General features: G+C 32.8%; 1 protein-coding gene across 1 annotated transcript; it reads left to right on the plus strand.

Annotated features, from left to right (window-relative positions):
- The first annotated feature begins 25,003 nt into the window (after positions 1 to 25,003).
- Positions 25,004 to 51,642, plus strand: LOC149529350 (calcium-binding protein CML37-like). Its single transcript, XM_089808134.1, has 3 exons — positions 25,004 to 25,330; positions 51,188 to 51,207; positions 51,534 to 51,642. The coding sequence occupies exons 1-3, from the start codon at positions 25,004 to 25,006 to the stop codon at positions 51,640 to 51,642; spliced, it is 456 nt and encodes a 151-aa protein (XP_089664260.1).
- Positions 51,643 to 72,089: the final 20,447 nt, after the last annotated feature.

Raw genomic sequence — 72,089 nt, forward strand, 5'->3', positions numbered from 1 at the left:
ATATGCAAGGTTTCATCCAAATGTTTTAGATGACTTCAAGTTTTTATAGTAGTTTTATTGAAAGGAACCTACGAAGGCTATTCATTAGTGAATACAATGTGGAAACAAAGTGTTTTGTTGCAATGATAGTGAAGTTGTCCTTGTTAATTACATTTTGGAGTCTAGTCTTTGTGGTTGCCTAACATGTGTGGAAGATGGGGACGATGTATTTTTCTATTAAATGTGTTAGTGTAAATAATTATTATTTACACTTTACTTAAGTTTACTTAGGATAAATGCATTATTTTATTATTATTTAGGTTAGAAATCTAGGAGTTTATGTACTCTTATGAGTTGTCTTGTTGATAATACAGGAGTAAGAAACTCTATTTTAGCACATGGTGTCTACAACATAAATTTATGTGACACACCTTTACAGGCTTGTCCTCTCATCATTGCGCTTACTCCTATGCTTAATGAGGATAACCCATTCTTGGTGGAGATGTGCTTAGTTATGGAGCTTATCATATTACTAACTCCTAGAAATTCTAGATGCATTATAGAAGCCTTTATATACAAGCACCTCTACTGTACTATACACTGAATTGAATATCATTTTGTTATTCTAATGATACTTTTTTGGTCTATTCTATGCTAGTTATTATGCTTCTTGGTCTTGGGTGAATGTTTCCCTAAGGAAAATTCTTACATTGTATCAGAGCCATAGGAGCATCATTTCATAGCCATTGGAAACTGATCTTGGTTCACCTCTTGGAGGACACCTTGATCTAGATCTAGACTATCCATAGATATTAGAAGCATCTAGAGCCAAAAAGGACCTCACTATTGCATCTGGAGGATCAATTTGGTGGAAATGGTCTATAAAGTAGCCTATATTGGGCTATAGTCAATTTTGAGGGATTTTTTTTTTGCAAACTAGCACCTGAAGGTGTGATTTGCTAGTATGATTTGATCTATTAGATCTACAATTTATCTTGTTTTAGATCTAAATTTTTTTTCCTCTACAATTCCAAATTTGTATTTTCAAAGCAATTTGTTCAAAAAAAAAATTTAGGCCATTAGGCCTGTAGAGAAATTTTTTTTGTAGGAACTGGGTGGTGAAATCCTAGGCCCTATAGGTGGAATATTCTATTATAGGGAAGAATATTATTTATTATAACCAGTGGGCATTCCTTAACATTTTCAATGAATATTCCTTAACATTCAATATTTTGACAAGCACCAGCATCGAGTACTCCACAATCAGCCTAACCAACATTTGACATAACTTACAAACTAGTGGGCTCCTACTTTGGTTTACAAAGTGTAGGCTTTATGTTTTAAAGTTGCCAAAGTCTACTTCCCACTCCATGTGGGATAAATAATCTCTATCGGCGGCTTGCAAAATACACTCTAGTGCGGCAACTGTAAAAAAAACTTCCTGGCCGTTGGTATTTGACCTTCAGAAACCTACTAGCCCTCCAATAGTGTCAGCACATGGAGCTAGCTCTACATCCCTATCATCATGTGTACCTATCCACTCCTACATTTTGCAACTTCAAATGCTCTATACAGGCTCATTTGGACTCCAAATCAAGTTTTATTTTTTTTGAAAGTGCATAATTTTTTTCTACTTTGTACATCTTCAATCACATTATAGGCTTGTGTGGAAAAAATACCACTTTCAGAATTAGGTTCTTTCTTTGCATTATATTGCTTCAAAATTATTGTACATCACTTAGTTTCAGAATTGGACTCCAAAAGGAGGTTGTAAGAAACAAATCAGAAGATCACTAAGGCCAAAATTGGCAAATGGCTATTGTAAATGCACTAAGTATAAAGTGCTAAGATATTTCATTTGGGGGGGGGTGTCACTTGGTGTTTTTTTCCTCTTTTTTTGATGTTATCTTTCATTTCTTGCATTATGGGAAATCTTAAGTTTCCAAAATTAACACCACATAACTATGCTAAATGGTCAAGTAAAATGTGGTGTCAATTAATGTATAATGAATTTTCTTAATATGTTTATGGTACCCTTCCTAAATTAATAGGTGATAAAGTATCTAAAAGTGATATTACTACTTAGGAAAATATAGATAGGAAATCCCTATCTCATATTATGTTGGGGGTTGAAGACAAAATCTTCTATTAGATACAGAATTTTAAGACATCCAACGAAGCTTGCAATGCCCTCAAAAACCTATATGGTAAAGTGATTGAAGAGAATGTTTAAGAAATTGAAGATGAGCTTGTCTCCCTAGATCGTAAGACATTTGATTCTATAAAGGATTTCATCATTAAGGTGAATGAATTAAGAACAAAGCTTGATGATTGTGGTAGTCCTATTAAAGATGATAGGTTAATCTATCTCATTCATAATAAGTTTCCATCTAAGTGGTCCACATTTTTTTTTTCTTACAATACCACCAAGACTACATTAGGGATTACCTATTAGAAAGTCAGTTTTGATGGTTATGCTCAACTGTTGAATGATGAAGAAAAGAAGTTGCAATCAATGGGAATTCTCAAGTCATCTAAGACTAAGGCATTGATGGATAATAATGAGGGTTCTCAAAATTTAACTTCTCAAACTTTAAATAAAGGAAAGGGCAAAAAGAAGAAGTGAAAGAATAACAAACAAGAGGATGCAGAAAAGACAACACCACCATCGAATCGACAAGGCAAGTCTTCCTCGAATACGAAAAAAAATGGGGGACACTAATCAAGAGAAGAAAAAGTGTGCCTATTGCAAGAATTTGGGTCATGATGAACATCAATGTTATCATAAGAAGATTGATGAGTTGATGAATATCATGAAAAAACACAATGTTCCATTGTGTACTACTTATAAGGAGAAAGGATCTTCATCTTTAGATTCTAAGGGAAAAGGGCATGATTTACTCACAAACATTATTAGTCAAGGAGAATGGATCATATATTGAAGTGCCACACATCATATGGGTGCATCAAATAGAGATTTTTCTTCAATGACACATTTTGAGGTACTACACATCTTTATAATTGATGACACTAAGGTGGAAGTTGAAGGTAAAGGAGAAGTGGAGATGGACAATGGAGTGTTCAAGGATGTTCTATATGTTCCTAATCTTACCTTCAACCTTCTTTTAGTCTACCAAATGACTCACTATGGAGGTGAAAATAAAGTTAAATTTCTTCTAGATTCAGTGGTAATGAAAATCATTAAGGATGACTCTATGATTACAATTGGTCAAGCCAATCATGATACAAGGCTTTACACTTTATCCTCCTTCATGCCAAAATCAAATGCACAAGCCTTATTATTACATTAAAATGTAGAAAGCAAACTATGGCATGAGAGATTTGGACATCTTAACTACAAATATCTTTGGTTGCTTAGCAACAAGAAAATGGTCAATGGTCTACCTAAAATTTAGTTTTTAGAAGATGTTTGTTCAACTTGCTCACTTGAAAAACATCTAATGAAATTGTATGAAAAGGGGAAGTCTTGGAGAGAAAAATGTGTTCTTGAATTAGTTCATAGTGATGTAGTGGGCCCATTTCTAGTGCCATCATTTGGCAAGTCTCTCTATGTCCTCACCTTCATCGATGACTATTCTTACTTTACTTGGATTTTCTTGATGGTTCACAAGAGTGAAGTATATGAAAAATTTCCCAGCTTCAAGGCTCAAGTGGAAAAACAGTCAGGGAAATTCATCAAAGTACTTCGAATAGATAATGGGGGGGATAATGTGAACACAAGACTAATATAATTTTGCACTCAAGAGGGAATTGATCATTATAATTCACTACCATATATTCCACAAAAGAAAGGTGTTGCTAATAGGAAAAATAGAACACTCAAAGAGATGACCATTTGGATGCTACAAAATAAGTCTCTTGATCAAGTCTTTTGGGTGGAAGCAATGAATTGTGCTAACTATATCTAGAATAGAAGTCCTCACAAAGCTTTGAATGGTGAAACTCCTTTTGAATCATGGATAGGCAGGAAACCTATGGTTAACCACTTTAGAGTCTTTGGCTATCCAACATGGGCAAGAATTCCTCCACAGAAATGCAAGGCATTAGAAGCTCAAAGAAAACCTTGCATCTTTGTTGGATATGCAAACTCACATAAAGCCCACAAGTTAATGGATCTAGAAGCACATGATATATTCTATGAGAGGAGTGTAGATTTTGAAGAAATGTGTCCAAGGTTCTCTTGTTCAACTCCTCCTTCATTGAAGAAAGTGATAGTGAAAATAGTGACTTAGAAGATGTTTGTCCTTGACCAACATAGAGGCATCAACTAGTTGAAGTTCAGGATACTCCTACTACATCTTCTCCCACTAGACCTAGATGCGCTAGGTAGATATTAATTGTAGTAGGACCATTGGTAGGGAATCCTTCATATTCAAGGAGGACATGATCACAATACAATTTACTTCCACATGCTTATATTGCAGTTGCTTTAGATCCACAATCATTTAAAGAAGCATCAGGTATTTCATAATGGGACAGCACAATGGAGGAAGAGTATAACTCTCTTATGAGAAATACATGGGACTTAGTCTCTCTTCCTAAGGGAAGAAAATTGATTCGATGTAAGTGGATCTATCAGGACAAATTCACATCAGATAAAAGTGTGGATAAACATAAAGCTCAACTTGTTGGAAAAGGTTTTTCTCAAGTACTAGGCATTGACTACATTGAGACTTTTGCACCAGTAGCAAAGATGAACTCCATTCACTTGACATTAGCTATTGCAACAACTTAGAGATGGGTTGTTCATTAGATGGATGTGAAGAGTGCATTTTTGAATGGTGATCTATATGAGGAGATATAAATAGAGTAGCCATAGGGATTCATATAGCATGCTACCTTGGTTTTCAAATTGAAGAAGTATGTCTATGGACTTAAACAATCTCCCTAAGCTTGGTTTGCCAAGATGGATTCCTTCCTTCTCTCCAAAGGCTTCACCAAATGTTATTCTAATATGAATGTCTATATTCTTCAGAGGGATGATTCACATTTTCTCCTTGTACTTTATGTGGATGACTTGATCATTATAGGAAGCACAACATCCACCATCGACAATGTTAAGGCTACTTTGCAAGATAGGTTTGCAATGATAGACTTGGGACTACTTCACTATTTCCTTGGTATAAAGATATATTAGTCTTCATCAAGGATCACACTATCACAACCCAAGTATGCTCTTGATGTTCTAGCTCAGTTTCACATGAGTGACTATAAGGTTGCATCCACCCCATTCCTTTCAAGTGTTAAGTTAGAGACAAAGTGTTCCTCTCCACTTGTTGATGCAACTTTTTATAGATAGTTGGTTGGAAGCCTTATCTACTTGACACATACATGCCCTGACATTTCATTTGTAGTTGGCATGGTTTCTCACTTCATGCTAGAGCCACATGAACTTCATTGGAAGGTAGCCAAATGAATCTTGCACTATATCTAGGGTACACATACACATGGGATACACTATGCCGGTGGTACAGGTCTTTAGTTAGTGGGATATACAGACTCTGACTATGCAAGAGATATTGATTCTCACAAGTCTACTTTAGAATATATATTTCATCTTGGTTCCATCCCCATTTGTTGGCAAAGTACAAAGAAAAATAACATTACTCTTTCATCGACTGAGGCTGAGTATCAAGGAGTTATGAATGTAGCAATAGAGGCTATTTGGCTATAGCAGATTTTGAAGGAGATTGGATTTGATCTACCCCAACCCACAGTTATCCATTGTGATAACCAAAGTGCTATTGAAAACTTGAAACATACAATGCAACATTAGCGCACCAAATGTATTGAGGCTCATATGCACTACATTAGAGAGCTGATCCATTAGAAGGTCATCACGTTGTAGTATTTATCTTATTGAGTAGTAGGTAGTGGATAGCTTCAACAAGCTCTTCATAGAGGTTAAGTATATTCATTTGCGAGATCTCTTGCGGGTGAGGGATTTTTCACCAGAGGGTGTCACATGATCCTTCTCTTCTATATTGTACATATCTCTCTTTCTAGAGGAGGGTTTTTCCCATGAGGTTTTCTCTCTTTCTCTATTTATAGAGATATTTTATGCATTTCCCCATTTCATTGTACCTACATACCTAATATGGCCTAGTAGTTGGGACCCATTATGCATTTCATCAAAGCTTGTGTGAGCTTAAATGCATTTCCCCTAAGTTGCACTTAAGGGGTGGTGTTAGTGTAAATAATTATTATTTACACTTTACTTAAATTTACTTACAATAAATGCATTATTTTATTATTTTTTATGTTAGACATCTTGGAGTTTGTGTACTCTTATGAGTTGTTTTGTTGACAACATAGGAGTAAGAAACTCTATTTTAGCACATGGTGTCTACAACACTGGAGTTTGCACAATCAACTGAGTTGTCATATAGACAACACAATTGTTCACACTCTCAATTTAGCACATGGTGTCTACAACATAAATGTATGTGACACACCTTTGTAGGCTTATCCTCTCATCATTGCACTTACTCCTGGGCTTAATGGAGGATATCCCATTCCTAGTAGACATGTACTTAGTTGTGGAGCTCATCATATTTCTAACTCCAACAAATTCTAGATGCATCATCGAGGCCTTTATATATAAGCACCTCTACTGTACTATAAAATGTATTGAATATCATATTGTTATTATGATCATACTCTGTTGCTCTATTTTGTGCTAGTTATTATGCTTCTTGGTCTTGGGAAAATTTTTCCCTAAGTAAAATTCTTACAAAATGGACTAGCTTGAACATTAATTAAATTTTTTCTTAGCTTCTATTTTGATTAGATAATATATGCATCTAATAACAATATACAACTCATAGCTTGTGTGTTATACATGTTGTGTTGCCTCCATATTATATTTATATGAATAAGGATGTATTTTGATATGCAAGGCTATATGTATCCATATAGAAAACATGTGTGTTATGCTATACAAGGAAGTTTATGAATTTTAATAGATATTTACTATGTTTATTTGTAAAACTATAGCTTTTTTTGAAATTTTGTATTGGTTATTCAAGTTATGAATGTCTAGAATCATACTTAATATATGATGGAAAGTTAAAAGTTGATAGATATTTAGGGCACTAGCTAATCTCCAGACAAAAATGCACCAAAGATTTAAAAAAAATGGTCAAACATGATTCTTTTTCAGATTCACAAAAACACAACAATTGTTATTTTCAATCACAAAATATATAGATCATGAAGATCAAATGTTGAAAATTTCAAAAAAAATCATTGCATTTTTTTGTATTTTTTGAAATTTAGTCAATAAATATAGCTACTTCCAATATTTAGTAGATATTGAAAAACCTTTTTTTGGTGGTTGATGATAAATAATTGAATTTATATAAGTATTTTTTTCTTATTTCTTTGAGATGATAATTAAGGAGAGAGGCTATAGTATAGCAATATCAATCTTCAATATATTTTTTTAAAAATAAATTGATGTTAATTTATCAATGTAAAAACAATTTGAATCTTGACAATTAGAAAAGAGAATGAAAGTGAGAACAAGGATAGGGCATAAGAAGAGTCTCTCCAAACATTTTTCACTATTGCAGATATCTTAAGCTCTGGGATCTACGGGGAGGTCTCCTAAGAATTTATTTTTGTCTAACTATTTACATTTTATAGGGCTGAAATGTCTTTTTGTTTGTTTAGGAGAGTAATTTAGCTACACACTATCTTAATGTCTCAATACCACCACATTTGTCATCTTTGAACCATTTACAAATATTGGAAGTTTATTATTTGTATCATCTAATTTTATTGGAAAGGAAGCATAATAAATGGTATTGTAGAATTTTCATGAAAAAAATCTATTTGATATGACATGTTTTTGAACTTAAACATATGAACAAATTTTTAAAATTTATTAAAATAGAAATTAGAATTTTAATAATAGATTATAGATATTGAGCTATTATCTATAAGAAAATTTATTTATTTAGGCCAACTTTGCAAGAACCTACATTCTAGATATTTACCAAAATCACTTGGAAATCTAATCAGTTTAAAAGAATTGTAAGATTACAGTTTAATCTTTTCATTTTTCTCAATTTTTGGAGGATAATGTGTTGCTTTTGAATTTCACATATCAATCCTTTTATAATTATAAAAATTAAATAATTAAGATAGATATTTGTATTTGATTGTACTTGTCTTATTTTGGCAGAGGGAGTTTGTGATATACTCCTTAGTGTTCCTATGTTTGCTATAGGTTGTCTAGATTGTTAGTTAATAATTCACCTTTCCCCTTGTTCATAGTTCCTATGGGTGGATAATGATTTTTTTCCTCTTTCAATATGGTGTCTTTGTTTTTCTTTGACTAGGTTGCCTATGGTGCTTGTGCTTAATGCCATTGTTCGGGTAGATGTCACCTTGTCTTCCTTTCTCATGCCTTACTCTTGGTTGTTGGTCTGTCTCTATTTTTGTCCTTTTTATGGTGATAGTTTACTTCTTCCTATTTGTTTGGAGTTTTTTTGTTGGGTTTATTGCTTTGTTTTTTTGGTTTATGGGTTATGGTTCTTTCTCTAGCTTGACTTTTTTTATACTTTGGGTAGTGGGGTTTAGTTTGTATCTCTCCTTCTCTTTTTCATTTGTATGTATTCTTTTTCTATGACTTTGGCTTGTGTTTCTTTTTCTTGTGGTTATTATTTGTAGTGATTTGTGTCTTGTGGTGTGTGTTGGTGTGTTTGTTTCTCCTTTTCTTCTTGCTCCTAGGTCTACTATTGACAAATTTCAAAGGCTTGGTCTTCTATTTTTTGGCATTTTTTGTGGGGTTTTGTTTGCCTTTTTATTTTCCTAGTGCTTCTTGTTATTTGATTTTTTGTACTTATTTTTTTTTTCTCATTTTATTCTTTTGTATGGGTCTATTGTTCACAATTTTCAAGGGTTTGGTCTCTTTTTTTTTTGTGTGTTTTTAGTGGGTTGTGTTTGCCCTTTCATTTTCTTGGTGCTTATCATTCTTTTGTTTTATGTGAGGTTGGACTCCATCCAACTAGACTTCTATGGAGGAAAAGTCTTCACACTATTGGGTTGGGGTTTCCAATTGTGGCTTCACTCTACGATTAGTTCTTGTGGAACTTTTCTTGGACTCTTTCCCTTCTCACAATAGAGGTGACAACATCTTTTATGGAGGTGAAGAATAGCTAGAGGTTTTAGGCTGAATGGTACTCTTTGTAGTTTTCTTGTAAATGGGATTATTTGATTGCAAATATTTTGTCTTCTCTATCATCTCATCTTTTGGACCTCATCCCTCACTATCCTCTGGAGGTGGGATCCTTTTCTATAGAGGTGTAAAGGAGTTTCTTTTGAAATATGGTTTCTTAGAGGTGGGATCTTTTTCATCTTGGTTTCTAGCTTAGCACCCAACTTGCTAGTTTGGAAAGCCTTATCTCTTTAGTTTTTCCTCATCTCTCTTGTTCCTATGGAGGTGTAATCCTTTCCTATGGATGCAGAAAGGAGTTTGATTTTTGAGATGGTGCCTTGTGGTTAGGTATTGATTGGATTTTGAAAGTGGTTCGCTATGGATTCTCTTTTACAATCTTTGTTGAAGGTTTAGGAATCCTTGTTAAAACCCCTCTATCCTCTCCCTCTTTTGGCTTGGGAATCATATATTTTTCATCTATCTCTTCAATGCTTTATTCTTTGAGGTTGTTTTTTTCAGTTTGGTGTACCTTAATTACCTCTGTGAGGTTTGAGGAGCCCTTCAATACCCTTTATTTGGTTTTAGGGAAAAAGAAAAAACCCAAGGTGCTCTGGGCAACTTTCCAAAACCCTATAGTTTTAGCTAATTTAATTATGATCAATATTGTGAGCTAGTTTATGTTTATGGTTTTGGAAGTATTGTTAAAATCCAATGTAAAATTTTTGGAAGCCTTTCAAAACCCTAATGATATCCTTGCGTGAGAGACTAGCTCTTTGATGTGAGCCTCTAGCCTTATGTTCTAAAAATGGGTTGCTGGAGCATTACTAGATTTAAATTATTGGTTGTTAATTATCTTTTACCTTTGGGTTGTTGTTTTGAATTTCTTATCTCTTACATCATGGAATCTTAGTCAGGTCCCAAATCCCCTTCAAAAGCATCTTGTAAATCATTATGGGTCCCCTTCAAAATTTTCTTCTCCCCTTCCTCCCAAAAGAACCAAATTTGAGAATTGTTGGAAATCTATGAACTAATACTAGTGATGGGTGAAGTGGTAGGAGACACTTGAATCAATATATTAGGCTTAAAAATTTGCATGATCTATAGGTCCTTTATCCATGGAGGTGTAATAGGAACACTTCCCCTACATAATGATCTTGGTGAAAAGTTCTTAGGTTGTAAACCAAATTATTTGGTTTGAGAAAGTAATTATAATTAATGGCACTCCAACTTCAAATGATGAAACTTATGGCAGTAGTTGCATTGAATACATTCCTTCTAATTTGGGCCTTCTCATAATGTAGCATGAGGGTTCTACTAAGAAGATTAAGAAAACAAATAGCTAATTGTGTATTTAGCTAAGAAATATTGTATGTTTGAAGATGAGTCAGCATCAGTATCAAATTATTGTTTCCAATGATATTGGTGTACAAGATATTGATCTTAGATTGGTTTTGACAAGTGAGTGTCAACACACTTAAGCCATTTACTTAGTTCATGCCAATCTAGTAATGCATGCCGAGCACAACATGTAAATGTTAGACCATGTCAAGTTGAAATGAGTGCTAAGTCACTCTAATGTTGATCAGATAGACCATGCTAAGTGATTCAAATGCTGAGAAAATAGTGGATGTTGAGTAGTATAGGTGCCGAGTTAGAAGCAGAAATGCAATGTATGCCAAGCATCAGAGACTTCATATGTTGAGTAATGATTACAAGACATAATAACTCAGCCAAAATAACCCTAGAAAAAATAACCTAGCCATAATAACCCAATCCAAAATAACCCAGAGTTAAAATAACCCATGGACAAAATAACCCCATAAGATTATAGAGAAAGGAAAACAAAATTTATAAATTACAAGTATATTTCCAAGAAAAAAAAATTATTAGAATTTTCAATTATAGTGTCAAATTATGAAAATGCCTCTTATATAATCTAAAATATTATTATTGTCATAACCATCAACTAGTATTTTTAGTCTTTCTTTGAGTTCACAATATTTTTTTCTACTTGGTTGTGTAGTGTGTCCAACCATATATTTCTCTATTTTATTCGCTTGGTGACCCTATTCTTTTTTCACTACTTTGATGAACCTTTAGATTGAGCTATGCGATGATTGAAGTGATTCACTAAATCCTCTATGCCATTCCTCAATAGAATTAATAGTTTTGGGAAGATCATCTTGAATAGCTGAATAGTAGTTCCACATTGTGATTGGAAAATTGGGTGATTGTCTATTTCCTCATCTAGTTAGTCTTCCAATCCATGTGTCTTCAAAATAATCAATTATGGGTTCGAAAGTCTCCTCATGTTCTATATAATAAGGAGATTGTGGGCATATTTCAAATGCATTGTTAACATATATTTGAGGCATAAAAGCTAATGCAACCATTTTTTTGATCTCAAATGAAAATACTTCATCGACACTGTAACGTGTTTGTAGACCTACTTCTTGAGCTTTCCTCCACAAGCACTAAGAGAAATGGAAAAGACATCCTCTAATAGTGATATTTGGAAAAAAATTAGAAATAAATCCCTTGAAACCTAATTCAAAATCAATAAGTATAGTTTTTGGGTTTAGATCAGGTTGCAGTTGTTTTAATTTTACAAGTACTTGTGTATAAATGGATCTTTTTTAGTTGGTCATAAGAATATAGATGAGTAGAAATATTGCACCATTTTTCAAGCCATGAATTGTGTACAACTATTGAAAAATACTTGGTATTATTTTAAATTTACCATCACTAAACTAATTTTTAGATTCTTTTAGTAGTTGCAAATTTTGTGTGGTGGTGAATATTAAAAATGATTCTCATCATTACAGTCATGAGAAAGAAACTTTTCCCCTCTATTGGTGATTGTATATTCAATTGGTAAGATAAGATCTCTCGATGTCTAAGGATTTGGTGGTGGTGCTTCAAATCTTATTCTTTCCCTTTGAATCATTTTGGATAATGCATTGGTTGATGGTATTGCTACTACTACTAGTAATGAAATATTAGAACATGTAGTAGAAATGATATTTCTTCTAGAATCTTGAGTCAAGAATGCCATGTCTTTCATTTCACTGAACTTCTATTTGATAGTGATCATCTCAATTTTTGGAGCATGATTATGTCTTGTACTACTAATCACATCACCATATTCTATTTGTGTTGTAGTATAGCACCAACTTGAAAATTTATTTGTAAAATATTTTGCTCAATGCTAGATCATTTTATTGACACCTTCTCGATGAAGAAAATATGTCTAACCATTTAAAATGAGTAATTTTTTTTTTTTTTTAAATTGTTAAAAATTGAAGAGGCATTGTATATATTAAAAATTATGAAGAATTTCCTGATTCCCTAAAAGTATATTTATTTTTGTATACTTTATAGAAACCCCTAGAAAAATTTAATATAATGTTTAAAAAATTATATTAAAAATTATATTTTTTTATGAATTTTGATTTCTCTTTTTCTTATCACTGTATACACTCTTCATTCTTCTCCCCTTCTTCCTTCCTTTACTTCTCTAAACTCTTAAGTTTACCACTTTATATATCCTCTTAATGCCTTTTCATAATACCTTTCGACTTATAACTTTTCATAATAACTCTTATTTAGCTTATTCCCAAGAATTTGTCTTTATTTTTATAATTATTTACCATTTTATAAGTTATTTAAGCATATTAAAGATGTTTTAAGGCTATTTTAGGGATATATAATGGATATATGGTCTAAAAATGACCTAGATATCCTCTACGGTGCCTCACAATCCCTTTTTAAGCATACTAACTTGATCTAGAATGACTATGGATTATTTTATCCATGGATTATTTTGACCATGGGTTATTGTGACCTTGAGTTATTGTGTCCTTGGGTTATTATGGTGTGGTTATTATGTCTAGGGTTATTTTGGCCAGGTTATTATGTTTGGCAACCCCGAGTAACACAGTTTGGACATATTTGTTTAAAATGGCACAAATAACTATGTAAACCATTTTCAAGCTGACTTAAGGATAGATTATGATCTTTTGGAGATAAGGACGAATAGATATTTGGATTCCCTATGTAATTACATGTATCCAATTAGGAAAGCGGAAGGTTTAAGTGGGAAAATGGATAAATCTCAATAGTAGATTCATACCTAACACTAAACCACCAAAGTCTTCTTAAGAATTACAAAGCTCTAAAATCTTTATGAGCATATAGTGTACAAGGGGTGAATGATCAAATTGGAAGCACAAACAAGACAATTTGCGAAGTATTCAAGGTGACTTAGAAGTAAGAGTGAATTGTAGAATTAGTTAGTAAAAGAACAAAGGACAAAGAATTGATACATCACATCATGAAGAATCAATTAGAGACAATGTAAAGGTAACCTATTATCAGGTAAGCAAGTGCCAACCACAGTATCTATGTTGAGAAATTTTAATAGGTGATTTTAATTAAATCTGTTAATAGGGTAGTCCTAATAGGTTGTATGAAATCCTTTAATAGGGTGCTTGCTTAATTGAAAGTTAAAGTCCTTTAACTAGGAACACTTCCAATAGGGTGTTGAAACCCTTTAACAAGGTGTGACATAAAAATATTTTTAAGCCTTTAAAAGGGTGAGCCTTTCATAAGGCAAACCATGATTCTTGGTCAAATCATTGTAACCTTCATTGGATAGACTTTATTGCTACAATAGTCAAGGTTTGTGGGTGACATTCCTACCCCAGTTTTACCTTGTCACTTGGAGGGTTTCTAGGTAATCATATCTATTGTTATGTGTGTGTTTGATTACATGTTTACATGATTGATGCATATGCTTTACATGTTATTTCAATTTATTATTGCATGTGATGTATGAATGGTAGAAATTTTATGCACCATCCCCCTAGCCTCTCAAAATTTTACTCTCTTCCCACTTGTAATTCCATCACAAGCATTATGTGAAAATAATAAAATGAAGCATTAGAATGAGTGGAATCAATATTCAGTGTTTCAATGAAGTGCTTAGGGGAATATTGTAAATTCTTCAAGATGATCACCAAAAATCTTCTTCTTCTATTTTTCATCCAATGACTTCCAACTAATCTCAAATGTTCTTGATTTTTTTTAAATGATCTTGTAGGGGCACTTGTTCATCCTTCATCATCAAGAAGGGAAATTTCTTCAAGAAGAATGCACAACTCATATCCAAGGTTTCATCCAAACCTTTTAGATGACTTCAATTTTTTCAACTATTTTATAGGAAGGAACCTACGTAGTTGATCATTACTTGACCAAATATTTGATGAGCATAACAACTTCTCCATTTCACTCATCAAATTTACCATGTTCTTTGTCTTTATTAGCAAGATGAGTAGTGTTTCCCAAAATATTTTTTTCAAGATTTGTATTTAAATATTGGCATCATGTGTTTCTAACATGTGTTATAACTACACCAGTTGAACTTTTGACCACCTTCTAATTGAATGTTGGTCAAAGATGTTATTCATTTTTTTTGAGACACAAAAGAAAAGATACCTAGATGGTAGAATGGACAAATTTGTATGTGTGCACACGTTTTGAGGCACAAAAAATAAAATACCAAGATGGTTCAATGGATAGATTTGAATGTGCTGATTACAACTTGATAGGTATAGCTAAAGTTAATAATGTGAACTCATTGACACAAAATTTGACACATAAAAAATGAGACAACCAAAAAAATCTGAAAATAACACCTTTAAGATCTCAAGAAACCCAAAGAATCTTAAAATAAAATAAAATTATGACATGATATAAAGGTTCAAAACCCTAGTCAAAAGTTACACAAACCCTAGGTGGTTGAAAATAGCCACTATCAAAAAACAACCATATAATAGTCAAAATTTGTAGGAAAAAAATGAAACAGATTGATAGGAAGAAGCCCCAAAAAAATTATAGGTCATTTTTGTGTGGACACAACAACTTCAAAAGGATTATTGACAAATAATATTGCTATCATGAGCCTTTAAAAAAAAATTGATGGTTTGTAAAGCACACAAGGAAATTTCTAGCATACCAAAAAAAACAACCATGAGAATAGTATCTATAAGACTAGAGAGCTGTAGCACAATTTCCATGAAATACATAAATAAATTAAATTCTATTTTTTTAGCAAAAATGATAGCTACATGAAGGAAAAAAAACAACTGTAGAAAAATGGTCACACATGGATGTATACAAGTGGATCATGGCCTGACCACAAAAATAGAGAAGAAATGGTGTTCAACATTGTTACATAACCCATAGATAGTGCTTGAAAAAACATGTTCGTTGTAAGGATAAATAAATAAACATGGGTAGGAAAGAATTTTTCCCTCCTACAAGTCCATAATTTTCTTGAGAATTCATTTTGAAAACTTCACTAAATAATTTTAGAGGAAATTTTTTGGAAAGTAAATGTTTTAAATAATAGTAATTAAAAGTGTACCTATAACATATTACAAAAGTAATTGATAGAATAATTGAATAAAATATTTACTAAGAACCAAACAATCTTATAAAGATTACAAAAATGATGCTTCTCAAAAAAAAACATACAAATAACAAAAAATATATTATATAGGATATTTACAATATCTAGAACTAGCCATTAAATATTAAAATAATCTAACTTGGGAGATATTATTTAATAAAATGTTACTATCATGATTTTAAAAATTCATTGGTGAAGGGATCATTAAGTTTCAAACTCATGTTGAGCCACTATGCTCTCAAGCCTTGTGCCTTGGTCGAATCGTTGAAGTTGGGGATTTGAACAAGTGAAGTATGGGGAATGAGTTGGTTTGCAGCCTAAATGGTTCATAGATGTTATCATGATCTATTGTTAACTGGAAAATACACATGTTTCCTTTCTTAGTTGCAGCTTCTATAGCTGACCTTTGTGGTGGACTAGTAATCTATGGAAAATTTCTATCAATATTCCTTCCTGACTAACTTTGGCAATTATTTTGATAAGAATTGTTGAATCTGAGAAGTTACCTCTTCATAGCAACAAGTTTGTTTGACAATTTTTGCAACATCTCATCTAATGAAGTAGTATTAAACTAGAATTTCCTTTGGTTTGGAGCTCTCATTTCCATTTTTTAGTGGAGATTAAGTCATCCTCGAGTACCACTTCCTTCTTTTGAGCATCTGCCAAGTTCATGGGATGGGATCTCCTTAGGTCATAGTTTATATCTAGTGGCATCGATCTTATCAAGAATGTTTTTGAATTACTCATAGTAGATCTTGTTGGAATTATAGATGGAGTAACTGAGAGGGGGAGGGAGGTGTGAATCAATTACCACAAAAAAGAATCATTGGATCCCTTAGATGTCTTAAATAACTTGTTACTACTGTCACTCAGTAGCCACACAAAAAAATGATGTAACTCAATAAATGAACTGTGTATTAACTTATTACTGATCTTTAAGAATTCATAATTATTAACATGCATGCAAAAGGAAATAACATGAACACAAGAGACACCAAATTTAACATGGAAACCTAATATGGGAAAAAGCACCAAGTAACTAGCTACCAATTTTCACTCTTCTGAAGTGAGCCCTATTAGGAGCCAACCCTATTAAAGATTACAAAACACACTATTAGGTGTGACCTTGTTAAAGGATTTAATCACCCTACTAGGAGTTGCCTTGCTAGAGGACTTTAGAGCAATTCAGTAGAACTGTCCATCTTGTTAGAGGATTTACAAAATGGCCATTAAACCAACTCTATTAAGAGATTTAGAATTCACTACTAAAATTGTGAGAAAGTAACAATGAGTGAACTAAATGAGATGTACCTGAACTTTGATGATATGGATCTCTATTCTACTTTACTAAATTGTCACTAATCAAATACAACTCTACTGCTCCTCAAGGATATTTGATCCTTCTTCAAAAAAACTCTCACACTTCCTTTTCACAATCAACTCACTTGCATGCTCATTCATTACAATTTGAATCCACAACTGACCTTTTATTTATACATTAAAAATTGTCAGGTCAGCTCATTTAAAAGTTACATTTATCAATAAACAATACATTAGTCAAGTACAGATATTACATGAAACAATTAAACTTTATTTCCCAAAAAAATGAAATCCTTCATTGGCCAACCCTACTCAATAAACACTACTCCAAAAATGATTTCTAGTGTTAACTAAGTGAAGCTCGGTAAACACTGTAAACTATGCAAAAATCCTTTAGAGACTGAGTGAACTCAGTAAGAACTGGTTTTCCTTTGCTGACCTTGTGAGCTCGATAGAAACTAACTTTCCTTTGTTAACCTTAGGAGCTTAGTTAATGCTAACTTTTGTCTCAAAATCCTTTGACACCTAAGTGAGCTTGGTAGAAACTATCTTCATAGTGTAGTATTCAGGAACACTTGGTAGACTCTATAACTCACTTTGCTAACCTTCTGAACTTGGTAGACTCTATCTTTAGCTTGGCTGACTAGTTGAGCTCGGTAGACTCTATCTGATAACTGATATGACATTTTTCTAACATCAAAGACAACACAAAATTGAAAAATTGTATCCAATAGATCTATTAGCAGTAGGGATTCTATTATTGATCCATTTGAAATTAGCAACAAAATCCCTCATGCTTACAATAGGTTGCTTCTTTATAGATGTCAATTGTGTGAACAAGACATGTTCATCTTCAGCACTTTTGAATCTTGTTTTGAATGTCATTCTCATTATATCCTAGTTTATGATTGAGGCATCATCCATATGATAAACCAATATGTTGCATTCTCTATTAGAGTTTCTACAAATAGTCTTATGGATACATCTTTGTGTGTCACTCCCATGATGTGAATCACTATGAAAAAGGCTTTGATATGTTTGTCAGTGGTGACTCTTCCATCACCTCAGAATTTAGGAAATTTCTTTCTTGAACTAAAAGGAAGTGGACGATACCTCATAAGCACTAGTGGACCTATTGTTGCAGCCTAGGCAGTGGCCATAATTGTTCTAGCAAAATATGGCAAAAATTTGACAACTAGACAAGCAACTACTCCGTGTAAGGCTAATATCTGGCAAGTGTTGTATGATGAATTTTGATTTCTAGGGTGTGAGGGTATCCTACTCCTACTCTACTTATCACCCTTTCATTAAGGTACTTCTAGGATGGGGAAACCAAGTTCTGTAAGCTTTTCAAAAATAGGGTCATGCCCACCTCGGTCTTTAGTGCTTCTAAGAAATCTTGTTTGTTCCAAGGTGTTGAGTTAATTTCATCTTTGAGTTTCATCATCCACTTGTCTTCCTTCTCTTCAAGTTCTCTCCTCCAAATAGGTCTTTCTAGTGCTTTGGTTCTAGCTTCTTCTTCTTCAAATGCATGGCTGGCATTTCTATAGTTCTTTATATTTCTCCTATTCCTCCAAATGAATGTATTCAAGGATGAGATTATATCTTCTTGGTCATCTATGAATCCAAGATTAGGTTGGAGCATAGGGACTATGTTCTCATGAGGTAGCACCATCTTTCCTCATGTCATAAGTCTATTGGTCTATTGATTGTTCAACTCCCTAGCAAAGTTTCCAAAACTCTATTGGTAAATAGATTGTTCTTTTATTCTACTCTTGAATGTCCAATATTCTTGAACAATATCTAATTACAAGAGTTGGGAAATCATATCTAAGTGATTGAATTCCCTCTAAATTCTTTGGTATAGCTCCCTTAGATTTTATGATTTGCAACAAATCTTGTTTATTCCTACAGCTAAAATGGGGTTTGTTCTTGACTAGAGAATGGGAGAATCATTTACCAAGTTAGGCCTATATATGAACTAACTTTGGTGAAAATTTGGGTCTCAAAACTAAACAAGTCCGCGAGCTCACACATCTTATGAACTTGCAAAAAATGATGAAATGCTAATAAATTCTATTTATGAATTAACTTCTTAATTGAAATCTTCTAACTCTAATAAGGATGAGACTAACTTGAAGAAAATCACAAAATATAACCTCTTTAGACTTCCAATAACACTATTATTATCTATAGCTTGATGTATTGAATAGGGGAACAAAGCTTTGTTTATTCCTTAACTCAATTAAATAGAAAAAGATACCCTAAGCTATCAAAAAATAATAGAATAGTAAATAATTGACACAAAAATATGTTCAACTTGTCTCTGCAATATGAAGTATCTCTTGCCAAAAATTAGCCGACCTTCTACTAATATTTTCATTAGATACATATAGGATTCTTAGATTATTGTTATGCAATGAGACTCAAATTGGTTCATCTCCTCAAAATTGACAAATCGAAAGGAGAAAATTGTTAGTTACAATATTTACATCAAAATATGAAAGGGTGGGATAAGAATCACTTTACCTTCTTTCCTTTTTCTGACTCTTCCCTACAGGCTTTGGTGGCAACAATGATGGGGATCAACTCCTCGTGTCTATGAACATAGATGTTAGTGTATCTTAAGAGCCACTTCAAATACTTTCTAGCTTATCTTTGATGAAATTCAACCTCTCTTGTATTTCCTCCATAGCCACATGTTTACACGCATCTAGCTTTTGGAGCTCTGACACTCTATTTTGGCGATTAGAAGATTTCTCTCTTAAGCCATCCAGATAATTGGGGAAATTAATTTGCATGACAAAAGCTCCAGCTATCCCTTTCCCTTGCCCACTAGCTTGGGAATCTTTATGTAGACCTCTTAGTAATTCATAGTCTCTGTCTTGATCCTTTTTAACTTTAACTTTTGTTTCCTTCAATCCTTCTTCTGCCACTACGATCATTTCAGATTTAAATTACATAATCTATGGCCATTCAAATAAGGGTTCATCTCCCTTAGCAAAAATATTTTCCTCTATAGCTTCCTTAGCCTTCACGTGGATGATCATTTTCAATAAGGAAATGCAATCTTTTCTCTTTGCTTTATCTTTTGGTAGGGTATCTTGGTTAACTAAGATATTTTATTTCTCTATTTTGAGCCTTAGTACTGAATTATCTATTTTCTCTATGATTGTAAGTCCCTCAGACTTGAGTTTTCCACTCCTCTCCTTAACAATGCACCCAAAGCACTTTTATTCTTGTAACTAGGAGATTATATCTTCAATGTTAGTGGTTTTAGGATCACTAGTGGTTGACATTCTTAAGATGCTTTCCAATGGGGTGACTAGTTGCCTGATGAAGCAATTAAGTTCATGAATCTCTACTTTCATTTTGACTTTGTCTAGCTAAAGGATTTCAATTTTTCCTTCTATCACATCATTTTTTGACTTCCAAAGGCCCACCTTAGTATCATGTCTAACTTCTCTAAGGTCCATAGAATGTAAGGCAAAGTCCTCTCTAGCCATGTCTTCAATCATCCCTTTCATAGTGAGCTTAACAATCTCCATAGTCAAATACCCTATATTGGGATCTTGTCCAAGAATTGAATGGGTCTTCTTCTTCTTAACTTTACTCAATTTTGATCTAGAATGGATAGCTAGAGATAAAGTTTCTTTGTCAGGGACTCCCTCTTCTTTCCTCTTCCTCTTTCTATCCAAGGTGTCTTCTAGCCATGGTTTCATGCCAATCACCTTAGATGTATTACCCAATATGTCTACACTGAACACTTTTCTTTTGACTAGAGTCAATGTCTTCATAGCTAAAGAGAATGGGTTCTTTTGGGCCTAGGAAATAAGTTTTGAAGCTTTCAAATCTATCTTAGTTTTTGTAATCTTCTTTGTATCTTCACCAAACTAAGTAGACATGCTTTCATTGCTTCCACTTGTACTTGCACACTACTTAGTAGGAGTAGTGAAACATTCACAGATGGGATCTAACTACTATGGAGTGAGAGGGTAATTTTAACTATGTTGTCCTTCAATTCCTCTGCCTTCTTCTTCTTAGCCTTTTTTTTAAATTCTGGTCACTAGTACTGGACCATCCTAACAAGTTTTATCAAGGTGGATATTCTTGTCAAGCGGTTTGTCCTCCACTAACTAGTTAAGAATGCCATTGAGTAATAGGAAATATTTTACCTGAGGTAATACTTTGGGAAGAGGAAGGTGTAGCTATATTTGGAGATGCTTGGGTTGTCACACCTTTGCTCCTAATCCACCATATCATGGTCCACTCAACCCTTTTTCTAGTTCTCTTATAGATTCTAGCCATTATCATATCTAGGTCATCTACAACTACTTCATAAGGTTCCAAATTTATTGGATTAATCCTTAGCTTATTCAAGCAAGTATTTTTATACATGTTCTAACCATTGCCTCCAACTTCTTCTACATCAATGTCAAATTTATACATTTTCACCTAGTCGACTATCAGTCTAGCAAAGTCTCGATCACAACTCTTGAACTCATCTTTGTAGTTGCCCCAATAGTTTTCAATGGTAGTGATGTGCTTTATCATGCTCCATATCTACAAGACATCTTTGGTGTACCCATATGAGTCAAACATGGGCCTTAGGACTTCATACATGTCTAGCTTGTATTTCTTATCAAACACTTTAATCTTGTTTTTAGCATCAGACTAGGTGTCGCAACTGAAAGCTTTGACTTTCATAGGGAATTTGTATCCTTTATTCTTTAGGCTCCCTCTCAATATATTCACTTGCAATGCTCGCCTTATGATCTTGATCCACATGATCATGTTGCTTGGATAGCTTGGTAGCTTTAAGGGGAATCTATTAGAAATGGAAAAAGAAATCTGTAAATAAGCAATACCAGGAAAGAATCTAAGTGAGTAAATGCATGAAAAGATATTACCATAAAATAGGAGAGAGAAAGCTTCAAGCTCCAACACCATGAGACAAGATATTTGGAAAGGGGAAAGCAAAGAAAACCCCTTGTGACATTATGAATGAGGCATGAAAAGCCTAAGAAGAAAAAGAGAGAGAGCAAGAGAGCAATGGCTCATACAATATTTGAGAAGAGGAAGAAACCTCATTGTTGTTGAATGAGAGAAGAGGGTCATCTCTTAAGTAGAGATGAGAGAGAGGAGTTAGAATGTAACTCCTATGTCTATGAATGCTACCATTCATAAGTGTGTGAGGCCAAGTGTGAGATTCCTCTTAAGGAGGAATAATCTAAAATTAGAAATTACAATATATATTTGTCCTCACATATTCCACTAGATGACAAAATAAGATGTAGTGGAAAAAGGACAAAAAAGAAATATATTAGGATACCTTGGCTTATATCCTAATATATTAAAACAATAAATAAAGGAGTTCTAACCTTGGTTTATAAATACACCAAGGAAAGATTACAACTTCTAACACCCCCCTTTAATCTTTACTTGGGGTAATTACATCAAAGGGTATTAAACCCATAATTTACAAAAATCTGCAACTTAATCTTCAATATGAAGTAATTTGATTGTCTTCAAGCCATATGGAACATTTGTAGATCCAAGAGAAGTAATATGATCAAGTGGAAGCATAGACACCTCTTCATATGTGGAAAACCAAGAAGGTTCCTTGATGGATCATCTGAAAAAAAAGAACAACAAGACAAATATCCACAAGTAGAATGCCATCGTATATGCAAATTCAAAATCCTTTTGAATAAGGATAATAAAATTCTCATATAGAAACAATGAGTAAAACATGTTACCACAAAAAAATGGAGATAACCTGATATCGAGATAAATTATATGCTCAAAAAATTGTCAACAAGGACAAATTGAGTAAAAAGCTTGATCAATGCTCTCATGAAAAGGATATTATACTAATGCACAAATGACCACAAACAAGGCCAACTAATGATACTTGCATCAATCTTGCATCAATCACATGGATATAGACAGTCCACTTAATGAATCATCCCACTGCAGTTAATGGGTTGCAGTACCATAACTTACATGACTCACGATCTAAGCAATGAAGTATGCAAATCATTATCACATTAATATACGAAAATAACATAAAGGAGAGACATGCTGATCAAATTAGAATTATCATGATTTTTGTTAGGATAATCAAAAGAATAGATTATGAGGATAGAACAACATATTGCCTTCAAATTGGATCAAATCATCTGAATTTGGAGGGAAAACTCCAATAATAAATCCTCTTCATGAGGAACAAAAAATGGAACAACATGGAGGGAAACTCCATAAATATCAATCTTTCAAAATGGAACCAATAGAACCAAATGGAGGGAAACTCCATAAAAATATTATCCTATCAAAATGGAACAGATAGGATCAAATGGAGGGAAACTCCATATAAAATGAGTGCATACCAATATAGGATGGAGGGATACTCCATGGGCCAGATAAGGAAACTATGTATCAGTTATACTGAGGGGACCTACATAGTTAACCTTGAAAAAATATTAAGCTCCCTATGCAACTCAAAATATCATATAAATCATGTATATCATTGGTATAAAACCATAAAGTGCCAACATGGGCATAGAACAATGCTATAAAAGCATAAAACTGCAACCATGTGCAGATAGATCAATCAAATCATTAAATAATGAAGGCAATAGTGTAAGATTACTCATAATTCAATTAAGTAAAATGATTTAAGGAAGATCAACTAAATATAGATATCAGGTATAAAACTCCATTAAGGGTAAGCATGAGTATATATATTAATTTCTGAAATATTATAGTCATAAATTATATATTTATTTGGGCATATATGTGGGCCCCCATATATACTCAAATAAATATACGAAAATAGATTGGTTAAAGAAAATAATCACCTTTCCATACTTAATATTTTAGAAAGTCACAATATTTACCTTGGTTCAAAAATATAACCTCAAGGTAATAAGAACGTAAAGTCATGGGGCAAGAAAAGATCTCCCCATTTTTCTCATACTATGCCTTCACAATGGAAAGAGATTCAAAAAAGTTTTTTTTGAAATAAAACATTAAGAAAGATATAACTAAAAAAAACTTAGTAATTAATCATAGAGGTCAGATCTGGCAGATAAGAATATACTAAAAAGAGTTTAAAAACTTTTCTAAAAAAGTTTGAATAAAAGCTTGTAATGTGCAAGAGAATATTGCACTTGTCTGACAATGAATGATTACCTGCCAAAAATAGGTTGACAATAGGTAATGAGAAAAGCAAAAGATGCCTCTTTCAGAGCTCAAAAAGGAAAAAGAATCTTGCATGCAAAAAACAAGAAAAATATTACTAAATTGCCCAAATTTTCCAAATCCCACAATGCCGATCTTCATCATAGATGAGTTTATTTTGTCCTATTTTGCATCATTGTTGGCCCAGACACCATTGCAGAGCACAGAAATTCATAATCAAGTGACTTCGACATTCCTCATCAAAAAAAAAAAAGACAAAATATGATTAGAATCGACGTGTGGGAAATTTATTGAATACACCGTAGACACCTAATATTGATATGGTGTGTTATCATGTTAAACTACCCACAAAATGAAATCCATAACATGAGATATATATTGACAAAATCATGTTATTGATAATGAAAGAATGCTACGCTTCTTCCCATCAGGAGTAATAGTAGGGAATGAATTGGTTTCATCCAGCAATCCGTAGTCCAAATCACTGAAGAAATGAGAACCCAAGAAATGAAATGGAAGCACAGATGGCCGGTAAAAAAGTGCAGATTCTAATGTTTTTTCTAGTAAAGCAGGTGAAGATGAGCGATCCTTAAAGGTGGAAGACAGAAGATTTAAGGATCAACATTTATCATAGAGCGTGATGCCAGAATGGCTTGCACAGGCAGAGGCCAGCGCAATTTAACACAGATCATTTAAATAAACTATTTTTATCCTTTAATGGGGATGAGGAGTCAAGAAGATTGTTGTCTTTTCTCATCATCTTCTTGTTCCTCCTCTACTCATTTAAGCATCAATTTTTTTTGGGTTTTTGGTAAATTGTTGAACTAGGAATAGGGTTTCCAACAATGCGATTTCAGAAGGTCAGCTTTGGCAAGGTCGTTAGATTGTTGAAAAAGCTCCTTTGCCCTCGATCTAAACACAATAAGGATCATCATCTGGTAAAACAAGCCGAGAAGAACACAAATTTTTCTGAAAGCTTTGGGATCTTAGCGGAACTTGAGAGGGTTTTCAGGCATATTGATACAAATGGCGATGGGAAAATCTCCGTTTCAGAACTGGGTACTGTTATAAATTCTCTAGAAGGATCTTCCAATGCCTCCGCAAGCCGTGAAGAGCTTGAGATGATGATAAAGGAGGTGGATTCTGATGGAGACTTAGGGTTTGAATCGATGGTAAGAGCATTAACTTGTTATAGAGAGAATGAAAGCTCAGCACGAGCGTCATTAAAACTCTTTTTTCAGGCAGGATAATGAAAAGCATAAGATGGAGAACATGGAAAACAAAGAAGCCATGAGAATTTGTAAAAAAATTATACATACAAATGCCATCCTCATACAAAAACAAGAGGATAGACAAGACAGATATCAAGAGAGCATAGAGTGGCTTAAAAGGAAAACCCTTTGGCAGCAAGCCTTCCAAAGGGGGTTAGATGAAAACTAATATAACATAAGAAGTAACCTGCACAAATTAGAGCACACAAAAGTTAATCGGGTTTGGCGGTAAACCAGCCAAATCCAAAAAAAACCTCAATTTCTTCCAACTTAAGAAGATTAAAAAAGAAATTAGTGAAATCTTCAAGAGCCTCCTTCGAATCGTACCTTCATGCAAACACTCAAAACAAAGATTAAACTGCTCTGATACCATGTTAGAAATGGAAAAAGAAATCTGTAAATAAGCAATACCAGGAAAGAATCTAAGTGAGTAAATGCATGAAAAGATATTACCATAAAATAGGAGAGAGAAAGCTTCAAGCTCCAACACCATGAGACAAGATATTTGGAAAGGGGAAAGGAAAGGAAACCCCTTGTGACATTATGAATGAGGCATGAAAAGCCTAAGAAGAAAAAGAGAGAGAGCAAGAGAGCAATGGCTCATACAATATTTGAGAAGAGGAAGAAACCTCATTGTTGTTGAATGAGAGAAGAGGGTCATCTCTTAAATAGAGATGAGAGAGAGGAGTTAGAATGTAACTCCCATGTCTATGAATGCCACCATTCATAAGTGTGTGAGGCCAAGTGTGAGATTCCTCTTAAGGAGGAATAATCTAAAATTAGAAATTACAATATATATTTGTCCTCACATATTCCACTAGATGACAAAATAAGATGTAGTGGAAAAAGGACAAAAAAGAAATATATTAGGATACCTTGGCTTATATCCTAATATATTACAACAATAAAGAAAGGAGTTCTAACCTTGGTTTATAAATACACCAATGAAAGATTACAACTTCTAACAGAATCCATTGAATGTTGCAAGATGAAAATACAAAAAATGATGAGAACTAAATGAAGAAACATCCAAATTGACTAATGGTAGCCATGGCTTTTGTGTTGAATCTCCTTTATGGGTGTCCTAGTAGCTCCTCGCAAATCCTCATAGTAAATGCATCATTCATTTTGACATCATTTGAATAAATATTTTGTAACTATAGACATGGATAGAATTAATAAGATTTAACATCATCAGGGAAAGTTTCTAATCACTGGAGGCCAAGCCATTATTGCAATGAGGCCAACATGTAAATCAAGAAAGAAGACATTTAGAATGTATTATAGAACTTACTTTCCCAAAGAGAATTGGACAAAAATTTTCTTACCCGTTGAGCCCAGTAAACATATTGGGTATCTAAGAAAATTACTTAAACTAAAAAGCAATACTACTTGACAAAATTCTTAGTGTCTACCTCACCTTTCATTGTATGCAAGAGGACCCAAATATTAATCATTTCTAGCTTGAGATTTGTCTAAAACAAGGTTTTAGGAACTTTACTCTTATCACTCCGTAGTTTTTGGAAACATGTCCTAATGATATCTTTCCTCTAGATCATCTTTTTAGCTAAGAACTCTAAGATAGCTCCACCAATGACTAAATCAAAAAACTCCTCCCACCTTGGCACTTCAAGGTAGTTCACCACAATTTTCCTATCTATTGAGATTAGTATTATATCATTAGGTAGCATAATTTATCTAGTTTCTAGATTATAGTGATGAATGAATTCATAAATCAACCCAAGGGCTTGGGCTAAGACCAAGAAACCAATTAGCTCAACTAAACTACATCCTCAAAGCTTCTCGGTGATGGGATGAATTCATTTAGCACTCAACCTTTTCTAAAAGTATGCCATAACAAAGATATGAAGAGAAGCATTTGTGAAGTTCTACAAAGTGGACTTGATAATAGTTAATGTGAATAGAATAAAGAATGCAATAGTCACATGTTTTTCAATAGTTATATGTATGGATAGAAGGACAAGTAAAAGCACAAACCTATGTCAACCTTTTGTAAAGGAAAAAGCTAATAAAAGTATAATTGTTGACCTTCAATGACATAAAATTGGTATTATTACCAAAATTTGTAAATGAATTAAACTAATGAATTTTGTAGAAATAGATGACATTTAGGATTATAATTTTTAATAATTATTTGGATTAAAAATTGATATATTTTCCTATATTTTATACATACTTATCAAGCTACTAAAAAATATTCAAAATTAGGGGTCTAGTTCCCACCACAAAACTATATGAAAATAAAAGTATTTTCCTTTAATCTCAGACTATGTTATACATATCATATATAGCTAGAACAATCAAAAATAAAAATTTTCTTTAGACTTATATTTTCTCTTTTATAATTATTCAAATTTTTGCTCACCTAAAATTGGTAGTTTTCATCTCCCACCACATCTTTCAATATAAATATATTATATCTAGGAGGAAAGTTATTCATTCTTGAAGAGGATTCTCTCCTCTAGAATGTCATATAATTTTAAAATGTTTTGATATGATTTAATATTATTTTATTTCTCAAAATAGACATCTTTACAAATGTTAAAATGCGTGATTGTAGAATTTTTTAATTACAATATACTATATATAATTAAAACACTATAAAATTTATATAAGAATATTCTTGACTTTGAGCTCTATAAAATGGTGTTTAGTTGTTATTAAAAAAAATTATAAAAAATAGTAAGAGTTATTGAAATGCCACTTTTCTGAAATAACCTCATTTCTTTAGTAATTGGATACAAACTAGTATAAAACATGTATTTAATAGACATTTGCAACTAGAAAAGTGTGAGACTACACATAACTTAGCTAGAATAAATTTATCTAGATTATATGTTTGAACATAATTGATTTTTAGATAGAAATACTCAAATTTAGTCATCCTGAAAAGTCAACCTAAAAGGTGACACAACTTTGTACTTTTATCTAGACACATCAAAGAAAAGTGGTAACTTATTCAACTACTTATCTATCTTTATACAAGAGCCTCAATTCATCCATTGATCTTCAGATACCATGCCACATGAATGAATTTAAGGAGATACCCTTTGGATAGTAAATTTAAGAGTTCAACTAACATCTAGAGGTCTTTTCACTATTTTGTTTGACTCAATGGTAACTTTGTATATTACTTACTTTCCCATTTGCCTTAAAGTTTCACAAAGTTACCATTACGGTACCTGATGTAGCCCAAACCCCTTTCAAAATAATACTCATAAAATAATAACACAACATAGGTTTTCAAAATACTAGATTCTTCATTTGACTTCTCCAACTCTATTCTACCTTACAAAGAAATAAAACACCTACTTATTACAATTATGAAAATTATCATACTTGGTAGATTTTCAGAAAAAATAGAATTTCCCATTTTTTGTAATTTCCAAAATCCATCCTATGAATCCCATTTTTTTCCAAAAAAATCCCCCAACTAAGGAAAGATGAATTGCCAACTAATTTATGAAATCAAGAGTATGGCTTTGGATTTATTAAAAAACAACTTTCTAAAAAACAAGAAAAAAAATACAAAAACTCAAATTTTGGAGGTCGAGATGAAATTTTACACTCCCAAAAAAATGTCAAAATTGCCATGTATCTAGCTGAGTTAGATTGACAATGCAAATAACTCCTCCTCATATAGCTACCTATAAAATTTCAGCCAAAACCCATATCCAAGTCAAAAGTTATGACTCCTGAAAGTTAATACATCAGTACCCTGTTGAAGAAAAATCACCAAATGAGATCCTTGCTATGTTCCTTCATCTTTAATGATACAATCCATTCTAATATCATCTTTATAGGTTCCACATCCAATATGGGTGGTTGGATTTAATCATTAACTTGATTTCCTTAAGAAATTAGAAAACTGTCTTCATGGGCTGAAAACCCGTCGAGGAGAAGACTTTTTCCATTTTTTCATCATTGCTTATTTCCAATTCAAATATTCAACAAGAACACTTCTAGAAGCTTGGTATGATTGTTTAAGATGTGAAGATCTATTTGAGAGCCATTAAATATCTTTTTTTTTTGCCTCAAGCCATTTTGCAAAAAGTTGTCTTCATGGTTTGAAAACCCACTGAGGATAAGAAATTTTCCATTTTTCTTCCAAGGCTTAAATATTTGAGTAACAAGGAATCTAAAAAATATTTTGCGATCTTAACTTGGATTCAAACATTGATTTATCGTAGAAGCCTTCACACTTGGAATGTTTTTACTCCATATGTATCTTCAAGTGGTTATTACAAGAAATCACCTTGATGGGTCCAAAACCCATCGAGGAGAAGAAGATTTTCAAATTTCAGCCAACACCTTCTTATTAAAGAGTGGTATTTTATGAGTAAATATGCAGCATGATTGATCATTAAATGAAAAAATTTGATCTCTATTCAAACTAGGTACTAACTTACCCAACTATCACACAATAAAATAAACACCCACCTGGCAAGAGGGAAAGAGGACATAAAAGGGAGAATCTAATAGAGATCAAGGTATAATCTTAGCAACCTAGACCTAGACTCAGATATGACTGAGGACTCCAATCACTTTTCCTACTAAACAATACTCACTTTGGCCAACTAGTTCAAAAACAAAAGGTGGGGCAAAAGTCACAACATGTACTAAAAGAGGGGGTGAATCAGTACTAGCTCTAAAACAAGTTACTCCCTTAACCACTCTAAATATAATGATTAGTAACTACTTAACAACTAAATCAATGATAAATGTTGTAAAATATAATCTTGTAAACTCACACACAAAAACATTTATTAAATGACATAGAGGTTTTTACATTGAAACCCTTGATTAAACAATAAAAACTATAGCGAGGATAAAATGTCCACTTTCCCTTATACTGCATGTAAAGGGTTGTCCATTTAAGAGCTAGAATTGTTTCTTCTAGAAACACATCCTATTAAGAATGTTTATCACCTATTAGGGTTATACAAGCCTATGCAAGCTACCTTATTACAGGATTTACATATCTCCTTCTAAGAGAAATATTGTTTGGGTATTTACAAAAGCTTACTAATAATGCTTTCCCTATCAAGAGCTACAACTAGATGCAATGGTGAGAAATAAATCTAATTCATGATCTAGATATAGCAATTTCTTTCCTTGAAGATATTTTTATGTATCCTTGAAGATATATTGAACTCCTCATTTACTTTGTGAGCCCTTCTATCTAACCTCTACTCTTGTTTGTTCAAAACAACTTGTTTCTGTATGACTTCCCTCTACAACCACCACTCTTTCTATCTTGCACTACAAAAAACTCTATGGAAACTTCTCTCACTTTTCTTCACACATTATAAAATTAATATGAATACCTCTATGCACTCTATGATGTTAGGTCATAGTTACCTGAGAAAAAATATCCCACTCAATTTCAAATTCAAATTTTGAATACCATGTTCAACCCATTCACAAAAACATTTTCACCCCTACTAGTCCAACTATGAACCAATGTGTAGCATGTGCCCTTACCTGCTTCCATTATTTTTCTCCTTACTTTAGTCACATCCATTTTGAGTGATCTTCTATCTTGGCACATCCATGGTGACTCCTTCATCAATGATCTAGATCAACTACCCTTTTCACTTATCTATCGATGGTAGAATAACATATATTCACATACCAATTCACTCTTCTATGGGTGACCATGTCAAACATGCTACTTGCAGGAATGATAATTTCTTTAGTGATCCAAATACTATTAATTGGTTGATTGACAAGGAGGTGGAAATCAATAAGATGTAACTAGAGTACCTAAGAGAAAGGTTGAAGTTATGATGATGTAATGAAGTACAAGGATTGGCTAAGCCATTGATGAAATAGTGTATTCATGACATACTCTAAGACACAGAAGATGGACACATTGAGACACATTATCTAAGGACTAAGTGCCAAATAGATTCTCAGTTGAAGCCTACCAAGTTCAACTTAGTGTATGCCAAGTGATCTTCAGGTGTCGAGTGATCTTCAGGTGTCGAGCAGCCTTCAGATGTCAAGCACCAGTAAAATAACAATAAGAAGTCAAGTAACACAAAAGGTGCTGAGCATCAATTTATTAATGATGTCGAGTTGTTGCATTATTTTGAAAAATCAAAGATTCGCCAGATCTAAGCCGACATGGTAGTTATCTAGAATTTTGTGAACTGGATAAAAGATGAGAATGATGAGCTGGTGGCATAGAACACTATGTAAAAAAAAAAAATTGACAAATGCTAATGGATTTATCATCAAGTTTCCAGAAGAAACAATTTGGAGGGAAAAAAAAGTATCATTTTCTCAAGTGCAAATTAAGATTTGAGCAAAAAATGAAGAATAGAACTTCTTTATAAGGAGTTACAAGTCAAAGATGAAGTGCATGTGCAAGAGAGGGAATTGGTCATAAGTGTGATCATGCAAAAAAGCCAAGAAGAGTAAGAATAGAGCATCGAGACTCTGAGTTGATCAAGTGACCAGAAGATTGCATTGGCATAACGAGTGGAAGAACTCAAGGAGACAAATCTTGAAGGGTGAACAAGCTATCAACACTGCAAGGAAGAGAAGCTAAGAAAAGAAAGGATTTGAAGAGTGATCTAAAATTTGCACAGTTAGGGTTGCAATCTGTATCAGGTTAAAACCCTTCTAATACTTTCTTACAATTATATTAGATATTAAAAACCCTACATTGCTAGGTTAGCTTAACAACTAGGTGGATAAATCCTTAGGGAAAGAATAGAAGATCCCTAGGAGAAGGATAAAGAGATCCTTAGGAGGAGGATAGGTGATACTTAGAGAGGGATGAAAGATTCTTTTGAGAAGGTGACTAAAAATTCCATGGACTTGGGTGAGCCTAATAGCTCTATGTAAATCCTTTAACAGGGTGACATTCCAAGTTGAATGTTCTTAAATCCTTTAACAAGGTCACATTTAACAATGTGTTGTAGCCTTTAACAGGATAGACCATCAGAAGTGGTTGAAATCGATTGCACATTTATTTTGTGAGTATCATCCCCACTCCAATTTTACCTTCTTATTCTTGGAGGGTTTTTGGGTTATCAAATCCTTAGTGTTATGGTGTGATGCATGTTTATTTTTCATGGTTGTTTAATGTTTAATTGCATGCATGATAATTTTAGTTATGTGCCATTAAGGATTTGTAGAAAAAAATTTATTGGACATCATTGGACCTTGGATAACTAATTCAACCCCCCCCCTCTCAATTATTCTAAATAATTATAACAATTGGTATCAGAGCTCATTGCTGATTTTTTTCAAGGTACTAGCAACAGGAAGATCAAAATGTCCAAGAGAGAAGTTCCCAAGCTAAAAAAAGATAGCTTTGTTGCATGGCAAAGTCTGATGAAGCTACACCTCGGATCAATAGGTGACTATGCACAGACCTCAATCATAGTTGATCATGTAGACCCTACAGGACCCCTCATTGCAAATGATATGAGCAAGAAAAAGGAACACAATCAAGCAATGTTAGATGTTGCTTCAGCAATAAGCTATGCTGAGTATGATGACATCAAAGGATGTGATACATCACATTAGATGTGGAATACATTATCAAGAATCTATGGAGGAGACGAAAATGTCAAGAGAGCCAAAAGAGAAAGCCTAAGAGGAAAATTTGATGATATGAAAATGGAAGAAGGAGAGAATGCTGCTCAATACGGTGCAAGGATGAAGGAAGTAGTCAATGCCATAAGAAGCCTAGGAGGACAGTTAGCAAAAGAAATAGTATGTAGTAAATACTTGAGAACTTTTCTTCCCATCTATGCTATAAGAGTTTCAGCCATCCAAGAGCTAAGGTGTGTACCAGGCAACATAGTGACATTTGAAGGAATAATTGGAAGACTCACTGCCTTTGAGTTATCCAACTTTGACAACTACAAGCCAAAAAACTTTGAATCTGCATTCAAAGCTAAGATGACAATAAAAGACAATGATGAGGTGCAAACAAAGAAAAAGAATGGAAAAGAAAAGTATGTATCTAGTGATAGTAGCATTGTTGAAGATGATGTAGACCAATTGGAGTCATTACTAGCAAGAAGATTTCATAGAGGAAGAGGCAAATTCAAAGTTAAGCTACCAATCATTTGTTTCAATTGTAATGAAGTTGGTCACATTGCAGCCAGATGCACACAAAAGAAAAATTACAAGGATGGAGGCAACTTCAAGAACAAGAAAGAGGAAAACAAGGACTACAAAGGTAAAGGCAAAAGATGCTACATTGTTGAAGAAGACTCTGAAAAAAATGATGATGAAGTAGTCTATGTGGCTATGAAGGATGAATCAGATGAAGAAGAAGCGATTGCCCTGGTAACTTGCATGAACAAGAATGATAGATGGATCATAGATAGTGGATGCTCTCATCACATGATTGGAGACAAAAGTAAGTTCACTTCCTTTATTCAATATGAAGGAAATAGTGTTAGATTTGGTAACAATGAACCATGTCAGATCAAAGGGAAAGGTAGTATCAAGTTTATTGAAAAGATATCATGTGATAATGCATACTATGTTGAAGGACTGAATTATAACTTGTTAAGTGTCTCACAGTAAGCCAACATAGGATGTAAGGTTGAATTTGAAAAAGGAATTGCTAAGATTTATGATTCTCAAGGAAGTCTAATAGGAAAAGGTGATTAGACTAGAAGTAATTTGTTTTATCTTGACATGGAAGATTCTTCCTATCTTATTGTTCAAACTGATGATGTATGGTTATGGCATAAGAGGCTATGTCATGTAAATTTTGACAATCTAATAAGCATCAGAAAAATGAAGAAAGTTAGAGGACTACCAAAGTTGAAGAAACCTGATAACATCATGTGCAAACAATGCCAACTAGGGAAGATGACCAAGTCAACTTTCAAAAGAAAGACTTATACTTCTAATGAAGTATTAGAGCTAGTTCATACTGACTTGTGTGGTCCTATAGAAGTAAAAAGCTACAAAGGTGATGGATACATAATGCTATTTGTAGATGACTATTCAAGGATGATGAAAGTCATGTTCCTGAAAAAAAAATTAGATGCATTCCAAATGTTCAAATGGTACTTGGCTAGAGTTGAGAAAGAAACTAGAAAGAGCCTAAAATGTCTCAGATCTGATAGAGGAGTTGAATTCACATCAAGAGAATTTCAAGAGTTCTGCAATGAAAGAGGAATCAAAAGGCAGACATCAACACCTAGGACTCCACCTCAAAATGGTATAGTAGAGAGAAGGAATAGATCAGTTATTGACTATGCCTAGACCTTAATGATGGAGAAAAATGTTGCACTCAAGTACTGGAGAGAAGTTGTAAGTACTACAATCTACACACTCAATAGAGTTCAAGTCAAGAAAGGTACAAATGCAACACCTTTTGAATTATGGTATGGGCATTCTCCTAATGTAAAACATTTCAAAATATTTGGATGTAAATGCTAGATATATAAAGAGTCTAGAAATGGAAAGTTTGATGCAAAGAGTGAGGAAGGCACATTTCTTTATTTTTCTACTAGAAACAAAGCTTATAAGTACTTGAATGTCAACACTAACAAAGTAGTAGAAAGCACAAATGTGAAATTTGATGAGCTTGCAGAAGTTTAAAGTATTGAAAACACCAAGAAAGTAGAGGAATACAAGACCTTTGTATACTTTTATGAAGGTATACCTAATAATGGTGAAGTTGCAACCCAGAATGACAATCAACAACAGAATCTAGTATCTGCTGAGTCACAGACAATGAATGCTAAACAATAGACACATTCAGAAGCCAAGCTACAGAATATAGAAAATGTCCATTTAGACTTTGAGAATAGCTAACATGAAGAAAATGAACAAATATTTGATGAAAATATCCATGAAGATTTAGATTCTGAAAGGGACAATATGCAAACAAGGAAAGAACCAGTATTGGCGAAGTATGTAAGAAGAAATCATCTTGTAGATCAAATTATTGGAAATAAAGAGGCAAGACCAATGAAAAGGAATAGACTTAGGAATAAAAGATGTCTGCTCAGCAAAATGGAACCAAAAATAGTAAGTGAAGCCATAACAGATGATGACTAGTATAATGCTATGAAAGAAGAAATAGCAGAAATTGAGAATAACAAGACATGGATCTTAGTCTCAAAACCAGCTGACAATAATGTGATTGGAACCAAGTGGGTGTTCAAAAACAAGTTAGATGAGAATGGTGAAATCACAAGAAACAAGGCAAGATTAGTTTGCAAAGGATATGCTCAAGAAGAAGGATTGGATTATGGAGAAACTTTTGCTCCAGTTGCCAGAATGGAAGTAGTAAGGACCTTATTGGCATATGTAGCCTTCAAAATATTTAAGGTCTACCAAATGGATGTGAAGTCTACATTTCTAAATGGTATACTTGAAGAGGAAGTCTACATAGAGCAACCAGAAGGTTTTTTTGATGAAAGGAACAAAAATAAGGTATGTAAATTGTATAAGGCTCTATATGGATTGAAGCAAGCCCTTAGAGCTTGGTATGAGAGACTTCACAAGTATTTGGTGCAAATAGGATTTGAAAGAACTAATGATAACAGCAACATGTACATCAAATCAAAAGAAGGTAAGGATATTCTTGTATCTAAAATATTTGTGGATGATATCATTTTTGGAGGAAAGGAAGTACTGTGAAAAAGTTTTGCTAACAAAATGAAACATGAGTTTGAAATGTCTATTTTTGGAGAAATCAAATTCTTTATAGGATTTCAAGTACATCAACTAAAACATGGTATATTTGTGACACAATCAAAATACATCAAGGAGATACCCAAGAAGATTGGATTGGAAGACTCCAAATCAGTCGGCACACCAATTGCAATAGGACATAAGCTATCTAAAAATGATGAATTAGCTGGAGTCAATCAAACAATGTATAGATCCATGATTCCAAAACTACAATATGTTGTACATAGCAGACCAGATATAGCACTAGCAGTTGGAATAGTGGCTAGATTCTCTGCCAATCCTAGAGAAAATCATCTCATGCTAGTAAAGAGGATAATGAGGTATCTCAAAGGAACTAATGATTTTGGCCTATATTTAAAAAATAATGAGAAGTTTGAGTTGAATGCATACATAGACACAGATTGGGGAGGAAACATTGATGATAGAAAAAGCACAAGTGGAGGAGCATTATTCTTAGGAAAAAGGCTAGTTACTTGGACTAGTAAGAAACAAACATGCACATCTCAGTCCACTGCAGAAGCAAAATACGTGGCAGCAACAATCAATTGCACAAACATTGTGTGGCTTAAACATCTATGGAAAGGAATGAAAGAAGAGGTAACTAAACTTATGACATTGTATTGTGATAATACAAGTGCTATAAACATATCCAAGAATCTAGTAATGCATGCAAAAACCAAGCGTATTGCAATCAAGTATCACTATGTTAGAGAATTGGTGAAAGACAAACAAGTGAAGATGGAGTACATTCACACAAAGGAACAAACTACAGATAACTTCACCAAACCATTGCCCAAGGATGCATATGAATATCGTAGAGGCAAGTTAGGGGTAATGCCCCTAACTCAAGAAGACTAAAGCAACATAGAAGCTGCCCTAATTGAAAAGATCATGAATGAAGGATAATGGAACTAGTACATAATGTTTTCAATCATTGTCTTGTCATTGATGTCAAACTTTTTGCTTGTAGGAATGACAATTTCTTTAGTGATCCAAATACTATTAATTGGTTGATTGACAAGGAGGTGGCAATGAATAAGATGTAACTAGAGTACCTAAGAGAAAGGTTGAAGTTATGATGATGTAATGAAGTACAAGGATCAGCTAAGCCATTGATGAAATAGTGTATTGATGACATAGTCTAAGACATAGAAGATGGACACACTGAGACACATGATGTAAGGACTAACTAAGTGCCGAATAGATTCTTAGTTGAAGCTGAGAAAGTTCAATTTAGTGTATGCCGAGTGATCTTCATGTGTCGAGTGAATATCAAGTGCTGAGCAATCTTTAGGTGCCGAGTGATCTTCAGGTACTGAGCAACACTCAGGTGCCAAGTGAAGATTAGGTGCCCAACACCAGTACAATAACATTAAGAAGCCGAGTAACATAGAAGGTGTTGCATTAGTAAATCAATGATGTCAAGTTGCTGCATTACTTTGAAAAATCAAAGATTAGCTAGATCTAAGCCGACATGGTAGTTATCTAGAATTTTGTGAATTGGATAAAAGATGAGAATGATGAGCTGGTGGCACAGAACACTATGTAAAACATTTTTTTGGCAAATGCTAATGGATTTATCATGACAATTTGGAGGGAAAAACAATACCATTTTCTCAAGAGCAAATTAAGATTTGAACAAGAAATGAAGAACATAACTTCTTTATAAGGAGTTATAGGTAAGAGATCAAGTGCGTGTGCAAGAAAGGGAATTGGTCATAAGTGTGATCATGTGAAAAAACCAAGAAGAGTAAGAACATAGCATCAAGACTCTGAGTTGATCAGCTGACTAGAAGATTTCATTGACATAATAAGTGGAAGAACTCAAGGAGATAGATCTTGAAGGGTGAACAAGCTGTCAGCACTGCAAGGAAGAGAAGCCAAGAAAAGAAAGGAATTGAAGAGTGATCTAAAATCTGCACAGTTAGGGTTGCAATCTATATTAGGTCAAAACCCTTCTAATACTTTCTTACCATTGTATTAGATATTGAAAACCCTATATTGCTAGGTTAGCTTAATAGCTAGGTGGATAAAGCCTCAGGAAAAGAATAGAAGATCCCCAGGAGAAGGATAAAGAGATCCTTAAAAGGAGGATAGGAGATCCTTAGAGAGGGATGAAAGATTCTTTTGAGAAGGTGACTGAAAATCCCATGGACTTGGCTAAGCCTAATAGCTCTATGTAAATCCTTTAACAAGGTCACATTCCAAGTTGAATGTTCTTAAATCCTTTAACAAGGTCACATTTAACAATATGTTGTAGCCTTTAACAAGGAAGGCCTTTAACAAGGCAGGCCTTTAACAGGGAAGACCATCAGAAGTGGTTGAAATCAATTGCGCAATTCTTTTGTGGGTATCATCCCCACTCCACTTTTACCTTCTTATTCTTGGAGGGTTTCTGGGTTATCAAATCCTTAGTGTTATGGTGTGATGCATGTTTACTTTTGATGGTTATTTAATGTTTAATTGCATGCATGATAATTTCAGTTATGTGCAATTAAGGATTTGTAGAAAAAGTTTTATTGGACATCATTGGACCTTGGATATCTGATTCACCCACCGCCCTCCCCCCCCCCTCTCAGTTACTCTAAATAATTCTAACACTTATATCATAATGAATATGTGTATGTATAAGTGTGTGTGTGTGTGTGTGTGTGTGTGTGTGTGTGTGTGTACACAATATTTCCAATATTTTAAAAAAATCTTTAATTAAAAATAAATGTCAACAAGATCAAGAAAAGCTAAATGTTTCATACATAGTATAAGATCATACTCTAGTGATTAAGTACATTCATTAAAAACAAAAAATAGAAATTGAAAACTACAAACAAAGTTGTAGAGGAAAGACAAGTCATAGTAAATTAAAAAACCCTATCTATATTATGAATTATTTAAAACACTAGGACATTACAGGTCATAGTGTTGAATCCCACGAATAACCAGTTCATGTCCAAAAAAAAAAGGGAGAAAAGAGTAAACATGCATCAAGTTTTTCTCCTAAGACTAACCTTTGTTTTGCATAGTGTTAGAGTACAAATGGGGAAGCTTAGTTTCTTAATAATTTTATGGTCTTTAAATTCTTATGTTTCTTATCTTCCAAACCTAAAGTATGAATGAATATTTATCCCAAGGGAATGCAAGGGTAAAATTACCTTCAATCTATAAAAGGCATAGAGAAAGTTAGGCAGTAGTTTTGTTTTTAAGAGTTACCATTCATAATAATTATCTAAGGTTTCATTTGCACTCTCTAGATAAGCTACATCTCCCCATGCTCAAACCCAACATAAATGCAATATTTAAAATGAAATAGGTTTCATTTACAAAGATTTTAAAAGCTTGAAAATTATGAAATGGGTGTGATCCCAAAGGATTTAGAAGCTTGAGAAACATGAAATAGGTATGCAACGAAGGGACTCAAAATCTTAAACAATTGAAATGGGAGTGGAATACAAATTCAATTGAAAGCTTATAAAACTAAAATGGTTCCACTCCAAAGTGATTTGAAAGCTTGGAAAACATAATTGGCTCATAGATCAATGCAAAGAACTTGAAAGATCTAGACAAAAATCATAAGTGAGAGGTCCAAAAAAATGTTCTTCAAAAATCATTTGGAAAACTAAAACGTAAGAAGAAATTTTGATTCAAACACATATTTCAGATTTTTGTTTGTGGTTCTAGCCCAAATAAAATCTAAAATATCCGCTAAAATCACAAACCATAATTAAAATTGGGCTACAAACACAATTTTAGATGGAAATTTTGAGTTGAATGCAAAATTACGTCAAAATACATTCAATTTTCACCTTTACTAAATTTTGATAGACAGCACTAATTTTTTTGAAGCATAAAACCTACATAAAGCAATAAAATTCCTAGAGGAGGTGTGACAATCTTTTTTAAAAATAAATTTAGTGTTCCATAAATATAACATATAACTTTTTGCTAACATTTGAATTCTCACTAATTATTATTATTATTATGTACTTTTTAAATTTCCTTTCTATTGATAGACTAATAGATTTTTCAATAAATTATGCTAATTAATATTATTTTTTAAATACAATGAAAATAAGACCATTGCAGTTTCCAAAGTAAACTCAAAACATTTTAAAATTTAATTGTTCTATTAAAAATAAAATAGCATCTAATGATTCTATAAGTTAAGTAGTATCTAATGATTTTATTAATTGATGTGTGGAAGAGAAACAAATAATTATATTTTTAAAGCACATAATCTTATAAATAAAACAAAAAATTATATTGACATAGGTTAAGTTGTGTCTAATGATTCTATTAATTTATGTGTAGAAGACAAACTAATAATTGTATTTTTAAACCACATAATCTTTTTTATAAAACAAAAAATAAATTGATATTTTTTAAGTACATAATCTAGTCCTTTTCTATTAATAAAATAATATACTGGTTACAAATTAGTCTATGAATACAAGATATTTTTTAGGCACATAATCTTTTAAATAAAACCAAAAATAGATTATAATATCTCCCATACAAGTTGTTGATAATGTGTGTGAGTAGTGTTAATGAATAAACTACCCACATGAAACCCTGGGAACAAAATGTAATCTATTCTACCTAGATCTTAGTGAAAGTTCATGTTTCATTGCTCAAGTAGAAGAAGGGATGTTATGGCATAAAAGGCTATGTCATGTGAACTTTGATAATCTGATCAAGATAAGATAAGAAAAAAGAGTGAGAGTTATCCCTAGGTTGAGGAAACCTAATATGGGCCTATGCAAAAATTGTCAAATTGGTAAGATGGGAAAGACAAATTTCAAAAGAAGAAAATATCATTCTGAAGAAGTCTTGGAGCTAGTTCATACAAACTTATGTGGACTTATTTGAATTGAAAGCTATAGTGGAGATATGTATTTTATTGTTTTTTTTGATGATTATTCTAGAATAATTATAGTAATGTATCTAAAAGATAAGTTTGAAGCATTTAAAAACTTTAAGTATCATCTAGCAAGAGTAGAGAAAGAAATTGTAATGAAGCTCAAGTGTTTGAGGTCATATAGAGGTGGTGAATTTATTTCCAATGAATTTTGCATTGAAAGAGGAATCAAAAGACAAGTATCAGTCCCTAGTACAGTAGTGAAAGAAGGAACAAATCCATCATGGATTGTGCAAGAACTTTAATGATAGAAAAGAATGTTGCAATCAAATACTTGAAGGAAGAAATTAGTAGTGTAGTACATACCTTGAATAGAGTATAGATGAAGAAAGACTCAAATAAAATTCCTTATAAACTATGGTATGACTAGAAACCTAATGTAATTTACTTGAAAGTATTTAGTAGAAAATATTATATCTTAAAGGAATCCAGGAAAGGTAAATTTGATGTCAAAGGTGATGAAGGCATATTCCTAGGATACTCCTACAAAGTAAAGCATATAAGTGTTTGAATTTATTAGCTAATATGATCATTGAAAATGCACATGTGGGAATTGGTGAGTTTGCAAAAAAGAGTGAAGAAGAGAGCAACAAAGAACTTAAGGATTACCAAAAGTTTATCTACTATGAACTTGATACATTGTTAAAGCCAATTGGAAGTTAGAAAACTTCACTTCCCAAGTCCCCAAAATCTCTAGAGGTTACCAAATTGCATAAAGTGCCACTTGAATCATGGTCTGAAGGATCTAAGTCACAATTAAAAGCTACCAAGTTGTTGCCAGAGCAAACTAAGTTTGAAGGGCTCGAGTCATAAGTAACAAAACCCAAGCTCGATATAGAAGATCATGATGAAGCTAGTGGAACAAGTCCTAAATCGAAAATACCTATGTTAGCAATATATGTAAGAAGACACCATGCACCTAATCAGATCATTAGAGACAGGTTAGATGGAACAATGACAAGAAACAAATTGAAAGATACATGTTTGCTTATTGAATTTGAACCTAGATCAATTAAAGATGCTTTGGATAATGAAAGTTGGATTGAAGCTATGAATGAAGAGATAGAATAGATAGAGAGGAATAAGACCTAGAATCTCATTCCCAGACCCAAGGATAAGAATATAATTAGCACAAAGTGTATTTTCATAAATAAGTTGAATGAAGATAGAAGTCTTTAGAAACAAAGAAAGGTTAGTATGCAAAGGTTATTCTCAAGAAGAAGGTATTGATTATGGTGAAATATTTTCTCTTATTGAAATATTAGAATGTGTTAGAAATTTAATTGCTTAAGGTGCACATAAAGGATTTAAAGTTTATCAAATGGATGTGAAATCTGCAATCTTGATTGGAATTCATAAACAAGAAGTGTACATAGAACAACTAGATGATTCTGTAGATGCTTGCAAAAAGGATATGGTATGTAAACTATACAAGGCATTGTTTGGACTCAAGCAAGCTCCCAGAGCTTGGTATGAAAGATGTCATAACTACTTGATAAATAGTAGTTTTCAAAGAACAAATTATAATAGTATCCTATATATCAAAGAAGGACCAGACAAGAAGATTGTATTGGCTAAAATCTTTGTAGATGACACATTGTTTAATAGAAATGATGACTTGTGCAAATCCTTTTTAGAAGAGATGAGTATATAATTTAAGATTTCCATCTTTGGAGTGATATAATTCTTTTTTGGATGATAGATTCAATAGAAGAAAGATGGTATATATGTTACTCAATCCAAATATTTCAAGGAGATACTAAAAAAAATTTGAATGAAAGATTCAAGACCAATTGAAGCACCTACGTCTACTAGACATAAGCTTTCCAATAATCATGATTCCAAAGAGGTAGATCAGACAATATATAGATCAATGATTGTAAAATTGCAATATGTAGTGCATACAATGCTTAATATTGCATTAGTACTCGGTATGGTGGCAATATTCTTAGCAAATCCCAAAGAAAATCACATGATGGAAATCAAGAGAATCATAAGGTATCTAAAAGGTACTGAAGATTATGTATTATGGTACAAGAAAGGAGGCAATCCAGATTTGAAAGCCTTCATATATGCTAATTGGGCATGAAGTGTTGATGATAGGAAGAGCTCTAGTGGTGGATTGTTATTTCTTGCTAACATACTAGTATCTTAGACAAGAAAGAAGAGGAATTGTATTTCTCAATCTACAACAGAGGCAGAGGATGTGCCAGTATTAGTCAATAGCTCCAATGTTGTTCAATTCAAGCAAATATTAGTAGGTATGAAAATAGAAATCAAGGATCCAATGGTGACCATCTATGATAACACCAATACAATTAATATATAAAAGAATCCTGTGATGCATAACAAGACCAAGCACATTTCAATAAAATATCATTTTCTTAGAGAATTGGTGCAAGATAAAGAGGTAAGATTGAAATATGTGAATACTAAAGAACAAATTATAGACATATTCACAATGCATTTTTCTATTTAAGAGGTAAGTTAGGGATTATTCCCCAATCTGAAACTCACTAAATAAAGTTTAGTGATGCATCAACCAGAGCATGTTGAAGATCAGTCAGTTGATTCAATATTGAAAAGGGGATATTGCATATGAATTAGTACATGACATACACTAATATTCATTGAATATTGTCTTTGGCATGAGATGTCAAAAAGGGAGAGTTTTTTGTCATATTCATAGAAATTTTATAAAGGGAGTATTTTTTAATAAGGAAAATTTTCTTGAATCTATGTCAAAGAGAGATAATGAACTTGTTCTAAAATCGAAGAGGCAAATTTTTCTATTAGAAGATGTTGAAGACAGAGTTTTCTGATAGAGGGATTTCTCACTTATAGAGTGAGTTCTCATGGATGAGAATAAGAATGAAACTAAGGATATTTTCCTTACTTTATTTATACTCTAAAATTTCATTGTATTATGACACATTGTGTTGCCATCAATTATAAAGAGGTAGATTGTTGAAAATAATCGGTCAATTGTGTATTGTCTTTGATGTCACACAAAATATCATACCTTTGACATGTAGTGTACGTCGAGCTCACTTAGGGTAATGAAGACAATTTCCTATGTCTATTGAGCATTCTAGAGTTTGTCAAGTTCAAAAGGTAGTGCCTTTTGAGCTCATTCTAGTAACAAAGAGAAGTTTGTAGTAGATTGAGTGTTAACCGAGTTCACTTAGTCAATGAAGGAAAATTTGGATGGAACTAGTGTTAACTGAGCTCACTTGGTCACTAAAGGAACTTTTTGAAAATCCAAAGTTAACTAAGTTCACTTGGTTAACACAAGAAAAACTATTTATAAGATTGTGTCTATTGAGTAGGGTCGGCCAATGAAGGATTTTCTTGTTTTGGCATAATGAGTTCAATGAATTTTTTATTTGGTTCTAGCCGACTAAGGAAATGAGTATTAATTATTCTAAGTTGTATTCAAGCTGACTTGACAATGTGAATGATATAAATACAAGGTCAAGTTGAGGATTGAATGTGTGAAAGTAAATAGAAGAATTGAAGATGCTTAGAGGAAGCAAATTAAAAGGATAAAAAGAATATTCTTGTGGAGCTACAAAGATACACTTGATTCGAAAGGATCAAGCATACAAGCTAGAATTTGTAGTGCCTACCCCTAAGTCGCATTTCTGTCATCCTTGCCAAACTCTTTTAGGCCAATTTTATGTTTGATGATTAGTATTATTATTTTAGAGATTATCAGATGTTGTTTTACACTCAGTTTATTATATGATGAGATTACTTGGTACTCTATATTTCATGCATGTATGATGATTATTCAATGTATTCAGTTATCGATGATGATTAGTTAGATGGTTTATTATCACATGTGCTTTCTTATGGATACTTACCCCATACTGCATGTGTATGGTGTGCGTGTTTGTTTTATTTATGTATGGTGTTTCTGATGTGATTAAGGAAGGGAGTCGTAGTCACCTGCTAGTTGGGATCTACACGATGCACGACTTCCTACCATTGTCTGTTTAGCTTAGAATATTGTGTTTGTACATGTGTGGATTTTATGTAGGTTGCAAGTACCGGGTATCGACTTCCTTGAATTGCCAGGATGAGCGTACCCTATCGCATTGTCTCAATGGTAAGAGAGGGGAGATAAACTCTTAAGTCCAAATCCTAAACCCTTTAGCCAATTGTCCTAATTGATAATTAGGACAAGTATCTGAGTTTAGTACCCTCTGAATGCATCAAAGGATGTAATTTCATGATTATAACCCTTTTTGTTTGATTTAGTATGTATTTTTCTATGTAGGGTTTTCGTATGTTGTTATATGAGTCTTTGATGTGTTTTCTATTAATTAAGTCTAATTAAAAAGATTAATTAATGATTTAATTTAATAGAGAATTAATATGATATCTTTAATATTTAATTAATTGAGAAATTAATTAAATAAAAGAATTAAATTTGGAAATTAAAGTTCAAAGATAAATTTAGAATAGGATAATATTTATTTAATTTAATAATAATATATTTGGAGTTCATTTTTAAATAAATGCTAAATATTATTGTTATTTAAATTAATTAAATATGTTATCAATTAAGTTTCTAAAATAAATTAAAAGTTGAAAGATATAAAATTATTAATAATTCTAGATCGCATGATCTAAGCATGAGTTTAAATATGAGAATTAAATTAAAAATTAAATAATAGAAATTAATAATGTTATTTTAATTTCATGAAGTGCACATGAGATTAAAGTAATAAATTAATTTAAAATAGAAGTCAAATGGAATATTAAATAAAGTTATTCAATAAATCAACTTAATGTGCATGAAAGTTGAATGCAAAATAAAAGAAAAGATAATAAAGGTTAATTTGGGAGTTAACTGAGTTGTGCAAAGAGTCTTCTTGGGTGAACGCACAATTACTGCCCCGATTTGAGGAGAAAACTTCTTATCACAACTTTGGGGGTTCGTTTTCGGACACACACGAATTTGGACGAGAATTTTTGGGAGACAACTTTTGGAAGCAAATTTCAGAAGGCTGATACCAAGAAAGTTTTCCAGAGGAAGGTTATTGAGGGAAGTGAATTCTCTTACAGTTCCTGGAGATTGCATAATAGCATCAGGATCAGGTACGGTCTTGTGTTTTTGATTATCGATTTATTATGCAATTATTCTTTCCTATCTTCTTCATGTCTCGGGTTTGTAAATCTGAATTCTCTATGATGAATGTTTAAACATTACGATATTGGAATTTATCAGATGCTTGTTTATAAACTTCTATATACATGAGATTTAAATGGGAAGGGTTGAATCTAATACCAAAATTCTAAATTAGAAGTTCGAATGGTTGACTATATTTTCTATATCAATTTAAAGAAGGAAACAATTTTTTTAATGCATTTATTTATATATATATACATTAAAAGAAATTATTTTAATATATATATATATTTATAAATTTATATATATTCTTAATTAATTGGTTTATTAATAAAATCTGATTATAAACAAAATGGTATTCTTTTAAAAAATATATATATATATTTAAGTGGGGGGGAGGGATTTACCCCGTACCCACCCCCACTGCCGGTGGGCCGACAGTACCTGCATCGTAGGTACTGCGACGGTAGGTACAGAGTACCTATCGCCGCAAGCCCTGTGACCGCAGGGTCTTTGATTAAGCCGACGGGCTCTAAAATGTTTTAAAAGGTTTTGTTAAATTCATTTTTTTTATATATATAATTTTTATTATTTATAAAAAACAAATTTTATTATTATTTAAAATTTTCAATTAATAAATTTTTAATATATTTTAATTAATAAATATTTTAATCTTTATTAATATTTAATAATTAAATATTAATGCATTTAACATAGTTTGTAAATATTAATTTATTAATAATTTTGGTTAAATATTAATAAATTAACATTTAATGAATAGATTAGTATAAGTAATTCAAACAGTAATTATTGATTAATTTAATTAAAAGTTAATTAATAATGAATATTATTTGATTAAATTGTAGAATTGGATTATTGTTTTAATGAAAGTTATTATAGAAATGGGTAAATTGTAAGGGGTAGTTATGAAAACTTAGTTACTTGAATTTGACATTAAACTAAAACATAAACCTTACCTTAACTCAATAATATACTTTCAGATCCAATCTCTGAGACTTTCATGTTATCTATGTGTTCTCTGTATTTTGGGGTTGTTCTAGTATTGACGAGTTTAGGTTGTTACTAGAGGCTCGGGGCTGTGAATGTGATGTCATGATGATTTGGTCTTGATCTTTCTTAACCCGGCCATGGTAATGTGATGAACTGCTCTATGACATGATTGTATTTACTGTTTGTTTTTGCTTTCTAGTTTCCTTGTGTGAAGCTGAGATGTATGTATTTGAGATACTTGACTTAACCATGTTCGAGTCTCGATCAGTTATATTTGATAACCATTTTTGAGTCTCGATCAGTTATACTTGGATTGCCTTTCGGTCGCTTGAGAGGAGTGAAGTGTTTGTTATGTTCTTGATGATGTCATGTTTGACTTGACTATTTTGGAGTCTTCGATCAGTATTGTAATTTACTATTGGGATACTTTCTAGTTGCTCATTAGAGAACCATTGGATTTTGTGATTTATCATTGATGCCTTCAGTTGTTGATAGAGATCTGTTGTGATCATATGATTATTATTTGATGCTTATATGTTGCTCATGAAGAACTGATGTAATTTTGCGGCTTATCTTTTATGATGTTTTTCAGTTTCTTGTATAGGACTGAGGTGATTTTATTATGATTCTTTGATTTGTGATTTCATGAGCCTAGGGTAGGTTATATATGTGTAGTGTCGGGAAGTGGCTTGCAATGGGGATTAGGGCTTTAAGAGGCTTCCTGGAGTAACCCATTGTAAGTTTTTTTAATAAGTGAAAACATTTACACTAAATGAGAGAAAATGAACCTAACAAGATAATTATATGTTCTCTCCCATGCCTTGAGTGCTAGTACAGACTAGGATGGGGTAGAGAGAACACTTGGTTATGACATTGCATTCCGTAGTATGCCTTGTCAGTACGAGAGGATACTAGTGGCCGCAGGGATCAGTAGGGACCCAAGATTCCTAAGGGATTGCTCAGGTAACTTCTACGTGACTTTTGTGATGACACTTTCCTGCTTGCATATTAAGTTTTCTACATGTCTTTTTGGCGCCTCTGGGTCTAGATGTCTATCTATGTTGGAACCCTTGAGTTAGTATACTTTTAGGATTTCCCAAACTTAGAGAGTACTTGTGTTTTAGGTTTTGTTATCCTATTTGGAACTTGAGACTATCTCCTCAGCGCGGTGGGAGTGGACCATTTAGGTTCCACGCGGTCGGGTGGTAGTGCTTTTACTCTTACCATTGAGATCCATTCCGTGGTCACCATGGCTGGAGTTTTCTTGGTTGGCATTTACCTTCACTATGTTCTTGGATTATTATGATGGATGGTTAGATTTTATGATAGATGTTTTATCATTATGGATGTATGGATGTATCATGTATGGTGAATAGTTTCATATATTTTTACTATACTTTGTATCATGGATTCGTGGAGGTTGATGCATTTCTATTTTTACATATGTATAATTCTTTTAAGCCTTTCATACCCTGTGACTTGTACAGTGGATGATTGAACATTACAAATTAATTTTTCGAGAGGCATTTGTAACAAATGTATTATATGGACATGGGACTTCTGATTATTCTTTCATATGTATGTGATAGTTGTTAAACTTAGAATTAATTAAATTTAAACGGGACTCAATGTCTTGGGATCCTTAAGAAATGTAACTTATGTTTGTCGATGATTACATATTATTGCTTTCGCTACTATGTGTTTGATGTGCATGTTATACTTTCTTACTTTAAAAAAAAAAATGTGTAGCAAACTTAGTGAAACTTTAGGTTAATTATTTTGGATCCCTTGGTGGGGCGTTACATCTGGTATCAGAGCCCAGTTTCTACATTAGGAGCTCTGGGTATATTGGAACACCACTAGTGTTAAATAGTTGAAAAAAAAAATGAAAACTTTAAACTATCATGTTTATCTCTTTCAAATTGAAACTTGAAACTAGTTGAACTGAAACATTATGTAAACTATTAGTTACCTATTTTTTTATACTTCAACACTTAGACTTCAAAGTGAAATTATATGTAAACCTAAGCATAGGAAAAACTGAACATTGAAACTTATTCTGTTTTCAAAACATGTATCTTTTATCTATACATCATCACTTGTATATTTTCCAATGAAATTGGGATGTTGATCCTTGTTTAGAATGTTGTAGGGAATCTATTTCGGTATTCTTTAAAATGAATGTCGGATCAATATGGTTTTCGGTTTACTATTAAACCAGAATCATATTGCTCTAACTGTGTTGCAGTGTTCTCAGTGGAGTCATATCCTCCTACAAGGGGAAAGGGTCCAATGGGACCCACACAGTGAGTCCTTAGCTTTTCTTTTGTTGTAGGCTTCCAGGAGTAAGCCTAAGTCTAGGGGGGGTGGATGTCGTGCCTACCCCTAAGTCGCATTTCTCTCATCCTTGCCAAACTCTTTTAGGCCAATTTTATGTTTGATGATTAGTATTATTATTTTAGAGATTATCAGATGTTGTTTTACACTCAGTTTATTATATGATGAGATTACTTGGTACTCTATATTTCATGCATGTATGATGATTATTCAATGTTTTTAGTTATCGATGATGATTAGTTAGATGGTTTATCATCACATGTGCTTTCTTATGGATACTTACCCCATACTGCATGTGTATGGTGTGCATGCTTTTTTTATTTATGTATGGTGTTTCTAATGTGGTTAAGGAAGGGATTCGTAGTCACCTGCTAGTCGGGATCTACACGATGCACCACTTCCTGCCATTGTCTGTTTAGCTTAGAATATTATGTTTGTACATGCGTGGATTTTATGCAGGTTGCAAGTACCAGGTATCGACTTCCCTGAATTGCCAAGATGAGCGTACCCTATCGCATTGTCTCAATGGTAAGAGAGGGGAGATAAACTCTTAAGTCCAAATCCTGGACCCTTTAGCCAATTTTCCTAATTGATAATTAGGACAAGTATCAAAGTTTAGTACCCTCTAAATGCATCAAAGGATGTAATTTCGTGATTATAACCCTTTTTGTTTGATTTAGTATGTATTTTTCTATGTAGGGTTTTCGTATGTTGTTATATGAGTCCTTGATGTGTTTTATATTAATTAAGTCTAATTAAAAAGATTAATTAATGATTTAATTTAATAGAGAATTAATATGATATCTTTAATATTTAATTAATTGAGAAATTAATTAAATAAAAGAATTAAATTTGGAAATTAAAGTTCAAAGATAAATTTAGAATAGGATAATATTTATTTAATTTAATAATAATATATATGGAGTTCATTTTTAAATAAATGCTAAATATTATTGTTATTTAAATTAATTAAATATGTTATCAATTAAGTTTCTAAAATAAATTAAAAGTTGAAAGATATAAAATTATTAAGAATTCTAGATCGCATGATCTAAGCATGAGTTTAAATATGAGAATTAAATTAAAAGATTAAATAATAGAAACTAATAATGTTATTTTAATTTCATGAAGTGCACATGAGATTAAAGTAATAAATTAATTTAAAATGGAAGTCAAGTGGAATATTAAATAAAGTTATTTAATAAATCAACTTAATGTGCATGAAAGTTGAATGCAAAATAAAAGAAAAGATAATAAAGGTTAATTTGGGAGTTAATTGAGTTGTGCAAAGAGTCTTCTCGGGTGAACGCACAATTAGTGCTTCGATTTGAGAAGAAAACTTCTTATCACAACTTTGGGGGTTCACTTTTGGACACACACGAATTTGGACGGGAATTTTTGGGAGACGACTTTTGGAAGCAAATTTCAGAAGGCTGATACCAAGAAAGTTTTCCAGAGGAAGGTTATTGAGGGAAGCGAATTCTCTTACAGTTCCTAGAGATTGCATAATAGCATCAGGATCAGGTAGGGTCTTGTGTTTTTGATTATCGATTTATTACGCAATTATCCTTTCCTGTCTTCTTCGTGTCTGGGGTTTGTAAATCTGAATTCTCTGTGATGAATGTTTAAAAATTATGATATTGGAATAAATCAGATGCTTGTTTATAATCTTCTGTATACATGAGATTTAAATGGGAAGGGTTGAATCTAATACCGAAATTCTAAATTAGAAGTTCGAATGGTTGACTATATTTTCTATATCAATTTAAATAAGGAAACAATTTTTCAATGCATTTATTTATATATATATATATATTAAAAGAAATTATTTCAATATATATATATATATATATAAATTTATATATATTCTTAATTAATTGGTTTATTAATAAAATCTGATTATAAACAAAATGGTATTCTTTTAAAAAAATATATATATATTTAAGTGGGGGGGAGGGATTTACCCCGTACCCACCCCGACTGTCGGCGGGCTGATGCAGGTACTGCAACGGCAGGTACAGAGTACCTGCCGCCACAGGCCCTGGGACTGCAGGCCTGTGGCAGACCGCAGGGTCTTTGATTAAGCCGACGAGCTTTAAAACGTTTTAAAAGGTTTTGTTAAATTCATTTTTTTTATATATATATTTTTTTATTTATTAAAAACATATTTTATTATTATTTAAAAATTTCAATTAATAAATTTTTAATACATTTTAATTAATAAATATTTTAATTTTTATTCATATTTAATAATTAAATATTAATGCATTTAACATAGTTTGCAAATATTAATTTATTAATAATTTTGGTTAAATATTAATAAATTAACATTTAATGAATAGATTAGTATAAGTAATTCAAACAGTAATTATTGATTAATTTAATTAAAATTAGTTTAATTAAAAGTTAATTAATAATGAATATTATTTGATTAAATTCTAGAATTGGATTATTGTTTTAGTGAAAGTTATTATAGAAATGGGTAAATCGTAAGGGGTAGTTATGAAAACTTAGTTACTTGAATTCAACATTAAACTGAAACATACACCTTACCTTAACTCAATAATATACTTTCAAATCCAATCTCTGAGACTTTGATGTTTTCTATGTGTTCTCTGTATTTTGGGGTTGTTCTAGTATTGACCAGTTTAGGTTGTTACCAGAGGCTCGGGGTTGTGAATGTGATGTCATGATGATTTGGTCTCGATCTTTCTTAACCCGACCATGGTAATGTGATGAAGTGCTCTATGACATGATTGTATTTACTGTTTGTTATTGCTTTCCAGTTTCCTTGTGTGAAGTGGAGATGTATGTATTTGAGATACTTGACTTAACCATGTTCGAGTCTTGATCAGTTATATTTGATAACCATTTTTGAGTCTCGATCAGTTATACTTGGATTGCTTTTCGGTCGCCTGAGAGGACTGAAGTGTTTGTTATGTTCTTGATGATGTCATGTTTGACTTGACCATTTTGGAGTCTTTGATCAGTATTGTAATTTACTATTGGGATACTTTCTGGTTGCTCATTGGAGAACCATTAGATTTTATGATTTATCATTGATGCCTTCAGTTGTTGATAGAGATCTGTTGTGATCATATGATTATTATTTGATGCTTATCTGTTGCTCATGAAGAACTAATGTAATTTTGTGGCTTATCTTTTATGATGTTTTTCAGTTTCTTGTATAGGACTGAGGTGATTTTATTATGATTCTTTGATTTGTGATTTCATGAGCCTAGGGTAGGTTATCTATGTGTAGTGTTGGGAAGTGGCTTGCAATGGGGATCGGGGCCCTAAGAGGCTACCTGGAGTAACCCATTGTAAGTTGTTTTAATAAGTGAAAACATTTACACTAAATGAGAGGAAATGAACCTAACAAGATAATTGTATGTTCTCTCCCATGCCTTCAGTGCTAGTATAGACTATGATGGGGTAGAGAGAATGCTTGGTTATGACCTTGCATTCCGTAGTATGCCTCGTCAGTACAAGAGGATACTAGTGGCCGCAGGGATCAGTAGGGACCCGAGATTCCTAAGGGATTGCTCAGGTAACTTTTACGTGACTTTTGCGATAACACTTTCCCGCTTGCATATTAGGTTTCCTACGTGTCTTTGTGGTGCCTCTGGGTCTAGATGTCTATATATGTTGGAACCCTTGAGTTAGTATACTTTTAGGATTTCCCAGACTTAGAGAGTACTTGTGTTTTAGGTTTTGTTATCCTATTTGGGACTTGAGACTATCTCGTCAGCACGGTGGGAGTGGACCATTTAGGTTCCACGCGGTCGGGTGGTAGTGCTTTTACTCTTACCATTGAGATCCGTTCCGTGGTCACCGTGGCTGGAGTTTTCTTGGTTGGCATTTACCTTCACTATGTTCTTGGATTATTATGATGGATGGTTAGATTTTATGATAGATGTTTTATCATTATGGATGTATGGATGTATCATGTATGGTGAATAGCTTCATATATTTTTACTGTACTTTGTATCATGCATTCATGGACGTTGATGCATTTCTATTTTTACATATGTATAATTCTTTTAAGCCTTTCATACCCTGTGACTTGTACAGTGGATGATTGAGCATTCCGAATTAATTTTCCAAGAGGCATTTGGAACAAATGTATTATATGGACATGGGACTTCTGATTATTCTTTCATATGTATGTGATAGTTGTTAAACTTAGAATTAATCAAATTTAAACGTGACTCAACGTCTTGGGATCCTTAAGAAATGTAACTTATGTTTGTCAATGATTACATGTTATTGCTTCTGCTACTATGTGTTTGATGTGTATGTTATACTTTCTTACTTTTAAAAAAAAAATGTTTAGCAAACTTAGTGAAACTTTAGGTTAATTCTTTTGGATCCCTTGGTGGGGCGTTACATTTGGTATCAGAGCCCAGTTTTTACATTGGAAGCTCTGGGTATATTGGAATGCCACTAGTGTTAAATAGTTGAAAACAAAAATGAAAACTTTAAACTATTATGTGTATCTCTTTCAAACTGAAACATGAAACTAGTTGAACTGAAACATTATGTAAACTATTAGTTACCTATTTTTTTATACTTCAACACTTAGACTTCAAAGTGAAATTATACGTAAACCTAAGCATAGGAAAAACTGAACATTGAAACTTATTCTGTTTTCAAAACATGTATCTTTTATCTATACATCATCACTTGTATATTTTCCAATGAATTTGGGATGTTGATGCTTGTTTAGAATGTTGTAGGGAATCTATTTCGGTATTCTTTAAAATGAATGTCGGATCAATATGGTTTTCGGTTTACTATTAAACCAGAATCATATTGCTCTAACTGTGTTGCAGTGTTCTCAGTGGAGTCATATCCTCCTACAAGGGGAAAGGGTCCAATGGGACCCGCACAGTGAGTCCTTAGCTTTTCTTTTGTTGTAGGCTTCTAGGAGTAAGCTTAAGTCTAGGGGGGATGGATGTAGTGCCTGCCCCTAAGTCGCATTTCTGTCATCCTTGCCAAAATCTTTTAGGCCAATTTTATGTTTGATGATTAGTATTATTATTTTAGAGATTATAAGATGTTGTTTTACACTCAGTTTATTATATGATGAGATTACTTGGTACTCTATATTTCATTCATGTATCATGATTATTCAATGTTTTTAGTTATCGATGATGATTAGTTAGATGGTTTATTATCACATGTGCTTTCTTATGGATACTTACCCCATACTGCATGTGTATGGTGTGTGTGTTTGTTTTATTTATGTATGGTGTTTTTGATGTGGTTAAGGAAGGGAGTCGTAGTCACCTGCTAGTCGAGATCTACACGATGCACCACTTCCTACCATTGTCTGTTTAGCTTAGAATATTGTGTTTGTACATGTGTGGATTTTATTAAGGTTGCAGGTACCGGGTATCGACTTCCCTGAATTGCCAGAATGAGTGTACCCTATCGCATTGTCTCAATGGTAAGAGAGGGGAGATAAACTCTTAAGTCCAAATCCTGAACCCTTTAGCCAATTGTCCTAATTGATAATTAGGACAAGTATCTAAGTTTAGTACCCTCCGAATGCATCAAAGGATGTAATTTCGTGATTATAACCCTTTTTGTTTAATTTAGTATGTATTTTTCTATGTAGGGTTTTCATATGTTGTTATATGAGTCCTTGATGTGTTTTCTATTAATTAAGTCTAATTAAAAAGATTAATTAATGATTTAATTTAATAGAGAATTAATATGATATCTTTAATATTTAATTAATTGAGAAATTAATTAAATAAAAGAATTAAATTTGGAAATTAAAGTTCAAAGATAAATTTAGAATAGGATAATATTTATTTAATTTAATAATAAAATATTTGGAGTTCATTTTTAAATAAATGCTAAATAATATTGTTATTTAAATTAATTAAATATGTTATCAATTAAGTTTTTAAAATAAATTAAAATTTGAAAGATATAAAATTATTAAGAATTCTAGATCGCATGATCTAAGCATGAGTTTAAATATGAGAATTAAATTAAAAGATTAAATAATAGAAATTAATAATGGTATTTTAATTTCATGAAGTGCACCTGAGATTAAAGTAATAAATTAATTTAAAATAGAAGTCAAGTGGAATATTAAATAAAGTTATTTAATAAATCAACTTAATGTGCATGAAAGTTGAATGCAAAATAAAAGAAAAGATAATAAAGGTTAATTTGGGAGTTAACTGAGTTGTGCAAAGAGTCTTCTCAGGTGAACACACAATTAGTGCCCCGATTTGAGGAGAAAACTTCTTATCACAACTTTGGGGGTACATTTTTGGACACACACGAATTTGGATGGGAATTTTTGGGAGACAACTTTTGGAAGCAAATTTCAGAAGGGTGATACCAAGAAGGTTTTCCAGAGGAAGGTTATTGAGGGAAGCGAATTCTCTTACAGTTCCTGGTGATTGCATAATAGCATCAGGATCAGGTAGGGTCTTGTGTTTTTGATTATCGATTTATTACGCAATTATCCTTTCCTGTCTTCTTCGTGTCTGGGGTTTGTAAATCGAAATTCTCTGTGATGAATGTTTAAACATTACGATATTGGAATTTATCAGATGCTTGTTTATAAACTTCTATATACATGAGATTTAAATGGGAAGGGTTGAATCTAATATCGAAATTCTAAATTAGAAGTTCGAATGGTTGACTATATTTTCTATATCAATTTAAAGAAGGAAACAATTTTTCAATGCATTTATTTATATATATATATATTAAAACAAATTATTTTAATACATATATATATATATATTTATAAATTTATATATATTCTTAATTAATTGGTTTATTAATAAAATCTTATGATAAACAAAATGGTATTCTTTTAAATATATATATATATATATATATATTTAAGTGGGGGGGAGGGATTTACCCTGTACCCACCCCCACTGCCGACAGGCCGATAGTACCTATGTCGTAGGTACTGCGATGGCAGGTACAGAGTACCTTCCACCGCAGGCCCTGCGACCGCAGGCCTGTGGCAGACCGCAGGGTCTTTGATTAAGCCGACGGGCTTTAAAACATTTTAAAAGGTTTTGTTAAATTCATTTTTTTTTTATATAATTTTTATTATTTATAAACAACAAATTTTATTATTATTTAAAATTTTCAATTAATAAATTTTTAATATATTTTAATTAATAAATATTTTAATCTTTATTAATATTTAATAATTAAATATTAATGCATTTAACATAGTTTGTAAATATTAATTTATTAATAATTTTGGTTAAATATTAATAAATTAACATTTAATGAATAGATTAGTATAAGTAATTCAAATAGTAATTATTGATTAATTTAATTAAAAGTTAATTAATAATGAATATTATTTGATTAAATTGTAGAATTGGATTATTGTTTTAATGAAAGTTATTTTAGAAATGGGTAAATCGTAAGGGGTAGTTATGAAAATTTAGTTACTTGAATTCGACATTAAACTAAAACATAAACCTTACCTTAACTCAATAATATACTTTCAAATCCAATCTCTAGGACTTTGATGTTTTCTATGTGTTCTCTGTATTTTGGGGTTGTTCTAGTATTGACCAGTTTAGGTTGTTACTAGAGGCTCGGGGTTGTGAATGTGATGTCATGATGATTTGATCTCGATCTTTCTTAACCCGACCATGGTAATGTGATGAAGTGCTCTATGACATGATTGTATTTACTGTTTGTTATTGCTTTCCAGTTTCCTTGTGTGAAGTTGAGATGTATGTATTTGAGATACTTGACTTAACCATGTTCGAGTCTCGATCAGTTATATTTGATAACCATTTTTGAGTCTCGATCAGTTATACTTGGATTTCTTTTCGGTCGCCTGAGAGGACTGAAGTGTTTGTTATGTTCTTGATGATGTCATGTTTGACTTGACCATTTTGGAGTCTTCGATCAGTATTGTAATTTACTATTGGGATACTTTCTGGTTGCTCATTGGAGAACCATTGGATTTTGTGATTTATCATTGATGCCTTTAGTTGCTGATAGAGATCTGTTGTGATCATATGATTATTATTTGATGCTTATCTGTTGCTCATGAAGAACTGATGTAATTTTGTGGCTTATCTTTTATGATGTTTTTCAGTTTTTTGTATAGGACTGAGGTGATTTTATTATGATTCTTTGATTTGTGATTTCATGAGCCTAGGGTAGGTTATCTATGTGTAGTGTCAGGAAGTGGCTTGCAATGGGGATCGGGGCCCTAAGAGGCTGCCCGGAGTAACCCATTGTAAGTTTTTTTAATAAGTGAAAACATTTACACTAAATGAGAGGAAATGAACCTAACAAGATAATTGTATATTCTCTCCCATGCCTTGAGTGCTAGTACAGACTAGGATGGGGTAGAGAGAACGCCTGGTTACGACCTTGCATTCCTTAGTATGCCTCGTTAGTACGAGAGGATACTAGTGGCCGCAGGGATCAGTAGGGACCCGGGATTCCTAAGGGATTGCTCATTTAACTTCTACGTGACTTTTGTGATGATACTTTCCCACTTTTATATTAAGTTTCCTACGTGTTTTTGTGGTGCCTCTGGGTCTAGATGTCTATCTTTGTTGGAACCGTTGAGTTAGTATACTTTTACAATTTCCCAAACTTAGAGAGTACTTGTATTTTAGGTTTTGTTATCTTATTTGGGACTTGAGACTATCTCGTCAGCGCGGTGGGAGTGGACCATTTAGGTTCCACGCGGTCAGGTGGTAGTGCTTTTACTCTTACCATTGAGATCCATTCTGTGGTCACCATGGCTAGAGTTTTCTTGGTTGGCATTTACCTTCACTATGTTCTTGGATTATTATGATGGATGGTTAGATTTTATGATAGATGTTTTATCATTATGGATGTATGGATGTATCATGTATGGTGAATAGTTTCATATATTTTTATTGTACTTTGTATCATGGATTCGTGGAGGTTGATGCATTTCTATTTTCACATATGTATAATTGTTTTAAGCCTTTCATACCCTGTGACTTTTACAGTGGATGATTGAGCATTCCAAATTAATTTTCCAAGAGGCATTCGGAAAAAATGTATTATATGGACATGGGACTTCTGATTATTCTTTCATATGTATGTGATAGTTGTTAAACTTAGAATTAATTAAATTTAAACGTGACTCAATTTCTTGGAATCCTTAAGAAATGTAACTTATGTTTGTCGATGATTACATGTTATTGCTTCCGCTACTATGTGTTTGATGTGTATGTTATACTTTCTTACTTAAAAAAAAAAAATTGTTTAGCAAATTTAGTGAAACTTTAGGTTAATTCTTTTGGATCCCTTGGCGGGGCGTTACAGAATTGAGATCTATAATCAGCATTTTAGTTGCATCTGAAATCAAATCATCTCATTGTTACTGTCTAGCCATTTTAGCAGTGAACTAAATCTCTTAACATATATTTGTAAATCCTCTAACAAGGTAGCATTTCTAGATTGATGTATCTAAAAACCTCTAACAAGGCCACTCCTAACAGGGTGATTAAATCCACTAATAGGGTCACACCTAAAAGTGTCTTTTATAACCTTTAATAGGATTGGCTCCTAATAGGGCTCACTTTAAAAGAGTGAAAATTAGTAACTAGTTGCAATTGGTGATTTTTCCCAAATTAGGTTTCCACATTAAATCCTTGTGTCACTTTTGTTCATGTTATTTATTTGATGTGTATGAAATTAAGTTAAGGTTAATCATAGATGATATTTTAAAGATTTTCATGTTAACCTTTTGTTGAGTTACAACATTTACTAGTCTAAACCAAATATGAAGAAAAAACAAAACATAGAGACTAGGTCTACATATCGAAATAAAAATCTTCCCCTAAGAGTACTAGAATTAGATTTCCCCTTCTATTTTCCAAGACACCATGATGATATTAGGAGCTTTGCCCACATCTTTTTCCTTGGAGCCTCGTGGAAAGATGAAGATTGTCTTTTGCTTGCTAGATTTGTCCAAATTTGTTAAGTAGAAATTCAAAACATCGAGGTCATCAAATACTACTACAGATTGAATGTAGGTATCAAAAATCCAAAGATAATAAAGGAGCCATCCCTTGTTTGGCTCCTCCATAATTCCTCTCTAGCAAAGCAAGAAGTGAATGTTTGCTTCCATCATAGGTAATTCTTAGTATAAATGGATGTTTTCTCAAATGATCAGGGAAGGATGCCTAAGTACATCAACTAACTCTATACTCTCATCTGAGTGGGACATATGAATTTCAAGCAGGGGAACCCTTAATTTATCGTCAATACTGTGGACCATGTATTCTAAACCCTCCAACCATACCAGGTCAAAAATGTTCTGATAGAGCTAGATGATCTTCCATTTCCCTATCTTGGGCCTCGCCAGGCACTCGACAAACACACCTAGGATATTGTTATTAGTTCTTTAGTTAAAGTCATAATTAAAGACCCCTTTGCCTAGCACCCAATTAATGACAACCCCAGTCATGTCATCTACTGGGTTCAATATCATATTCCATCTCTCCGGCTTGACATCACCCCTAAAAGTAATTGTGCATACCTCTAGAGAATGACAGAGACAAATGGTCAAATCAATACTTAATCCTAAGCAACTCTATACTGTAGTAACCATAAATTGAGAGCTATTGAAAATGACCCTATGTTGAGTATTTAATACTCATTTTGGGGCTTAGGAATAATCTAGAAAGGAGGGAGAAAAACTGACATCTAATTTATAATTATTATTATAGAAAACATTTTTTTTTAATTGTCTTTCTCTTGATAGGACAATAAATTTTTCAATAAATTACGTTAATCAATTTTATTTTTTAAATACAATGAAAATAAGACCATTGCAAGTTCCAAAGAAAACTTAAAAATTTTAAAATTTAATTGTTCTATTTAAAATAAAATAGCATCTAATGATTCTATAAGTTAAGTAGTGTCTAATGATTTTATTAATTTATAATGATTCTATTAATTTACGTGTGAAAGACAAACTAATAATTATATTTTTGAAGCGCATAATCTTTTAAATAAATAAAAAAATAGATTGATATAAGTTAAGTGCTATCTAGAGATTCTGTGTAGAAGACAAACTAATAATTGTATTTTAAAACACAATATTTTTTATAATAATAAAAAAGATTGAAGCACATAATATTTTGAATTAAAAAAAAAAATAGATTGCAATTATCTACCATACAAATTGTTGATAATTCTACGTGAATCCTAGGAAATTCAGGCAATGTTTATCAAAGAAAGCTAGCATGCATGTGACATAAAGGAGTGTTGTTGTAGTTATTTGATCATAGAAATGTAGGGAGAGAAAGGAGTGTTTTTGTAGTCCATGGCACCCATTTTTATGTTTGTACTGCTTATGGAATGGAATCATATGAAGGCTACTGCTGTAGTTATATAATCATCAATAGATTAGCTTCATCTTTTATTTGTGAAGATAGAAATTATGGGGGAAATGAAAAGGGCATATGATGATAATAAGTTCATCACACTCATTTTTATGTTTGTACTGCTTATCATTTTTATTGTACTATTATTCTCATGGCGAAAAGCTTCTTCCTATTAATGACGTTGTGGAGTCCAATGAATTCTCTAATCTTTGTGATTGCGCACCCTGGAGGGGCTATTCATATTGCTATTAAATTGGTTTGCCTAAACATTACATAGTAAGAATTGAATTTGTTCTTAGTATGTGATGTTCTTTATATATATATATATATATGAGAACAAATATGTTGAATTATAATAATATACAACGAGCATGTGTGTGCTATACTATATAAGGCTTTATGTATCTATATAGAAAAGTTGTACATTGCATTATACACTTGAAAATCAGAAATGAAGACGGTCAACAAGTTCCCAGGTATTATTTTCTTGTAATGATTTCATCTCCTCATTCATAGTAGCTTTCCACCTTGGATCAACTAAGGCTTCCTACACATTGTTAGGAATAGATATAGTAGATAATTGATTTACAAATGATTGATTTGATTCTGACAAGAAATGGTTAGACACACAGTGACTCATAGGATATTTAACTTTACTAGAAAGTTTAGGTTCATATGTGGATTTAGGGATACCTTTGGTGAGACACTGAGGTAGCTATTTTCTAGACTATTTAGGAACATTCCTGTTAAGTGATTGGTGTGGTGTGAGGGACTCAAACAGAGATGGACCCATAGCTTCAGTTTCTAGGTGTTCATCACTACTATGATCCAAAGGTTCACCTACTTCTTGATTAACAGTTTCAGAGAGTTCCCCTTCTTAAGAGATGTCCTAGCCACCCACATCTTTAGGGATGTGAACATCCACATCTTCAGAGATGTCCAAGCTACCTACATCTTCAGAGATGTGAACATCCACATCTTTAGAGATGTGATCATCATAATCTAGAGTTTGAATTTCCTTCTGGTACTCCCCTTGATGTTCAAGCTTAGAGGAAAAATACATTGAGTCTTCATGAAAAACTACATCCAATGTAATAAATATTCATTGGGTTGGAGGATGATAGTAAGGTCACATCACTTTTAGACTTCATGAAGCATACCAAAGTCATCTTAGTACAATCATCAATAAAAGTAACAAACCAGTGCGATCCACCCAAGGTAGTGACTTTGGATGGATCCCAAACATCAAAACATATGATCATAAATAGAACTAGACTTTTATTCAAAGTTAACGGAAAAGAAGCATGATGGCTTTTTGCAAGTTCACATACTTCACCTTGGAAGCTAGAAACATTAAATTTTCCAAATAAACTAGGTAATAATTTCTTCAGGTAATCAAAGGAAGCATGTCCCAGATGTCGATGCCATAACCAAATTTTAGATCTCTACTTGTCCCCCTCAGAGTCATCCATCATTAGAGCTTGACACAACTTTTCTGAACTCTTTGACACCAACTCCATGTAATACATCTTCCCTCATGTAACACCACAACCACTCATTTTCCTCATTTGGATGTCCTTAAACACATAGAAATTAGGCCAAAAAATTACAACCCAATGTAAAGTAGTGGTGATTTGGGAAATTGACAACAAGTTGTAATCTAAAGATAGAACCATTAAAATAGAATCTAGATTCAAAGTATCAATGAGAGGTAAGGATCATTATCTAATAACTAGGGATGGAGAGCCATTGGTAGTGGAAACATTTTTTTGTGAGAATGGTTTAAGGAATGAGACCTATCTAGAACCAAACATCATATGATCCATCGCACTAGAATCAATTATCCATGCACTATTAGAAACAAGTGTAGACATATTTAAAGACTTGCCATCATTACATGTTGTAGCTACTAATGTCGAGATCTATCCAACAACATTATCCTATCTTTATTTCAACAAACATTGCACTGGAGGTCTTCTTGAAATTCTTTTTCTATGAATCACAACTATGATCCCACCATTTTGGATACCCAACAAATTCAAAGCAGTGGATTTTGGTATGACCAGTTTGATTGCAATGGGTGCATTTGTAGGTGGATTTATTAGCATCATTAGTGATCTTAGGCAGGTTTTGAGGAGGCCCATCCTGATTAGATTAATTTTGAGTCACCATGGCTGAAGCTTCATTCTTTTCTAGATCTCGAATCTTTGTGATGTGTCAATAGATTACGGTGAACCAATGCATAAAATGCTTCTAATTCAAGAATAGGATCCTCATCAAAATTTCACCAGAAACTTGTTCAAATTCACCATCTAATCTAGCAAGAAAAATATGCAGCCTATTTTGTTGAACTGATTTTTGGTAAGATTCAACATCATTTTCACTTTCCATGATCACTTTATCGGGATTATCCAACTCACCAAAAATCTTGATTAATTCTCTATAATGCACAGAGCGTGTTCTACCATTCTATTTAGTAGAGAAAGCCCTCTTATTCAAGACAAACACCTACAATTCATTTGCTCCATCATAAAAAGCCTTAGAAACAGCTTTCCAAATATCTTGAGTGGTGGGTAAGTGAATGTATTGCTTCATAATTTCTGGGGACATATATATCAATAGTCACCTTTTGACCTTTTGATTGTCTGCATACCACTTCTCATATCCATCATCCTTCTCAGTAGGTGGCTGTGAGTTACCATGAATAAAAGAGAGTTTCTCCTTCCAAGTAATGTACATCTCCATGATTTGAGACCACAAATCATAGTTTTTTTCATTGAGTGTAATCTATGCCTTGAATGATGAAACTTCAGATTGAATAATAATGGGAGCTAATTTTCTCTCAAATGATTTTCTCTCAAATACTTCCAAATTTAAATTAGCCATGGTTCAATGAAGGGATACAAATGATTCAAGCATCAAAACATTGATACCAACTTGAAAATCAAAAATCAAGAAGAATATTTTCCATTCTTGTATTCACATAAAACTGATTAGGTACATATATAGTTGTGTGTCATATGCATAAAGCTATAGGAAAGGAAAGAATCAATCAAATATTAGAAATAATCCAATATTGCAACATATACAAGGAAATATATGAATTTTGAATTGGCTTTTTTTTTGGTTTATCATTAGTGCTTCCACTCATGAATATTTAGAAGAGTGTTTTTTATGATAAATAATTAAATTTATATAAGTAGTGATATTTTGATCATGATGGTGGGCATTTCAAGAAGTTCATCGCACTCATTTTTATGTTTGTGTGTGTTTCAAGAAGATTGTAGATTTGATGATGGTGATCTTTGAACTATTTACAAATACTACAAGTTCTATGTTTCTATCATCTAATTTTGTTGGAAAGGAAGCATATTAAATGGCATTATAAAATTTTCATGACAAAAATCTATTTGATATGTCATGTTTTTGAATTTAAATGTATGAACAAATATTTAAAATTTATTAAAATAGAAATTAGAATTTGAATAATAGATTATACAAATTGAGCTACTATCTATAAGAAAATCTATTTATTCAGGCCAACTTTGTAAGAACCTACTTTCTAGATATTTACCAAAATCACTTGGAAATCTCATTAGAAATGTAAGATTATAGTTTAATCTTTTCATTTTGCTCAGTTTTTAGAGTGTACTGTGTTGCTTTTAAATTTCACATATCAATCCTTTTATAATTATAAAAATGAAATAATTAAGATAGATATTTAAGACTTGCCACTAGAATGAAATTGGTGTCGAACAACATAAAAAACTATCTTTCCCATGAAAAACTATTTTTTGCTGTAAATAACAAAACAAAATTTTGTTAGCAAATCTGACCACTCTTCACAGGTGCATGCATAAGATGTAGATAGGATAAATCCTTTGCATGCATAAGATGTAGATAGGATAAAGTCTAATGAAAAGATGACAATTAGATAGAAAGGGATAAGCCATCGTATGTATGTAGAAATATATGAAGAAAAGTATAGGGAGGTAAATAAGGAAATTTTTGTATTAAAGAGTGACATGTGAACATTAAATTAAAAAGATATATTGAAATATAGATTAAGATGGAGAAGGAGAGAGAGATATGATTAGATTGAGACAGTTTTAAATTATTCTTTTCAAATAGTTGGGTTGTGCATTTAATATAGGAAATAATAGTTAGATGGGTAGATAATTATAGTGAAAGATAAGGAGAGAGTGAGAGGACAAGGAAGAGTGCATAAGATGAATAATATAAATAAAAAGATGAGTAGAGATGTGAAAATATTAATAGAGATAAAAATAGATAGGGAAATATAGCAAGAGACTATGTAGAGATAGATTGATAAGAATCGAGTATTAAAGGGTGGGATAGTTAACAAAGAGTTGGGAGTGGGAAGGAGATAAATAGGGAGAGGAGAGGAGGGAGATGAAGATTTGGAATAATAAAGATATATGAGGTGAAAGATAGATAGTGGATATATAGATAGATAGACCACATACATAGAGTAGATCAAAGAGAAATAGAGGAAATAGGGTATAGATACATTTAGGAGAAATATGTAAATAGGAGTAATAAAAGATAGAGATAAAAAGGGAGAAAGGATTAAAGATATAAAGGTGAAGGTAAAGATGTAGACATGGAGATTTTAAGTATAACTATTCAAAAACATCATCAAATGGATACATGACTATCATCTTAACCATTACACCCTTTAAAGGTACAAGTACTAGTTATACTTTATTATTCTTCTCTTAGTTTGGCTGAAGAGTTTTTTCTATACTCCTTAATGTTCCTACGTTTGGTGTAGGTTGTCTGAATTTTTAGTGAATAATTGGCCTTTGCCCTTGTGTAGGGTCCCTATGGGTGGATAATATTTTTTCCCTCTTTCAATATAGTGCTTGTTCTTACTTCCATTGTTGTGGTTGTTGCCCTCTTGCCTTCCTTTCTTATGCCTTGCTCTTGGTTGTTGGTCGTTCTCTATTTTGGTCTTTTTATGGTGATATTTTAATTATTCCTATTCATTTGGAGTTTTATTGTTGGTTTTAGTGCTTTGTTCATTTGGTTTATGGGTTATGGTTCTTTCTCTAGCATGCCTTTGTTTATGCTTTGGGTAATGAGTGCTTAGTTCTCTCTTTTTTCTTTCTTTTTTGTGGGTGTTCTTTTCTTATGGCTTTGGCTTGTGTTTCTTGTGTTTGTGGATATTGTTTCTAGGGCTTTATATCTTTTAGTGTGTGTTGTAATTTTTGTTTCTCCTTTTTTCTTACTTCTAGGTCTATTGGACAAATTTCAAGGGCTTGGTCCTCTTTTTATGGTAGTTTTTGTGGGGTTCTGTTTACCCTTTCATTTTCTTGGCACTTCTTGTTGTTTAGTTTTGTGTACTATCATTTTTGTTTCTCATTTTCTTCTTTCTTATGGGTTTAGTGTTCACAATTTTCAAGGGATTGGCCTTTTTTTTCTTGTATTTTTGGCTGGTTGTGTTTGCCCTTTCATTTTCTTGGTGCTTCTCATTGTTTTGTTTTTTGTGAGGTTGGACTCCTCCCAACAAGACATCTATAGAGGAAAATTCTTGACCCTATTAGGGCGAGGTTTCCAATTGTGGCCTCATTGTGGGATTGGATTTTCTAGCACTTATTTTCCTCTTTCTTGTTTCACAATAGAGGTGAAAACTTTTTTTATGGAGGTGGAGAATGGCTAGAGGTTTTAGCTTGATAAGTACTCTTTGTAGTTTTCTTGTAGATGGGGTTGTTTGGTTTCAAGGATTTTGTCTTCTCTCATCTAATGCTATGCTTTGGAGGTGAGGTCATTTTCTATAGAGGGGTAAAGGAGTTTCTTTGGAAAGATGGTGCCTTAGAGTTGGGATCTCATTGGTCTTGGTTTCTAGCTTAATGCCCAACTTGCTAGTTTGGAGAGACTTGTGTCTTTAGTTTGAACTCATCTTTTGTATTCCTATAGAGGTGTAACCCTTTTATGCATTAATTATATTTTTTAGGTGGTTGGCTATGGATTCGCTTTTAGAATCTTTCTTGAAGGTTTTGGGATCCTTCGTAAAACCCCTCTATCTTCTCCCTCTTTTAGCTTGGGAGATTGTCTATTTTCCATCTATCTCTTCAATGGTTTCTTGTTTGAGGTTGTTTTTCCTAGTTTGGGGTATCTTAAGTACCCATGTGAGGTATGGGGAGCCCTGCAATACCCTTTATGTGGTTGTCGAGACCAAGCAAAAACCCAAGGTGGTCTGCGCAACTTTTCAAAACCCTATAGTTTCAACTAATTTTATTATGATAATATTGTTAGTTGGTTTTTGTTTATAGTTTTGGGATTCTAGTTAAAAACTAATGTACAATATTGGGGAGCCTTTCAAAACCCCAAAGATCTACTTTCTTGAGAGACTGGCTCTTTGATGTGAGGCTTTGGCCTTATGTTCTAATTTATGTGCAATTGGAGCATTACTATATTTTATTTATTGGTTGTTAATTATCTTTAAGTTTTGGTTTGTTGTATAGAATGTCTTATCTTTTGCAGCATGTTATCTTAGTTACGTTCCAAATCCCCTTAAAAAATCATCTTATAAAGTGTTTTGGTGCCCCTTCGAAACCTACTTCTCCCCTAATAAAAGATACTATACCCTTCCCTTCCTTCCAGAATAAATGAATCTGAGAATGGTTGGAAATCTATGAACTAATCCTAGTGATGAGTGAAGTGGTAGGAGGCATTTGAGTCAATATACTACTGTAATACCCCAAAATTGGCTCATTTCCATCTCAATTAATTCTGGTCTATTTCTGATCGATTTCTAAGTCCTACGTCACTAGGCAATTCTTATTCTACTACTTGCCACTTGACTTAATTGTCAAATGCAGAAAACCTAAATCTGCATTCATCATACTTTTTATTTAATTCCTAAAGTATTGACTCATATTAGTCACATTAAACCTACTGATTACGATTTAATTTGATTTAAAGTATTTACACTTTAATTAAATTAAATTATGTCCTAAGGATAATGTACTATGGAATTAAATTTATTTAATTTAGTAAATATGCCTATTTTAATTAATTAAACAAAATTATTTAATTAAATGGAGAAGCTAGTTATAATTAATTAAGCAAAATTATTTAATTAAATGGGAAGCCATTCCTAATTAATTAAATGAAGTTATTTAATTAAATAAGAAAAATGTCTCTAATTAATTAAATAGAATTATTTAATTAATAAGAAAAGGTAATTATGAGAGCATATCTCATTTTATTAAATTAAAATTATATCTCCAAAATCTCTCTTCAGTTCAAAAAAGGGAAATTCTGAGTTCACAGCTGGTCAAATTAGAAATGACCCAGATCACTTGCTTTTACACTAAAGTCTATCTGAGCTGACTAGCTCTTACACTCAGATCTGAGTTAGTTAACTCCCTTTAATTTGGGAATCTTCCTTTATGACTAAACCTCACCTTTAATACTGACTGTTGATTGAAATCAATCTCAATTGTTGATGGATTCCAGGAAAATCTATTTTTAAGAGACCCTCATCTCTTCATTTTAGAGGATGAATTGAATTGCTATCGAATTGCTACCAAATTACATACTCATTTAAGCTTTAGCATGTTCTCATGTATTTTCATTGTTAGCTTAGAATTAATATGCATTCATTTTAGAACGTATTCTTTCATATGTTCTTAGCTTAATTGCATAACATATTTAGAGTTCTTTGCATGCTCATTCTAGATTAATCTGCACAATCATATAGATTTTTTTCATTTCTTAAATCCTTCATTCTTAGAGGGTCTGGTTGCCTATATCTCAAATCTGAGGATTTTAAACAGGAAAAATCCCTTTAGATAGAAGGCAATAGGTCACCTTGCCGGCTGATTTTTGAATGAACAATCCAATGTTCATTCCAGGATGAATCCACAAATAAGGACCATGTTGAAGTGTGTCTGTTAGTATAGGCCACATTTTCACATATACATTTATGGCGCCCACTATGGGGCAAAGAAAATCAACTTTTTTGGCCTCTTTTTGCATTTTTAAATCATGTTCATGTTTTCTGTCCATACTGTTCCATATAGATTCAAGAATCGTCGCGTGAGACTATTCATTTTCACACAAGGATCAAAAATCTTCACACGAAGATTCTTTCTGTATCACGCAAGAAAGTGCCTGAGCGCACAAAACTTCACACAGCACCTATTTCTTTGCGTGAGTTGTGAAACAATTTTGCGTAGGCTCCAAACAATTTTGCACGACTATGACAAAAATTTTGCACGAAATCTTGTGACAGCAGTGTCAAGTTTAAGCATTATTTTTTTTATCTTCAGATTGTTTGATTTCACTAACGTGCTTGTTTTGATCTTTCCTTTTGGATTTCTTGCAACTTAACTATTATTTGCATGATGTTAGCTGAAGAATCCTTTTAAAACCCACTAAAAAATAGACTGATTGTTTGCTTGCAGGACGCTTGTCGAAGATACGCTTGTCAAAGACCATATTTCAAACCCACAAAACAATGTGTGTCTTCTTTTCCTTCTTTCAAAACTAGTCTAATTAAGGGCTTCTAAACTTCCTAGGGTGCAAGATGGAAGAATAAGGGAATATGCTCTTCACTTCTTGGAGGTCATGACCAAGAGTGAATCAAAAACCTACACGCTTTTGAAAGACAACATTTCAAAGAAGGCAAGTAGCTTGGTGGTTCTCCAAAGCTTCTTCTCTTCTATGATAGGAAAATTATTTCCTTTAAGGGAATCAAAATCTTTAAGGAAGAATGAGTTTGGATTGATTAAGCCAAGTTAGTAATTAACTTGTTTTGTGTGTTTGGGAGAGAAAGTAAGGTAGAGGAGTATGCCCTTTCCCCTTGGGGGAAATCGGAAACTTTGACTCTTGCGATCAAACCACTAGTCTGAGTCAATCCTTTAGAGGGCCTGTCGGAGTGATCCAACCTTTGGGAACAACCCAAGTGAGCACACTCCTTTTGTCAAAGATTCCAACTCACTATAATCAAGATGCTTTGTAGAGCGAAAGACTCCAAAGCTGGATTAATTTCTTCCCCTTAATTCTTGATATCACATATCAACGGGAAGCTCTATCTATGCACTGGTCGGCGTCGGCCCCTGGCTTCTTAAGCAAGTAGTGTGCACTTTCAGATGCAAGTGTGGGCAACTGGCCTCAAACCCACTTGCAGAGCCACCGGGGATTAATTCGAATGGAAGACAAGTAAAAAGCTCTTAGTTAGAAGCCACCCAGTTCACCTCTAAAAGGAGGCATAATCTTTATGGAAGGAGGGGGAAGAATCTCTCCTATAGAAATCACCATAGGCATGCTACTAGACATTTGAAGGTGGTGTATGCACTCGTCCCCTACCGCAAGGGTGCTCATTCAGCGTATACTATTGAGTCCTTTAAATATACCAAAAACATGGGCACACTCTAGGGGGTGACACAGTTGTGTGAGGTACATGCATGTGCATAAGATGTGGGACAAAGGTTTTGCCTTCTCTACCAATTTTTCTTTTTAGGGATAAAGAGTATTTTTTATTGAGTCATCAACAAAGTCCAAACCAATTACAACAAAGAAAAGTCAAGATTCCCCTATCCTCTCGAGTTTCTTTGTCCTCAGCAAGATTATTTTCAACTACAGCTTGCTTCCCACTATCTTGTTAAACACTTTTCCTGAATTGAAGACTTGAAAACTTGGTCCAAATGTTTTACTCAATTAACCTTGTTGCCTGTCCAATCAGATTTGTCTGATAAATCTATCTACTCTATTTGAAAAGTCCAAAAATCTTGTCCAATTCAATTGCTGTTCTAAAACTGGTCTGCCTTCTCACACGAAAACTTTTTCAGTCTCATGCAAAATCATGTTATCCTTGCACGAAATCGGTATGTTCTCGCGTGAAATTAAAATGTTGTCATGAGTCTTCATGTGACCCTCTGAACTTTCTTACATGAAATTAAACCACTATCACTAACTTTCTCATGATCTAGAAAACTTCTTCACATGGCCTATAAAGGTTTCTTGCACAAGATCTTGTGTCAACATGTCCACTTTTGGTCTGTTTTGGTTGTTTGCGCCCTACATGCTACCCTTTTCTACATCCATTTTTCACTCTCTATTTGGAAACAGTCTCGAAATAGCAGCACTTTTCTTTGTTAAAGGGCTTGTATCTTGCACTTTGACTAGTCTCATCTCATAAGTTATTTTTGGTCCTCGACTTAATGCTTGTCATACTTTGTGTCACATTGGTCATAATCTCTAGTTATTCTAGCCTTTAAATCAGACCATTTGTGCCTTAGCGAACAACATTCTTACTATTATCTTGTCCTCTTTGACACTCAGTCTTAGTGTAGTCCTTGTCCAGGTTCTAGCGTCTTCTCTTTGTCTATGACTATTACAACTAGAAACGGCAACATGTTTTATCCCCATAACCTTAGACGTGGTCATGCTAGGGGTTGTAATCATGGTAGAGGTTTCTTACCTGTCATTACACAATCTGTATCTACTTCGACTAGTGAGGCATCTTCATGATCCCCCTCACCTGCCAGGTCACCTTGACGTCAATGAACATTTTCCATAAACTTGCAACAAATTAGGAATCCTTTGTACCAAGAGGATACTGAGATAGGTAGAGATCCTATATTACCAAACATGATGTCTGATCCTTTTTCCAGAGGACCTTTTGAAACACAACACACTAAAACTAAACACGTTCCTATAATGACTAATTGTGAACACATAGCAAAATGTCAAAGAGACAAAAATTTCCAAAAGGTCATGGGAATCCTACTTAACGAAGAGAAAGAAAAGTATTTTCTCAAACTTGCCCAAGAGGGAGCAAAGTTACCTTCTCATTTTAATGTGGAAACCATTATTACACCTAAAGAAGAAACTGAGACTTCCAAACTCCAAAAACAATTGAAAATTATGCAAGACCAATTGGCTTAAATGATGCATGAGAAAGAGAAACCCACAAAGACATACACATTGTACACTCTTTGTCCATTTCCATTTGACAAAAGCATAAACATGCTGCCTTTCCCATGAGGCGTAGAACTACCCAAATATGACAAGTAATTTGGTACTACTGATCCTCAAGATCACTTGTGGGAATTTGAACCTTTGTCTATGGAGTTTATACACAATCAAACCTACCTCATGCATTTGTTCCATAGAAGCCTAGGTGGTCAG

The sequence above is a fragment of the Cupressus sempervirens genome, chromosome 11 (assembly GCF_028749045.1).
Source record: "Cupressus sempervirens isolate cs-2001-9-10 chromosome 11, ASM2874904v1, whole genome shotgun sequence".
Lineage (NCBI taxonomy): Eukaryota > Viridiplantae > Streptophyta > Pinopsida > Cupressales > Cupressaceae > Cupressus > Cupressus sempervirens.

Coding starts and splice junctions, on each gene's coding strand:
- LOC149529350 (XM_089808134.1), top strand. CDS start 25,004: ATGCGATTTCAGAAGGTCAGCTTTGGCAAGGTCGTTAGATTGTTGAAA. Junction 25,331..51,187: donor ACTTAGGGTTTGAATCGATG/GTAAGAGCATTA, acceptor GGAATAAATCAG/ATGCTTGTTTATAATCTTCT. Junction 51,208..51,533: donor ATGCTTGTTTATAATCTTCT/GTATACATGAGA, acceptor GGGCTGATGCAG/GTACTGCAACGGCAGGTACA.